Source organism: Capsicum annuum, chromosome 12, assembly GCF_002878395.1.
Source record: "Capsicum annuum cultivar UCD-10X-F1 chromosome 12, UCD10Xv1.1, whole genome shotgun sequence".
Classification (NCBI taxonomy): domain Eukaryota; kingdom Viridiplantae; phylum Streptophyta; class Magnoliopsida; order Solanales; family Solanaceae; genus Capsicum; species Capsicum annuum.
In genome coordinates this window covers 200,498,026-200,570,114 of record NC_061122.1, presented here as the reverse complement: position 1 = coordinate 200,570,114, position 72,089 = coordinate 200,498,026, and the positions used below count along the sequence as shown (strand labels likewise).

At 33.4% G+C, this 72,089-nt stretch overlaps 3 long non-coding RNA genes and 1 pseudogene across 7 annotated transcripts; 1 reads left to right on the top strand and 3 right to left on the bottom strand.

Moving 5' to 3' along the window:
- Nucleotides 1-160: 160 nt before the first annotated feature.
- LOC107851367 lies at nt 161-6,010 on the top strand. 4 transcript variants are annotated; one of them, XR_001668973.2, is made up of 5 exons: nt 179-328; nt 1,015-1,933; nt 4,100-4,418; nt 5,114-5,225; nt 5,788-6,010. It is a non-coding gene; the product is annotated as an uncharacterized LOC107851367 (long non-coding RNA). The 4 variants fall into 4 exon arrangements; XR_001668974.2 differs by having other exon boundaries at nt 179-1,102; nt 1,823-1,933; XR_001668972.2 differs by having other exon boundaries at nt 161-1,906.
- A 6,369-nt stretch (nt 6,011-12,379) lies between these two features.
- On the bottom strand, nt 12,380-14,914 carry LOC124889416. The gene is made up of 2 exons (XR_007048391.1): nt 14,250-14,914; nt 12,380-12,682 (listed from the first exon to the last, which is right to left on the bottom strand). It is a non-coding gene; the product is annotated as an uncharacterized LOC124889416 (long non-coding RNA).
- A 12,626-nt stretch (nt 14,915-27,540) lies between these two features.
- On the bottom strand, nt 27,541-39,436 carry LOC107850785. 2 transcript variants are annotated; one of them, XR_007048390.1, is made up of 4 exons: nt 38,741-39,389; nt 36,886-37,398; nt 29,605-29,665; nt 27,541-28,209 (listed from the first exon to the last, which is right to left on the bottom strand). It is a non-coding gene; the product is annotated as an uncharacterized LOC107850785 (long non-coding RNA). The 2 variants fall into 2 exon arrangements; XR_001668757.2 differs by lacking the exon at nt 27,541-28,209 and having other exon boundaries at nt 29,399-29,665; nt 38,741-39,436.
- Nucleotides 39,437-63,972: 24,536 nt separating this feature from the next.
- LOC107848982 lies at nt 63,973-67,723 on the bottom strand (annotated as a pseudogene).
- Between the last annotated feature and the right edge of the window lie 4,366 nt (nt 67,724-72,089).

Here is a 72,089-nt window from a genome sequence, read left to right as displayed (position 1 = left end):
ACATCAAAGGACCATCACTGCATCACCTAGCAGTACAAGAAGTTCCATAAATTGTACATTGAGAAGGACCAACACTGCATTAGACAATTGTACTAAAAGTAACATGAATTGTACCGTAAATTTAGGTCCATTTTGTTTCTTTCTTCTTTTGCTTAACCACGTGCATGTACATCTGTTTTCACTTTTGTCAAATACTCTTCAGACGTCTCTTCTTCCATTTCAGTTCTCTTTCTTTACTGTCACTATTTAATTTTTTTTCTCCGCCAAATTGATGCATTCCTTTGCTCCAAAGTGGTCCTTCTTCAACGTTGGCGGCATATTTGAATGGGTTAGTTTTTTCGTTTTTTCATCAGTTTATTTTTCTGAAAATTTTATGCCTCTTTTATATTGAAACAATTGGACCGGGTAATTTAATTTAAGGCGCTTCTTCAATGGATGATTGGGGAAAGATTATATCCATTATTTGCATATTATTTTTCATGACCTCTTATTGTTTGAAGTTTCTTGAATTTTGTATCTTCAATGAGATTTGGGTATCCAAAGTTACTGCATGTGAGTATTTCGCCAATTTTTGCTTATTTTCTATTTGGAGTGTGGCGAAGAGGAGATAGTTCTCGGCGGCTTCACCAGCAACAATTTCACGGCGCTATTTGTCCAGTAGGGCAGTTGATCGGTTAACTTTCATTTTCTCTTTGGAGGCTTTAGGAACTGTTAAAATGGGTATGGGCTATTCACCTTCTGCTTTGTTTATCACTGTGGAGGTTTACTCACTGTGGAGATTTTACTCTATATTGGAGCCTGTCAAGAATATGGGGAAGAGTATTAAACAAGTCCTGAAGTGATTTTGGTTAGCTTTTACAGTTTGAAAAATGATAAAATACGCATACACTCTCTGAAATTTTTGCCAATGTTTATTTTCAACTATGATTTTCTGTTGGTTATTCTAAATGCATGTTATGTTGGTGCATGATTTTCACATCGATGCCCATGTGATGTTTGAAAATATGTCTGAAGGAATTGATTCTTTAGCCATCTTTTCAATGTCCAAGCAAACATTAACTTCAACAATGCTCTTGAGATTTTGTTCCTCGCTCTTTCAGAGGTAAGTAATCTTATTTTGGGAATTTACTTATTGTCTCTACTGATGTTGATTTGTTAGTTATTTAATTTGTTGGACTTTCTACATCATATATTCGTGGAATTGGCCCAATCTTCAAGTCTAATGAGCCAAACGGAAAATTTCAGACCTATTTCAGTTTAATGTTCAGTTTCACTATTTCGTTTTTACATGTTTGACCTGTTCAGTTACGTGTAAGTTTTTATCATAAATCATTTCACTTTGTTGATGGTTCAATACTTTATTTTTAGACCAAATATAATAGGTTTACAAGGCAATGCTCCATATGAAGAGAAATTTGTATTAGTGGATGATGAAAAAAGAGTGAAGGAAATAGAGATTATCGTACATTTCGCCTTATACATATATACAAGCCAAGATTAAATTTCAGAAAGTTTGATTACCTGACAAGGAATAAAAGGTTAATTGGTTTGAATTTTGAAGATGAGCAATATTTCTGTGCAAGCTGCACAAAGTAATGCTTTTTGTCAGCCTTCATTTTATTTCTCTCAGTTATTTTGATGAGCTTTTTATGCACAGAATTTGGACTGCCAACAGTTAATTGTTTGGGAGTCGGAGGCTGTTTCCATCCTTTTTAAAAAGATTTAGGACCTAGCAAGTCCAGCATACTACTCAAATTCATTTATGAACATTGCCGGCACAGTTGGTTCTAATTTCTAAGGCATTTTACTGTTAATGATTTAGGCAGTACCTCTTAGCGCAAGGAAAGCAACAGGTGGATCCAGTGAAGGGTATGCACCATTTTTGCAGCTGCCACACTTTAGCGAGGTTGTTGTTAAAAAGATTGCGACAAAGGTTGCAATTATTGCTTTTCATCTCTTCCTCAAACTTTCTAAACACATCTGCCACTTACTGAATGTTGGAATGAGATTGTTATTAATTATCTGTAATGGTGCTTCCAATTCATCATCAGCCAGATAGTACTTTGGTTATTTCTAATATTTTATCTGCGATCATTATTATTCTCTGTAATATATCATGAAAAATTCACTTTTACGCAATAATGGTTGAAATATTTTGATTTAGACGTTCTTTGGTAGGGAAACATTTATCCCGGGATAATTATTCGCAGGATTAGTTATCTTGGGATTATTAATCCCACCCTTTACACCATAGTGATGGGATAAGTTATCCTATGTACATGGTGGGATAACTAATCCTGAGACAAACTAATAACTCCTACTAAACATGGGATAAAATAATCCCATTTTTTATCCAACGACTATTATTACTTATACCTCACACCAAAGAACCTATAGTTGTATGGTGTTTACTTTCATGACTACTCAATGTCATGAAAGATGCTTTCCTTGGTTTTTGTGATCAGGTGGGTTAATTTTGAGTTGACCTTTTTAGCACGTTAGAAATTTACACTTCCCATCACTTGCTTTGTCTGTGTCACATATGTGTCACAGTGGCAAGTCTATGCAACGAATGCTTTTACTGTGAAGTCTAATGACATCTATAATCAGTTTCTTCTTTCTTTATTCCCTTGTGCAAAATCTGATAATTGATTTGAATTTGATTCACAATTATGAAACAATGAAAATCATGATTTTACAACGTCTTTTGGGATTACCTTGGAATATTTTTCTTTAATGGTGTGTTTCTCTGTATTCACTAGAATACCATGGACTGTCCTAATTAAAACAGCCAATATGTACATTCGTTATGTGGTTTTCAGGTTAATTTTTCCTGGTGTGTTAACTTTCCATGTTTTTCTTATTCATACTGGAGCAACTTCTTTCTTTACCTGTGACGTAAATAATGTGGCAGAATCCTTTGTTTCATCTTTCTTTCATGTGGCAGCATGGTTGTATTGATTAGTAAGAATATAGCAAAGGCGGATCTAGAATTTAAAGGTTGTGGGTTCCTAACTTATAAGTTTTACCATCAGACCAATAACACACTTTGTTTGTGGGTTCTCAACTTATAATTCTTATATATTTACTAGTTTTTTCAATATAAATTCAAGAACCGTACGAAAGTTATGGGTTCCCGGGAATCCACACGTAAAGCTGTGCATCCGCCCCTGGAATATAGAAAGTTCATGCATTTCAAGACTTCCGTGACATGACACAGGATGAACGTGTAGATCTGTTGACTCATGACATCGTTACCATGCATGCTTGGGTAACTATTAAGCATAGTAGTGGCTTGATACGCGCCCTTCCACATTGTCCGTATTTTTCTTTTGACAAAGAGGGCGCAGTTCATTGATCAAATGCTTCCTGTTGAAGCTATCATACTCAATAACTTTGGCTATAGGGTGAAAGATCAAGACACATTAACGAAACTCCGGATATTTAATAAAAAGATACGCATTTGAAGCTTAATCTGTTTCCTTACTGCTTGGGCTGTATACCTAGCCCCTACACTGGTTAAGGACTGTTGTGTTTTATGAGCTTCTCAATTTCACACAAGGTTGCTCCAGACAATCTATTTGTTCTAATCTTTTTCTTCAGGATAGTTAATATAGTTAATGTACCTGATATCATTTTGAGGATTAAAATGATCACTCTTATATATATATATATATAAAGAATGTGGCTGGTGCTATGTTGACTTTGTATATCGATAGAGTTCTTTTTAGTTACGTTGTCTTTATCTTAAAAAGGTTAAGTGTAAATGATTCTTGTAGAACAAATGCAGATTTTGATGATTTAATTGGTTTAAGCTCGCAGAGAAGTGATCATATTCAATCTTTTTGGACTTTTAGAGCTTTTTTGTGCTTTTTGGTATTGATTACACTTCTAAGAGATGCTGAGACATTCAGCTATTGGGAACATAAAGTGTCCTTTCTATTGCTAAATATGTTACATACAATATCAAGGCTCTTTCTTAATATAAGTTTCAAAAAAGCAACTCCTCCTAAATCACTTATTTTGCTTAGGGCTGTATCACATTGAGATGTCGATTCATTTATTCTGGTTGAAAGGAATTATCTTCCCTCTATTTCAGGTAACACTAGGGGTAGATATCCATCTCAAAGGGTTCTGGATTCAGGAATGGTGGTGTACGAAGGCGAGGAAACTATGGAGGCGGTGGTAGGGGCTATAATCGTGTGATTTCAATGGAAGAAGCGAGTTCAACAACCGAGGTGGTAATCGTGGAGGGTCATCCAACCGTGGAGGTGATGGATATCAGCTAACCGACAACATGGGAGGCAACAGCGCGCGGATGAATCGCGGTGGGGGATGTCAAATGAAACTGCCAAAAATATGACACCACGGAACTGCTACAGCTTAAGTAGTATCAGGCAAATAAGTCAGCTAATTTAGTAAGTTTTTTTCATTTGAATTGATATTGAAATGGTTGGATGTCACAGGTTGGAAGTTTTGTCATGAGCTGTGATATTTTTCCTTTCCCTAATTTTTTCCGTCAATTGGTATAAGGTTGGATGGAATTGAGTTTTAAGTAGCTTCTAATTTGTAGCATATTATTATCTTGTTCTCTAGGAAGAGAGGTCATCCAGTCATTTTGTAAGCCTCTTTGTATTTGATGAATTGTTTGTTGGACCTTTTTACCTGTGTTAACTTCTAATTTTTGGGCATTTTACATGTGTTTAACTTTTCCTTTTTGTCATTTGGTATGCCTGTGTAAGTTATCTACGCTTAAATGTCCAAGCTTTGTATTTTGGGTCTTATTAAATCATGTTATAAAACTGTAGGATCGTATAGTTGAGCTTAAATGGTCATTCAAGTTGAGGTAATTGATCATCAAAATCATCTTTTGTTTTGTCTTTCAAAAGTCTCTTTGCTCAGCTTAATTAGTTTCTTGCTAAATTTTATGGGCATTTTCTTAGTTGCAGTTCAACAATTATCTAGAAATATCTTCTCCTTCCATATTTCTTCTCCTTTCAGATTTATACTCTTCATCTTCTAATCGGGCTGTTACAACTTCATGTATGATCCTTACGTGATTTTGGTTCAAATCGTTTTCTCTTCTTGTAACTTTTCTTTTCCTATTATATAGAAATTTTGTCAATTGAGGCTGAAGGAATGCCTATGGTATTCACAAGTGACCCGGCCATTGATGAAGAAGGAAATGTCTATTATATGGTAAGCAGCATCAACTACCAACGAAGGTAAATTGTGAATTTATTGTTTCTTTCGATTCTATGTAAATTTCTTGCCTCATTTCATCCCACTCAGGCACTTCTCACCATCTGTGTTGGAAGCCGTATAATCGATACAAATTGAATCACATATCCTTTGTGTTTTTGGTTAATAAACTGTATTAGGATCCAATCCAACTCAAATGGTCATTCAATTTAACAAAATATCTATTAGAATAATTGCAATTTGTGTTCTTTTATGTTTTACTACATTTTATCCTATTCTTTTTAATATTTTGCTCCTTAGTTCTTTATAATATTATATTCAATCTTACATTTTGTTTTCTTTATATAATAAATTGTAAACTATTATCTTTAACCATAGAAAATATTACACCTACAGAGAACAGAAAAGAACTAACCATCGTCTAGGAAGATCATGGCATATTACAAGCACTGTTAAGTACCGATAGGGTTTTGGCTATGTTATAGTTTTTTCTTGAAGATTTGTGTATTTCATTTGAAAAGAAAATTGTCATTTTCTATCTGTTTATGTATCATACGATAATCAATTGCTTTCAAATTGCTTCAGGTTATGTTGGTGAAACCACTCCAGAGTTTCATATGATTTGACATGACCAATTGTGAACACAGCAGCATATGCTCTTCAGTTTGAATTTACAAAGTCTAAAGTCTAAACAGTGGCCACGACACTTCCAACTTTTATATCAAAATTACATTTAAACAAAAAAACTCTGATGTAATTCTGATTGTGATATACAAAATTAAGCGCTTACAAATCATAGTTAGTACAATCATGTGTCACTCTAGTATATATATATATATGATTAAAGAAATACATTTATCCTGAAAAAAAATACTGGCAAAAGTATAAATAATTTTAACAACAATGATTCTTGAGGTCTCATGAGGGATTCTTGAGGGATTGATTGAGAGTATAAATTACGACTATGAATGATTGTATTGGTTAAAGAAATACATATACTCCAAAGAAAAATGTTGGAGAAAGTATAAATAATTTTAACAATAATAATGTAAAAATTATTTTCTGATACTATTATATTTACTATTATATTAATATCTTGTGAATAAAATGATCAAAAAAAGAAAGCTTAAATGATATATGTATTGGAGGGGATATATATAAATTATTTTCTGATACTATTATATTTACTATTATATTAATATCTTGTGAATAAAATGATCAAAAAAAGAAAGCTTAAATGATATATGTATTGGAGGGGATATATATATAGGAGGTTACAAATATGGATATTGGTGTCAACTAAATTTTTTGTCAAATTCAAAATTTAAATTTATCAGTTTGTTAGAAAAAATAAGATTTTAAATTATCGTTATTGTTATAATTGTATTTACATTATAGTGAATGTCTATCATCAAGATCTACTTGTTATCTATTAGGATTTGAAATATCTGTCTTTTTGCTCAGATTAGGAGTAAATTTTTCCTATAAATAGAAGGGCTCCTTCATTGTAAATCAATCCCTCAAGAATCACTCAAGAGAAATAACAATTATTCTCTCTACTCTTCTTCTTGTTCTTCATTGTTTTATAACGCGTTTGACAATCTGAATAATATATTAAATACATTCGTGGTCCTAATAGATGCTTCTTTTGAATGGTCTCATGTGTGCCTTTGTCATCTCGCTTCAATTCAACTTTGTCGTGCCTTTACATGAAGACGTTATAGGAGGTTACTTTGTGGATTTTTTTTTCTTTATTAACTAAGACATAATAAATTATTGTGTTTGTTATATGTGACAATTTTATAACCAATTGCTACCATGTGAAAACGAGAAGTAATTTCAAGGTTAGTAATTTCTTATATTATTTATTTTTTGCTACTAATGGTATAATTATTGTTAGATTTGTTGGATCTGAGTGAAAGTTGTGATTTGGAACCATTTATACTTTAAATTTATTCTCAAAAAATAATATTGTTTAAGATGTTGGGTTCAAGTCCCATCAATTTATGCCTAAGACGTCTTTATATGGATAAGATATTGAGTTTGAATCTCAATACACCATATTGATGATATTATGATGGCTAAGGCAAAATAATGAGTGCTATCCCATTGATATGCTCTATTCCATGTGAATATGGTAGCAATATATGATATCTGAAAGTTGACAACTTGCTCCATTCTTGAAGTGAATGCGGCAGCAGTGTATAATATTTCTGAAAGAAGACAAGTGATGATATTTTCGCATACTTATTGTGATTATAATTTAACGTATGTTGGAGAAAAGTTCTCCACATTATATGTATGCATTAGTTTGTTCCTGAAGTAGCAATATTTTAAATGAGGCTATAAGCTATCACAATTTGATAGGCTTAAGGCACGATTATATTCCATTCCTGGGGAATGAGAAGCTTATTATAATACAAATGTACACTTGATTGTGATGGTATCACAACTCACCTCCGAATGAAGCAGAATAATCGAGGAGTTATTTTGAAATCTACTTCTAAAGTAGTAAATCTGAAATTTATTCATGTAATAGTAAATCTTAAATTTACTAACGTAAAAGGCACATGTCATGGTAAACTTAGAGTTTACTAGAATAAAAGTTCATAAATTGACATGAACGATTCCAACATCTCAAAGATGTGTATACTGACTATTGAACATATATTGAAGAATTAGAAAATTCTTTATTATTTTTAATGTTGTTTGTTCTCATGATAAGTTGGTTGGACCAACTAATTTTTGGGATTGGATCCCTTAAAATTTGAAAAATACAAAAGGTGAATATGGGTCCATTCACCTATTATGTGATATGTTGAAAAGATGCATCATGATCACATGTACATTTATTGTCAACCTGTAGTTTGACATTCATAAAGTTGCTTGCTCAATAAAATTGAGTTAAGTGCATAACTTTCAGATTGTGTAATCAGGATGATTCATCTTGATGATGGTGGTTTAGCATTGAATGCCTTTGATAAATAGCTAAACCATTGTTAATGCGAACAAAGCTTCACGTGTTGGTCTGAAATATGATATATTGCATACAATAGCACTGGTATGCATTAGACCAATAAATTATGATTATTTCTTCCCTCTCAATTGATTCAAGGTCAGGAATAAACTATTCCATCTAATAGTTTTGATGTACGGTATACAATTAATGAATATACCATGATGTATAAAAATGGATTCCTCAAAAAAAAAGATGGAGGATGAATGTTAGTTTTTCTAACATAAGGGGGAGATTATAAGTAGCTATAAAATATGTTAGGAATTATCATTAGATCCTCATTAAAAAGATAATTCAAGTCAAATGCCGAAAGCATCTATTGACTTAAATTTAGTATAGTATTTAAGCTACAAGTGCTCTTATTTTGCTTTCTTAAAGGACAAATTCTACGCAAGCATGAAGCGTGGTAGACTATTCGGTTCCAAATAAAATAATTCTTGAAAAGAATAAGGAACAAATAATCATAATAAGAAGGCAATGTGCTTTTGAAGAGCTTACGACATAACACTTCATGAAACCTTATGAGAGGTTCAAGTACCTAAAAATAATGAAGTGATGAGATCTCAAAATGTTATGTCGCATTATGAACCGATACGAAATGAAATATCATCATCTTTGATATAATATTGACGCAATATTGTAAAAGATTATGAGAATCCGAATTCTACGTTTATTTAAGCATGCTGACGTATAAATATTTATCAAGTGACATGAAAGGATGCATCTTGGTAAACATAAAACTTATTTGATTTGCAATCCATACGCTTGAAGATGTCACACATGAAGTGTTGAATATTGTCACTTGACAAAATTCATATGAAAACTTTTATAAGGATTCAAAATGTTTGAAGCATATAAAAGTTTCTGGGAAACTTATTTATAATCCTTATATTGCGTAAGTTTATAACATGAAAATCATTGAAACTCTTGGAGAGTTTTCAAAAGCAATAGAATATTTGCTGAAATGAGAAATATACCAATTTGGATTGGTTATGAAGTACCATATCTTAGTGTAATTGGTGCACTCATGTATCTGGCAATTACTACAAGGCTTGATATAGCCCTTTTCAGTTAATTTGTTAGCAAGATTACAGTCCCGATCTTATTGGTGATGCTAATGTCGGGTACTTGTCTGATCTGTATAAATCTCGATCTCAAATATGCAATATGTTCACATGTGGGGATACCGCCATATCTTGGAGATATACAAAGCAGTCTATCTAGCCACTTCAATGAACCATGCTGAGATAATAGTTATTCATGAAGCTAGCCGAGAATGTGTATGGTTGAGGTCCATAATACATCTCACTCGAGAAAAATGTGGCTTGAAATATGACAAAGTGTCCACAATTTAATATGAAGATAATTCAGCATGCATAACACAACTTAAAGGAGGATTCATAAAAAGAGATAGAACAAAGCACACTTCATCAAAGTCTTTCTATACACATGAGCTATAAAAGAATGGTGATATTAACGTGCAACAGATTCATTCGATGACAATATCACTGATTTATTCACCAAGTCTCTTTCAACTATAACTTTTAAGAAGATGGTGCACAAGATCGGAATGCAAAAATTCAAGGATGTTCTCATTAGGGGGAGTTAATACGCGTTGTACTCTTTTTCCCTTACAAGGTTTTGTCCCACAGGATTTTCCTTGTAAGGTTTTTATGAGGCAACCTATATGCGTATGATTTGAGATGTGTACTCTTTTTCCTTCACTAGATTTTTTTTCCTACTGGTTTTTTCTAGTAAGATTTTAATGAGGCACATTATCTATTAATTAGACATTCAAGGGGAGTGTTATAAATGTATTTACATTATAGTGAATGTCTATCAAGATCTATCAAGATCTACTTGATATCTATTAGGATTTGAAACATCTGTCTTTTACTCAGACTAGGAGTAAATTAAAATTTTCTCAATAAATAGAAGGGCTCCTTCATTGTAAATCAATCCCTCAAGAATGACTCAAGAGAAATAACAATTACTCTCTCTATTCTCTTTATTCTTAGGTATTTCATAACAATTATCTAATAGTTTAAAATTTTAAAATTTAAAAAATGAAAAATCATTTGAGAAGTTACATTCAAACTTGAAAACTACATTGTTAGCATTTTATTAGGAACTAAAATTTATTTTACTGATTTAAACAAAAAAAAAAAAAAGAAAAAGAAAAAGGAGACTGTTGTTGTTGTTGTTTTAAAAGAAGGATAATATATTTCAAATTCAAATATTTCTATCTTTTAATTCAAATTTTTTTATTACAATACTCTATTAACCTTGTCTTAAAATTACTAAGTAGTTTATTCTTATGTTGTCACTTCACTTCCTGATGTTTCGTTCCCTGCTATATAATAATAATAATAATAATAATAATAATATATAATCTATATCTATATCTATAATATATTAAAAGTGTGAAGGTCCTTAAAAATGTTGTTTGAATTTTTTGTCCTTCATTAAAAGTCTTTACTTTAGATAAAATCGTCTTTTCACTATTTTTCCTAATATTTAAGAGTTAAAAATTAATTAAATATATTTATGGTAAGACCTTTCCTTATTAGAATTCATTAGAATTTCACTACTTTTTTCTAATTTAAGATTTGAAAATTAATTAAATATATTTACGATAAAACCTTTTCTTATTAGAAATCATCAAAATTAATGAACATTAATACTTTTTTCATTAGTTTAAAAATTCTAAATTAACTAAATTTGATTTTAAGAAGATTTAAAAAATCTAAAAATAAATGCAAAACTGTTAGAATAAGAAAAATTTAAAAGTACCAGATTTTTACAAGTTTTAAGTACGTAATAAGTATGTAATCAATGATTTTGTAAAGATAAGACTTTAAAAATAAAAAAGATTTTAAATATAAAATAATAATAATAATCGTAACACAAATATGATTTAAATTGATGTGTCTCTCTTAACCTGTAGCAACAAGGGAAAGAGGTACTATATGACAAACGAAAAAGTGATGATTCATCAACCACTTGAAACTTCAAGTGGTAAAATATATATGTTTATATATTTATGTTTACATTATTTTATTAAAGCGTGAAAAATTTTTGAAAAGTGATTTAAATTTTTACACTTTATTAAAAATCATCGCAATAGACAAAATCATTTAATTTAAATAGTCAAATATCACACGTGCGAGGCACGTGCGGTTAAATTAGTAGATAATAAATATATAATTTATGCCTACCTGCTAGAAAAGATAAACAGTACTAAATCTATTAGGCTATTTTCATGTAAAGATCTCAAAAGTAAACCCTAAAACAAATACTCGCTACTTAATCTAATTTATAGTCTTAAAGAAGAACACCTATGAAAGGAAAAAAAAAAGAAACAACAAAGAGATGAAGCCAACCCAGCAACCAACAAATAAGTTCAGCAATTCATTCACTACACAATGCTACGTTAACAAGAAAAGCCATCTCACCAACTGACTACCTTATTACTCTCTCTGTTACAATTTGTTTGGCCTCTTTTGACTTGATAAAAAATTTAAGAATGTAAGAAAACTATAAATCTTGTGGTCTTTAATATAAAGTTATGTCAAATATACCAACATGTCCTTTAATCTTGTGATTTTAACATGTCATGTGAAAAGTAAAAAGCTATCAAATAAAAAGTAAAGTAGCTCAAATAAATTCAAACACAGAAAGTATTTTGTTTGATTGATTGTTACATAAGTAATATTATTATCACTTTTTCCCTTCATTACACTAGTGTTGTATTCTTGAGCAGACAGAAATTCTTTTTGCGTTGTCACGTATTGGTTGAATTTCCTAATTAATTGCAACACTTTCCATACCTACCCAACAACATGGATTGTGATAGCATATATGAGTACCATTCACTCTTAATCAGATATTTCGTATTTGAGCATCTTATAATAGAAAAGATCTTGTTGAAAGTCAGTGTCGTCTTCAAAAATAGGCTCTAAAATGTGTGAATTTAAATGTAGTTATGCTACAATACAGCTATCAAACTTCAAGTAAGAAACCAAAGAAAATATCTTTCATACTGTCACGTTCCCAACCTACACCCTAAATATAATAGGCACTCGAAACCACCAATGGCCCGAGAGAATCCTTGGTCTAGCAAGCTGTTCATAAAACTTTATTTTCAAAAGTTGCGGAAACTCACAACAATAAACTTCTATAAACAATATATAAACACTTGATTTCAGCATCCAAAACTAAAAATCATTTTAAAGACAACTTGAAAATCGCAAAGCAACATATATCTAATGAAGCCTCTAAAAATGAACCGAATAAGTCAATTGGGACAAGCCCCCAGGAAAACTTAATCTAAATGGCTGTCTAAAGGTTTAATAAGTAGAAGGGACATAACCAAGTCCTCTAGATGCAAGGACTCACCATAGGCTGATAGTGAAAAGTCTAACGAAACATCTGACAGCATCCCTGTGTCTGTGTGCCTAAAATCTACATCATGACATGATACAATCCAAAAATAGAAAACGATCAATACAAAATGTATTCGTATGTAATAGTGGAATATAATGGAACAATAAACATGTACTAACTAGAAACTAACTGAATGAACATTTGAATTAAATCATAACAAATGACATGAGCAAGGAAATATAGAACACAAGACATACTAACTTTTCTTACGAAGCTATCTTTACTAAAATAATGCAATGAATAAGTTATCCAAAACATGAAAATAATGTAAAAACTTAAATAGCCAACTTCATCAAACGTAAACCCGAAAGAAAGTAGTTGAAATGCTGGAGTAAAACAACTCTAATACAATTCATACAACAAAAATTGAAACTAGAAACTGAATGATTGAAATCTGAGCAAAACTTGAAAATGATATTTCATAAAAATCTCTTTAAACTAGTGGCTCAGGCCAATAATGTATTCCCTCAAAATAAGTACGTTTTCTTTTTGAGAGTTTCTCTTAACCGACATGTGCGCAACATGAAGTACAAAGTCTTTTTCACATTGCCAGAACCCAAGGTCTTGTCCAGTTCTGCCCACCTATACCTTGTCAGGTTATAAGACGTGACATAATCTAGGGATCCATCCCAAAGCTGAGCCCGGAGGCTATAAATAATAGAGGAGTCATCCCATCTGCGGATTATTCTTTCCTTCGAAATATGGCGACATAATTTTGGAATATGAAACCTTAGACTCGTACCCATCTTGATGCTAAATAATCCTCGCAAAAGTATACTAGTTACTCATATTATACATCTTTAAACAATTTTATAAAATCATGCTTGACTCAAAATATCATAGCATGTACATATTTATTTGTGTGAGCCTTGACTCTAAATCTCTTTAACTTTTACTTTACAAGCTACGATAAGTTTTTGTACTTTCCAAGCCATGATATTATTCAAAGCAATTCTCATAATCTTTTCACGAATTTATAGTACTTAAAGAGTTTTCAAGTAAACTTTGGACAGAATAGATCTCATCAGCGGCGGACCCAAAATTCAAGGAGTGTGGGTGCTTACTACAGCAAAAAAATAAAAAATCATCTCAACCAAATTTGAACCCGAGCACACCTACCAGTAGAGAGACTTAAGATCCAGCTAAATGCCAGTGCATCTAACCAACTTCTTGTTTAGTGGGTGCTTTTATATAATTTATACCTATTTTCATATATTTTTTATATGATTATACCTATTTCGTGTCGAGTTTGGTGGGTGTCGGAGCACCCAAAAATTATGTGTAGGTCCGCCCTTGGATCTCATGAAAACAAGTGATAAACTTTAAGTAACATTAATAAAACTCATAAACATTATATGGAGAAAACTGATAGACATGCCATGAAATTCAATCTTGAGAAAGACATCTAACCCATAGAACTAACATTAATATTTAAGAAATAATTAAGAAAGTTGTAACAAGGATAAAAACTAATACTTAAAAATATTTAAATTTGAAACCCTACTAAATCATGAACTTAATGTGAAAGTAAGACTCAATTGTGGGAAAGAATGGGTTCCTCATGAAAGGTGTTGCTCTTACGTACCTCAGAGATGATCTATGGGGAAGAGCCCTTTGAATTTGGAGCCCTACCTTAATCTTTCTTGAAGCTTGAATGTTTTAAAACCTTGAGAAGATTTGAGAGGATGCTTTTAATCAATATTAAGGTAAATAGAAGAGTGGGAAATATTTTAGAAGGGTGGAGAACGATTGAGGTTAAGGAAAGGACCAAAAAGCCCCAGAAATAACGCCGGAGAAAATTTTCCATCGGGGCCTTGGGTTTGTGGCCGCATAATAGCTTGCATATGGCTTCTAGTAACTTCTCCAAACCAAATGCCTGTGTTTTCTTGGTCTGCGTTGGGTTTGCAAACGCAGAAAGGGATTTTCCATCGTAAATCAGTCCGAAAAACTTTTCATTGTGTAAGTCAGTTTACTAACTTTTGATAAAATGATCTCCGAAATCAGATTCACAAACAACCAGTGGTATTAGAAAGAAGACTCCAACAACTTTCATTTGGTGTATGTTGGGCCGCAAAACTCTTCATATTCTTAGAGTTATGTTCTGTTTGAATTTGACCCTAGTAAAATCTTATACGAAAACTCAATCAGTAAAGAAGCTTTCAATTTAACTTTGAGCTAGAAGTTTCTTATGACCTTAGTTTGTATCCAAAGATCTTCCCATACTAAGAAATTGATACTAAAACCTATGTCAAGTTTAAAAATCACCAGATTTGGATCTATATGCATTTAAAGAATGTCTCGTATCATACTTCAAAACTTCAAGGTGTTACACATGCCTAATTACATGACTTTCTCTACTTACTCGAATAAAGCGAATTTATTATCTAAAATTTATAGATTCAAGTTTGATATATAATTACAACTTATTTATTAGATTTAAAATTAATTATTTATATTTATTTAATTATTTAATTTTACTCAAAATTTTCACGACTCAAATGATTGTGATTGGCACTCAGTCTAACCTATGGCGGGAAGATCATACTTAACCCAAATCCTCAAGTAACTCAATGCCACATATACATTCACTTTACACCACTTCATCATTATATAAGTCAAAACTATCTTTATTAAATGTTAAGAAATCAACATCTGACCAACAAAATCATCTAACCACTAATAGAGTGCGAAAATCCTTATTTATTATAATTTTTGGGGCTTGTAGTTGTCGTACAAGAACAACTATGAATGTCTAAATAGGTAACTAATAGAATATCCAAAGTAAGGAAGAAGAAGTATGAAAAATCTTAGTCCCAAAGCAAGGAACATCAACACAAATCAGAAGATTTAATGGTTTTCCGATTATGGTGCTCACCCTTGAAACCGAGTCTGAAAATGCTAGCTAAAGTTGAGATCTTGACTAAACGTTGAAACACGCTCTGCACTTAACAAAAAGAAAAGTACAGGTAGCATGAGTACATCAACAAGTACTGATATGCATCTCAACCAGATAAGTAAATCAAATAGACGCAAAGCGATAATCAACAAACTTATAATCAAAGACAAATACGCGATTATGATACTTCACTTTAGAGGAATATAAATCATACTCATATATGTTTACACTTAGTCAAATTCAATAACAAATTGCATCACATGATATGACTATGACTGAACAGTCAATCCACATGAATGAAGGTATGAATGCAAGATGTGCACATCTTTTTTTTCTATTTTCAATCTCATTAATATCATCCATAACATTAATATCATCATGAACATCACTATTTTCATAATTTCATCATCATCATTTCAACAACATCAAATGTATGAATATGTAATGCAGTCAATAATCACAACTAGTGCTCAAAAGACATCACAAATACTTAATTCACATATACGCATAGAGTCAAACAAGTCTAATTGTTACAATAAACATTAACCTACCTCGTTTCCTTACTCAGAATCACCTCTAGGCCACAAGCTCGCTTTTTCTTTTCCTTTCAACTTATTCTTAATCTATAACAACAAGATAACACACTTATTTCAATGGATTCATCCCTATCCCTTTTAACCAATAGGGATCAATAAGTAACAACTTTTAACCATAAATTTTCTTAATTCATCATAGGGTTTTCTTACCTTTCCTACTCATGAACCCTATTTTATATAGCATAAACAACTAAGATTATACTCCCATTGTTTTCTAACACCTAAAAATCATTGTCTACCATTTTATGTTCATTCCCACAAGCTTGCATCAATTTCATGAATTAGGGGTACATTTCAATTTCTATCATGAATAAGTTTTTAGCGATTTCTAAAAATTTTAAGAAGTAATTCATGTTTAGGATGTAAATTAACCTTACCTCCAAATATAAAATTTCAAAAATTTGCAGAAAATAGTTCATTTCTAAGGCCTTACTCGTTTTTGGAAACGTGAAAATGAAAAACGTTTTCTGAATTTTAAAACTAATTTTTTTTTACGTTTTACCATTGCAGTAGTTCATGACACTATTAAGGTTATCGCTCCAACAGTTTCATTTTTTTTACAATGGTTCCAGGCAGAAACTTGAGATCTCTTTTCAATTTTGTCCATTTTATAACACACTCCTCGAATTACAACATCGTAAACTAAGTCTTTCACGATAAACTCTATAATCATATTTCTATAACTCTATTTTACGTGTCAAAAGTTGTTGTGGCTTTCTAAACTCGTTATTTATCTAGAAATCTAGTCAAACATTCCCACCAGCGCTTACACCAACACCAAATTTTTCTAGAGTAATACTCTCAAAATTTTGTGAATAATGATCTAGCACAAAATTCCTTAAAAATTGCACAAGTAAAATTTGATGGAATTTTCACTTTCTATTTTTAGCATAACGACGATTTGGATCATTACAAATATCTTAATAAAAGTTAGAGTTAAGGATAAAAACACATTCAGAATATCTCAAATTTTAGAGTTTCATACCTGAACGATTAGGTGTTTAAGTTTTCTTAGCTTGTTGAACTGTCACTCAATGGTTAGGAAACACAGTTAACTATATGAAATGCTTGTCTACAAATGTTTCTAGGCGTGTTTGGCAATATAATCTTTGTCCAATTGACACATATAATGTCTTTATTAGCTGAAAAATTATTTTATATTTTTATAAATTTCAATTGATTACTTTAAAACCTTAAACTCACCCCTTTCAAGCGGGAGATATTGTCCCCATAGATATAACTTTTAACCTTAATTTTTGACCTAATATTAATTTATTTAACTTTGCTACGATGAAATTATTTTTTCAGTTGGAAAAATTATTAAATAAAAGAGAGTGTGCTGTACACACCAATCAAATTTTGTCAAGTTGTGTTTTACTAATCATTGGGTGATAACTCAGGTATGAAACTCACATTTTCTGTAATTCAGCTCAGGTATGGAACTCAAAATTGAAATAGTTTAGGTATGATTTTGATCCTTAACTCTAAATTTATATTACCAAACAAAGGACCCATAATTTTAAATTTTGCAAAAGAAGACTCATGTTCAACTTGAAGAGATTGTCAATGCGACGCTTATCAAAGAATAGCTAGTTATTACTATTGTTGTTTAATTGAATCGATAATTTTTTATAAAATTATATGTATTTAAAAGTTTGTATTGACATGTAATTACAAATATTTATTTATAAAAAGAACATGAACATATATGTGATTTATCAATTCATCTCTTTAGGATGTTTTAGTACCTTATTTATGAAGTATAAATTTCTCATTTGATAAGATCGTGTAAGCCCTAAAAAAATTGATAGTTGTATAAATTCTTGATCTTTTTTAATGTTAATAAGAAAAAAAATATAATTTCAAATCGTCCTGATTCAAAATCATGTCTTAACAAACCCTTACTAATCCCCCCACTTTTAATGGAATAATGGCAAGTGTCTTATCACATGACACATTACAACTCTATCTGTCTATCACCATAAATTGTCGAAGGATTTTTTCGTAAGAGATCAATCATTTGATAAATTATAAATACTTTATATACTTTGTTTCCGATCGACTTGCTTATTTTTCTCATTAAATATTTGTGTTCATACATCTCCTCTCGTAGAAGTAGATTTATTTAAATTTGGAGAAATATCTCGTATTATTAATATTTTTATAAATATATTACCATATATAGTGAATGTCTACTTTACCATACACAGGGAATGTCTACTTTACAATATATGAATACCTATTTATGGAAAAGTTAGAAGCCCCAAAGTTAGTTTCCCCCTATAAATAAAGGGGTTTTACATTCATTGTATTTCACTCCTCAAGAATCACATCAAGAGACCCCTAAAGAGAAATAACAATTCTTCTCTATTCTTCTTCTTCTTCTTCTTCTTTATTCTTTCTTATTTCATAACACGTTAGCAGCACGAGACTCTGCTGTATCAAATTTGAAGGCTAATGTATTATTTTCTTTCTTTTCATATTGTTAATAATCTTACAAAATCTGAGTTCGTTGCTTCGAGCAAGAACTACCTTTAATGAGTATTGAATGCTGAAATCCACTTAGATGTTATGGGTCTTGGAAACGCCATAAAGAAAGAAAATACAACATCTCATTAAAATCGTGCTAAGGCTATGATTTTGTTGCGTCATCATCTTGACGAAATTTTGAAAATTGAATACCTTACTACTAAGGATCCACTTATTTTGTGGAATAGCCTAAAAGAAAAATTTGATCACTTGAAGATGGTCATCCTCCCAAAAGCACCATATGAATGCATGCATGGGTTCAAGTCCCATCAATTTATGTCTAAGACACCTTTATATGGATAAGACATTGAGTTTGAATCTCAATACACCATATTGATAATATATCAATGGCTAATGCAAAATAATGTGTTTTTGATAAATAGACAAGCATCTATCCCATTGAATATGCCCCATTCCAAGAAGTGAATGTGATAGCAATATATGATAAGTCAAATTGCTCCATTCTTGAAGTGAATGCGGTAGCAATATATGATAAGTCTGAAAGATGACAATTTACTCCATTCTTGAAGTGAATGTTGTAGCAATATATGATGTATTCTGAAAGATATGTTAAGAGAAAAATTCTCTACATCATATGTATGCCTCGATTTACTCCTGAAGTAGCAATATCTTGAAAGAGGAGGTTCTAAGCAATCATAAATTGATATGTTTATGGAACGATTATATTCTATTCTTCGAAAATGAGAATTTTGATTATTATAAAGACAGATCTAGACCCTAGGGGTAAATGTGACTGTATATAAATTCGAACGTGCTCGTGGTTGTAAGGAAATCACAATCCACCTCCGTAAGAGGCAAAATAATTGAGAAGAGTTATTTTGAAATCTACTTCTAAAGTAGTAAATCTAAAATTTACTAAAGAAAAAGAATACATGTCATGGTAAACTTGGAGTTTACTAGTATAAAAGTTCATAAATTGACATGAACGATTACAACATCCTGAAGATGTAAATATTGAATTTTAAACATATATTGAAGAATTAAAAAATTCTTCATAACTTTTAATGTTGCGTGTTCTCATGATAAGTTGGTTGTACCAACTAATGTTGGGATTGGATTTTAAGGGAAACTGAAAAATCAAATGGAGCTGAAAGATCAGAAAAGAGACACATGAACCATGTTAATTCGGCAACAACCTACCACATAGACCGATATTTAGCTTTAGTGGAGCTAAGAGAAATGGAAGTTTGCTTCTTTGACTTCGATGAAATTGGGAAAAACCAAGTGCAATGTAAAATCCACTAGCTGATTTACGAGAATTGGGGCAAGTTCCCCAATCAACATCGCAAAAGGCAGTTAACTCAAAGGATGAGGATGCCAACATAAATAATTAGAGTCCTGGATCTTTTGACAAATATTGAAGCACACGAAGGGCCGACTGTAAGTGGAGGACTCTCGTATCTTACATAAACTAGCTCACATATTGCACTGTGAATGCAAGCTCCGATTGAATTTGCGTGAGATAATTTAGTTTTCCCAGCAAATATCGATAAAGAGTTGGATCATTGATAGGATCTCCTATGTTAGAAAGTAATCGAACCGTGGGATCAAGAGGGAAGGATACAGGAGATAAACTAAGGATGTTAAATTTTGCAAGCAAGTCGAGTGTGAAATTTCGCTGATGAGAATCAACCCATGAGACTCTCAAAGAATTTCCATACCAAGGAAATAATGTAAGTGTCCCAAGTCCTTAATCTTGAATTCCTGATTTAGAAAATTCTAGAGAGAATTCAATTTATAAATGCCATTGTTTGTTAATAATATACACCCACATATATTGCCATAATGGAAATAGAGGATTTTGTTCTTTTAAAAAATACAGATTAATTGTTTAAAGAATGAGTAAAACCTTTGAAATTTAGGGCAGAAGTAAGCTTGGCATACCATTGTCGAGATGCTTGCCGAAGCCCATATAGGGATTTCTGTGGTTTGCAAACAAGTGTAGGAGACTAAGGTGTACTTTCAGGTGGAAACTTCATATACATTTCCTCTTCTAATTCCTCATGCAGTAAAGCATTGTCCAAGTCCAATTGAAATAGTCCCCAACCCTTCTTGACTGCAATGGAAAGAATGCACCTAATAGTGGTTATTTTTACCATCGCTGAAAATGTCTTATTGAAGTTAACACTCTTTTTTTAAATATCACCCTTCATTACCAATCGAGCCTTTAATCTTTCCACACTCCCATCTGAATGTTGCTTGACTTTATACACCCATTTACAGGGTAGTGTTTTCCTTTCTTTAGGTAGTTCTACTGTTTTTCAAGTTTTGTTAAGCTCAAGTGCTGCAATCTTTTTTCCATTGTATTTTGCCAACATGAGTGTAAGGAAGCCTGTTTATAGCTTGTTGGTTCTTGAAGATTATAAAGAGATTTGAGTGATGTTTGATCACTGATAGATTGACTAGAGAAAGAAAACTGAGGAGGTATGATAGTTAAGAGGAAATGGCTAGTGGTTACATTTGTAAGTGAAATTCAAGAGGGAGGTGAATTAAAATTTTTCCTATAAGTCAACTACTGACTCCTCACAGTTGACTCGCCTACAGATCAATGTACTTCACAAATATATTAGATTTAAAACTATTAAGAAAATAAATAACAGAACATAAAGTAATAACATAAAGATTTATCCTGGTTCGAAACACCAATGTGGTGCCTACTTCCAGTCCTCTTGGGTTTTAAAGTTTTCTTAGATCGTTGAATGTTGGGCTCGATAGGAAACAAGTTCTGAAGACTTATTTTTCTCTTTTGATCTTATGACATAGCTTCAGTTGATGTTACAAATTTGACTCGATCCTACTCTTTATATAATAATTATAAACTAAGATTTACAAAGCCTCGTGAGACTAAGATTGAGGCACTTTGAATTTTATGCTTGAAGTTGCATAAAAAGTGTCTGTCTTCATCTTTTATTGTATCGGCTGCTACTCTTCATAAGGAAACACAAGAGATTTCTTCTCAATTAAGGATGTAAATTGATTTCTTGATTGAGGAATGTAGTCGTATGATATGTCCATATCATAAATGTCCATATACAGCTTTGGATCACCTCTATATCAAATATGTTCGTGATCTATTTTTTTTGGTCTTGTAGAGATTGATACCTTTCCAAATGTGCTCGTGATTTTTTTTTCTTGATCTGATTTGTCAAAATTTTTTTGCCAGAGATTCTTGTTTTATATATTGATTGATTTGGTCTGCCGTAATTCTGGGATTGTGACCCTTCTTCTATTTTTATGATATTTGATTGATATGCTTTCCATATTATTTGAATGTCGTGATTCTTAATATCTTCGAGTGAGATACTCTTCAATCTTCTAAGATTTTCTATGAAATTTGGGACTGGGATTCTTCTTCCATTTGTTCTCATTGAGGTTGATTTACTTGGATACCGTGGATGTTCTTTCGTTCCTGACGTCCTTCCATTCCTGGAGCTGGCTTCCTTTATCCTTCCAATATTAGCAGTCTTCAATGTCCTGCAAAGATACACTTGTTAGTTTGTCATTATTAAAATATAGACTTAGGAGGCTAACAGTCTCCTTTTTTTAATAATGACAACTAGAGTAAACATCGGTTGACTTCCCTATCCGTCAGCTTGCTCCCCCTAACTTGTACAAGTATTTGTTATGCTTCTCCTAACTGGTAGGCTACTCTGATATTCCTGCTTTTCTCCCGCTTTAACATAATAAAAAAACAACAACACGCAGGCAATGTGTGGACAAAGATACTCACACATAGAGATATAAAAAGTGTACCAATCAAGGTGCATAAACAAAATCACGACAAGTTACAGTTTAAAGATCATTAATGCTAAGAATATCATGCCTTTTTCTAAGGGAACAAAATCTTTCTTCTAGTAGGGGTTTTGGTAAAAACATCTGCTAGTTGATTTTCAGAGTCAACAAATTTTAGAGTAAAATCACCGTTCTCTACATGATCTCGAATAAAATGATGCTTAATATCGATATGTTTAGCCCTAGAGTTATACACAGTATACTTAAATAAGCTAATAGCACTAGTGTTATCACACATAATAGGAACAAATTTCAAAGATAAGTCAAAGTCAAGAAGTTGGTGCATAATCCATTAGATTTGAGTACCGCAGCTTCCTACAACTATGTATTTCGCTTCAGTGGTTGAGAGAGCAACAAAAGTTTGCTTCTTGATATGCCATGAGATAAGGGCATCACCAAGAATTTTATATATTCCACTAGTGCTCTTTCTATCATTTTTGTCTCCTACAAAATCAACATCTGAGTAACCAATTAAATTAAAGTGTGAGGAGCAGAGATACCATAGTCCAAAGCCTTGAGTTCGTATTAGATATCGGATGACTCATTTGACGGCAGTAAGGTGAGACTCCTTGGGAGTCGACTAGAATCTAACACAGTTACATACACTGAACATAATATCTTATCGACTTGCAGTCAAGTAGAGTAGAGATCCGATCATCCCCCGATACATCTTTTCATCAATGTCTTTTTCAGAAAAATTTGAATCAATGTTTGTGGAGGGACTCATTGGTGTTCCATAGGCCTTTTTTTTTCTATACCAAACTATTTGATGAGTTCTTTCGTGTACTTGGCTTTACTGATTAAAGTACCTTTGGGAGTTTGTTTGATTTTTAATCCCAGAAAGAATGCCAGCTCGTCCATTAGACTCATTTCAAATTCTCCTTTCATCAAATTAGCAAAATTCTCGCACATAGAGATGTTAGAACTACCAAAGATGATCTCATCAACGTAAATTTGTACAATAAGGAGATTTGAATCAAGCTTTTGTATGAACAAAGCTGTATCAATTTTACCCCTTTGAAAATTATTATTTAGTAGAAAAGTACTCAATCTCTCATATCAAGCTTTAGGAGCTTGTTTGAGGCCGTAGAGTACTTTTGATAACTTAAAAACATGATTTGGATATGAAGGATCTTCAAATCTAGGGGGTTGTTTTACAAAAACTTTCCATGAATAAAGTTATTTAATAAAGCACTTTTTATGTCCATTTGATATAACTTAAAATATTTGAATGCGGCAAAAGCTAATAAAATTTGTATTGGCTCTAACCTTGCCACAGGGTTAAAGGTTTCGTCATAATCAATACTTTCTTCCTGGGAGTATCCTTGAGCTACAATTCTGGCTTTATTTCTGATAACTTTACCTTTTTCATTTAATTTATTTCTGTAGACACATCTGGTTCTAATTCCTGAGCAGTTTCTTGGTATTTCAACTAAAGAGTAGATTTAATTTGTTTTAAACTGATCCAGTTCCTCCTTCATAGATTCAACCCATGATTCATCGTTGAGAGCTTCATCAGTTTACTTTGGTTTGACTTGGGACACAAGGGAAACCGTTTCTTGTCTCATCAATAATGCTCAAGTTTGCACTTTATTTCTGGATTTCCAATGATGAGTTCATTTGGATGGCTAGCATCGGACTTCTATTTTTTTGGAACACTTGGTTTCACTATTTTTGCTGAGGGAGTCGACTCTGTTGGAGGTGTAGTCAACTTATCTTGTGGAGGTTCTGAGGTTGTGCTGTGATTTTCTCCAATTTGTAGATTACTCACCTGTTGCTTTTCAATACTTAAAATCATAGGAAGGTGATTAGATTCATCAAACACAATGTGCATAGGTTCCTTAACACACATGGTTCTTTTATTAAAAGCCCTGTAAGAATGACTAGTGGAAGAGTACCCAAGGAAAATACCTTCCCTATTTTATGGATAGAATTTTCCTAAGGCATTCTTACCATTATTGTAAATAAAATATTTTCAGCCAAGGGGATGGAAATAGCCAATGTTGGGCTTCTTTCCTCTCTAGAGTTCATAAGGTATTTTCTTTAGAATAGGTCTGATCAGGCACCTGTTGATGATGTGACTTGTTATACTAACTGCTTCTGCCCAAAACTAATCTATGAGATTATGTTCTAATAATATTGTCCTGGCAATTTCCTGGAGGGATCGTTTCTTTCGCTCTACTACACCATTTTGTTGAGGAGACCGAGGTGAAGAAAAGTTCTGAGAGTATCCATTCTGAGCACAGTATTCCTCAAATGCCTTATTTTCAAATTCTTCTCCACGATCATTATGAACGTAAGTGATAAGGTGTTCAGCTTCTCTCTATACCTTTCTATAAATAATCTCAAAATTTGTGAGAGCCTTATGTTTACGTGCAAGAAACATTACCCAAGTAAATTGTGAGTAATAATCAACTATAAAAAAAATATATCTTTTTTCACCAATGTTTGCGGTCTTGGTGGGACCAAATAGATCCATGTGGATTGTTTGAAGAGGTTTGGTGTTAGAGACAATGTCTTTGTCTTTAAAATATGTTCGAGTTTGTTTACCTAATTGGCAGGCATCACAGATGTAATCATTTTCAAACTTGAGTTTGGCAGACCTTTCACCAATTCAAGTCTAGACAATTTTTCAATAATATGTATGCTAGCATGCCCAAGCTTTTTGTGCCACAACCAAGTAATTATCTTGCATAGTGAGGCAGGTTAAGGTATCAAAGTCAGGACTTTAAGACATAAATCTTATCAACGCGTTCACCAATAAGAGAGATATTTCTTTTGTTGTGTTTGATTGAGAAATTTTCGTCCTTGAAGAGTACTTTGAATCCGGTATCACAGAGCTGACTGATGCTAAAAATATTATATTTAAGGCCGTCTACCAGATATACTTCCATGAATTCACATAATGAGCTGAGTTTTACAGGACCAACTCTGATGACGTTGCCTTTAGCATTGTCACCATATCATACTGATCCCCCATTTATTTTCTCTAGAGCAGAAAAATTTTATTTCTTTTCGATCATGTGTCTGGAACATCCGCTATCAATGACCCACATTTTTTTATAGCTCTTGTGAACATGTTCCTACAACATAAGAAGATTAGTTTTGTTTAGGTACCCAAGTGATCTTAGGTCCTTGTGGGTTAGATGTTTTGCCTTTGGGCCTCCTAACCCATACAGTTTTAGGCTTATACCTTTAGCTTTACGATTTATGTCCTCTCTGTCCACATATAAAATAGACAGTTCCTCTAGAAGAGAAGGAAATCTTAGCTGATTTAAGCAATTCTGATGAGGAGCTAGATTTGTTTTGAAAGAAGTTGGATTTCACAAAACTGTGACTATGAGTTTCCTTAATACTGTTTAGCTTTATGTTTACATCATTAATCTCTTTATGAAGCAAATTAATTTTAATTTAACATGCTTCGATGTCTATTTGATAGCTTCTCTTTTTCTCCTCAAGTTTTTGTTCAACTTTGGATTCGTAACTTCTCTTTTCTTGAGAAAGTTTGTTATATTCATTTATGACCTTTTGAAGCTCATCGGTTATCAAATCTAAGTTAGATTCAAGAATATTACAGTTATGACAGTCATGTATTCTTACCTCGCTGGATTCACCTATTGCCATGAAGCACATATTGGCGGCTTCTACATCTTCTTTGGTTTCATCTTATTTAATCCAGGTACCAAAGTTTTGATTTTTGGGGGGGATCTTCTCCTTAACTTGGGACCATTTTGTTTAAAGTGACTAGGCCTTCCACAGTAATAACAACGATCATCGTTTCTGGTGAATTAAATATTCTTGGCTCCTTGGGATCTCTGCTGTTTCTGTCTCATTATTTGACTTACTCCATGATTTATGAGAGTCATTCCTTCACTATTGGCATCTTCAAAAATGTCTGGTTCTTTGGTTGGAGCAACATTGAAGGCTACTGGTTTCTTCTTCTTCTCTTTGTGGTACCTGTTAATATAATCTTTCTCATATCCAATAAGGTTACCTCATAGTTTGGCATAATTCATATTGTAAAGATCTCCATCTTCCAGAATGGCAACCTTGGTTTCCAAAATCTTTGGGAGACTTCAGACCAGCTTTTGGACTTGCAGGCTTATGGATAGATTATCTCCAATGATTTAAGTTCACATATAATCTTACTGATTCTGGAAAATGTTGTTTTGATGTCCTCATTCTCTTCCATTTTGAGCAGCTCGTACTCATTGACCAGGGTAATGATTTTTGACTTCGTGACTTTGGTGGTTCCTTCATAGGTTACCTTCAATTTGTCCCATATTTCTTTTGTGGTTTCACAGGTTGATATCTTGTCGTATTCTTCTCCACTAACTGCACACAAAAGTAAACTTATAGTACGTACATTAGTTTGAATTAACTCTTGCTGTTCTTTGGTGGCCTCGAAGCTTTCAAGGTCCTCTATGTCAGAACTGCTAGATTCTTTGTGTTTGTCCTTTGGCTTCTCCCTGAGTTCTGGAATTTGCTTTGGACCCTTCTTAATGACAACCCAAACTTGGAAGTCATTTGATTGGACAAAGATTCTGAACCTGTTCTTTCAATAAGAGTAATGCTATCTGTTAAAATATGGTGGTCTTGTGGAGGAGTGACCATCCTGAAGAAGAGCACCGAGAATTTGATAATTGGCCATTTGATCTTTGCTCACTTGCGATTAAGCAATGCTGTTAGTGAGACGTGATATGATACCAATTGAAATTCAAGAGGGGAGGGGGAGAATTAAAATTTTTCCTGTGAGTCAACTAGTAACCCCTCACAGTTGAATCACCTGGGTGTACTTCACAAACAGATTAGATTTAAAACAATTAAGCAAATAAATAACAGAACATAAAGTGATAACTCAAAGATTTATCCTGGTTTGGAACACCAATATGATGCCTACTTCCAGTCCCTCTGGGTTTCAAAGTTTCCTTAGAAGTTCTGAAGACTTATTTTGCTCTTCAAATCTTGTGACACAACTTCAGTTGATGTTACAAAGTCTACTCAATCCTACTCTTTATATAACAATTGTAAACTAAGAGTTTAAGAGTTTTAAAGCTTTGTGAGACTAAGATTGAGACACTTTGAATTTACTGCTTGAAGTTGCATAAAAAGTGTTTGTCTTCTGTCTTCATCTTGTATAGTCTCGGCTGCTACTCTTCATAAGGAAACCTAAGAGATTTCTTCTCAATCATGGATGTAAATTGATTCCTTGATTGAGGAATGTAGCCATATGATATATCCATATTAGATATTTTCATATACGACTTTGAATCACGTCCATATCAGATATGTCCATGATATATTTTCCTTTTTAGTTTTGTAGAGATTGATGCCTTTCCAAATATGCTCGTGATCTTCTCTTCTTTTTCTTGATCTGGTTTGTCAAGACTTTTGGGCCAGAAATTCTTATTTTATATCTTGATTGATTTGGTCTGCCATGATTCTGGGATTGTGATCCTTCTTCTATTTCCATGATATTTGATTGATCTGCTTGCCATACTGTTTGAATGTCGTGATCCTCCATATCTTCGGATAAGAGACTCTTCTATCTTCCAAGATTTTTTGTGATATTTGGGGATGAGATTCTCCTTTGATTTATTCTTATTGTGGTTAATTTACTTGGATAACATGGATGTTCTTCCTTTCCTTATGTCCTTTCATTCCTGGAGCTGACTTCATTTATCCTTTCAATATTAGCAGTCTTTAATATCCTGTGAAGATACACTTGTTAGTTTTTCATTATTACAACGTAGACTTAGGAGGCTAACAGTAAGGTGTAGGTTATTGCATATGTAGTCCTTTAAATAAGTAGGAGTCTTATGTGTCCAATACTATTTCCTAATAATGGTATTTATGATAGTAGGAGATATTGAAGATAGGAAAGCGTGGGGAGAAATATGTGAGGAAGGTAAGTCACAAAATCGGTAGGATTAGTATGAACAGGAGAATCAGATAGAATAGGATCAACATGTGAAAGGTTATAACATGGAATATCTTTTAGGCTAGCATTATTTGGACTAGATGTAATAACTAAAAAATTTAGGAAAAATAAACTGCCCTTGAGAAAAAAAGGATCTGAATTAACATCAGCTTTCATAGAGGCAAAATGGTAGATGTTTTCATGAAAAACTACATCTCTTGACATGGAGATCTTTTTGGTTTGAAGATTTAGCAATTTGAAACCTTTCTTACCATGGGGACACCCTAAAAAAACACAAGAAATTGCTCTTGATTCAAAAAAAATTTCTATGAACTGAAAGTGTAGATGAAAAGCATAAACAACCAAAACACTTAAAATTATGATAATTTGGTTTAGAGTTAAATAAAATTTCATATGGTGTTTTGTACTTTAAAACCTTGGAGAGAAACCTATTGATTAAGTAAGTGGTTGTCAAAAGACAATCACCCCAATATTTAATAGGTAAATATGATTGAAAAAGAAAAGCTCTAGAGGTCTCTAACAAATATTTGTGCTTTCCCTTCACAACTCCATTTTGTTGTAGAGAAGCCACACAAGTTGTTTAATGAATAATTCCTTGTGAAATAAAAAAAAATGATTGAACATTCCCACTCACCAACTCAAAAGCATAATCTGATATGATTCTTTGAACTTTTGTGTGAAATTGTCTTTCTATCATGATTAAAAAAGATTTCAGGATAGTGAATGCATTAGACTTGCTGGTAATAGAAAAGTCGATGTCCCCCTATTGAAATCATCCACTATTATTAGAAAATATCTGAAACCATCATGATTAGGATTTCTATAGGATCCCCATGTATCAATATGAATTAATTCAAAATAGACTTTGTAGAAACAGAGCTAGAGGGAAATGGGAGTTTGGACTGTTTAGCCATTAGACAAATAATATAAGGAGATTGAAAATTCAATCATGCAGATACTGGAATAGAAGAAATCTTTCTCGTATTAATTAAAGGAATATGCCCCAGTTTGTAGTGCCCATAGTTTTTCTTTCAAATTAAAATAAAAAACATTGGAAGCAGGATTAAAAATAGATGCAGTATTGGCCAAACAATGTCGTTTTCTTGAAACTGGGTTACTATTGGAATTAAAACTATTCTTAGGAACTTCAGTGGTAGACTTTGACCTTAGGATGTAGAGTCATCCTTCTTCATCACCAATCTCAGTGACTTCTTCAGTGAAAGGCCCTGTTAAAAACAAAAATCAGGAGTAAAAAGGACTGAATGTTTAAGTTGTTTTAAAAAAGACTAAATGTTTAAGTTGTTTGTAAAACCTATGAACAGATAGAAGGTTGAATTTAAAAGAAAGAATGTAAAGAATATCACGCAACACTATTTTTGGCAGAATAGAAATAGAATCATAATGAGTGACTTTAACCTTCTGGGAATTCGAAAGAGTGACCATGAATGATTTGGTAATAGGTCTAAATTTGAAAAACAATTATTTGTTAAAGGTCACGTGTTCAGATGCACCACTGTCTATGATCTGTGAATTATTATTTATTTGAAGAAAACATGCATAATAGTTGAAAAATTTAGCTATAATAGACATACCACCAGGATTCATATTAGCATTGTTCTCAGAGTTGTTTACAGTTTATTGTCCCAGTTTCATCTGTTGAAGAAGTTGTGATACAAGTATGATCATGACCATGGAAACTTTTAGAGCATTTTTGAAGACCACTTAAAGGAGTGCACAAGCCCAAGTGTAAAGAAGGCCCAAAGCCATCCTTTTGGTACACTTAAGGGGGTTTTTGGAGCCCATTTATGGAAGGGCTCTTTTGTCATTTCTCCATTTGTTTGTAATGTTGTATAAATAAAACAATGTAGGTTTTATTTACTTAGTTTATATTTGATATTGTAAGAACACTCCTCTTGTGAGAGAGAGTTCCAAAACTGAAATTAGGGCATAGCATAAGGGTGGATTCTCTTATCTATTGCAAAGCTTGATACCTTGGTTCTTGAGAGGTGGACGCTCTCTTGTGTCATTTTAAGAGTGATATGCGTGTTGAGTGTGGTGTTAATGATCCAAGAGTTACCATTCTTGGGTTCTTAATATTACAACTTTATTGTGTCTAACTATCTATCTTTGTTTCTTGTTTTAGTTTTGGGTTTCCCTTGTATTATTGTAAAACCCGTAGGTTCTAGTTGTTGTAGCCTTGTTGTTCTTCATTTTATTGTTCTAATATAACTTGTTGGTTGGATGTTTTGAGGTTTTAATACTCGTTGTTCTCTTTATTCTTGTTATAAGTAGCGACTCCGAGAGCGGTCACTAAAATAGTCTCGGGTTTCCTCAACTTGTGGACTATTTTTGTGTATGTTTTATTGTGTTCTTGGTCCTCCTTGTATCATTTGGTATAATATCTGAGTTTGATTTCGTTCCTACAAAATCAATATTGGGTTTGTTACTTGAAAAATTAAAAAAGGGTGAAAACTGAAAAAAAAATTCAGAAAAGTTGAAATCTGTCCATCTTGTTCTTGGCCGAGATTTGTGTTTATGTGTCTAGATCTTGGTATTAATTTGTTTGTTTAGAGTATTTCAAGTGTTGATTTATTTCTTACCAACACTAAAAGTGTCCAAATCTAAGCTTGAACTTGAAGTTGTTGAAGTTGTTGATGTGAACAAGGGGTGGCCGTGGCTGGTGTTGTTGTTCTAGCCTTGGCCTTGTTGTTGTGGACTTGTTGAGTTATTGGAGAATTGTTGTTGGATGTTATTGATTTTGTTGTTGTGTTCTTGGAGTTCTTCACCACATTCATCATCTTGTTAAGCTTTAAATTGCAAAATAGATCTAAAATGGTGAAAGACAAATTTGTAGTACTTGTCGGTGAAAGTCTTGTTCACATCACTTCAAAGACTTTAACAACCATTTACCAACAACTTTCCATGATTCAAGGACCCATGTTATAAGGAGGAATACAAGAAAGTCCAAGTCTTGTTTTGAATTTGAAAAGAAGTTCCAAGACTACAATTTCCTCCATTAACCAAATGCACCAAGTCCAAATTGTGAAATGGTCAAGACTTGAAATTGGCAAGTAAATTTTTGACAAACTCGAGGCCAATAGTGTAATACCATGTCATTAAATCACTGTTCACACAAACATTTTAAGCTTAAAATCTGATCTTCTAGTTTTGTTTTTGTTGTTTCTTTTGTTGATTCCATTACTAACTTACAAGCTAGTACTAGATTGTAAGTTAGTTTTGTAGCCGTTCTTCGTGTTTACGATCCTTCGTATGTCCTTTTGTTATTGTTTCCTTGAGTCGCTGTAGAGGTTTAGTTCACCTCTCAAGCACGGAATACAATCAAACTTTCCACACTTGTGTGATTGAGTAAAGAAACGTGAGAGGTAAAAAAACTAACGAGAGAGTGTGAGGACTTTAATTTTACAACTAACTCGTTTATTATTTTGTAGGTGTTTATCTTAGGTACATTGCAATGGAGGAAACGAACTCCCAAACCGTGGGCAACAATGATACTAATTTCCTCATGGCTTCTATTGAAGGCCACAACAGCACTTTGAAAAGAATGCGAGTGAGTCTTAGGAAGTTAAAAATGGATGTAACATCGTTGAAAGGGGATGTATCTACTATGAGTGGGAGATTGGAATGAGTGGAAAGCCAAAGGAGCTTCCCCTACACTCCTCAATACTATCTTGTGTCCTCGAGTGGACATGATCAAAACAATTTTCCTACCATCTCCCTCGAAATGTTACACCAAATGATCAATCTACCGAGACAACCACCAAATGCTTCCCAAAGCTGAGAGTTTGATAGACCAACCTACATTCCACTTCACCAAGTCCAACAAGAAGTATTTGGAACCCAAATACCAACACCAAACCCGAGCCTTCCACTTCACCAAGTCCAACAAGAAGTATTTGGAACCCAAATACCAACACCAAACCCGAGCCTTCCACTTAACCAAAGGACTCACATTCCCATTCAAGCTCCATTATACCAAAGAACTTATTTTCCACACCATCCAAACCCACCTAACCCGAACCAACCAAACTGTGTGGAAGGATATGGTGGGGAAAAATAAAATAGAGGTTATGGAGTCTATGGTAATTCTTACTTGATGGAAGAAAGAATGAGGGGTAGACATGGGAGGCTAGGCCGAGAGGTGAAGAAAGGATACCAAAATCAAGACTTGGGCATAAACTCCATCAAAGTTAGTCTCCCAATCTTCAAGGGTGAGAGTGATCCCAAAGAGTATCTTTCTTGGGAGTTTTCATATGATAAGATATTCCAACTCAATGACCTTACCGAGGAAAATAAAAGTTGCTATGCGATAACTCATTTTAAGGGGTATGCTAATATGTGGTGGGAGTATATTAAGCGATTTGGGAATGAGGTGATCGGGGGACAACCTCCTCCTTGGTTTCAGTTGAAGAACCTTATGCGGCAAAGGTACTTTCCCGAGACTTATAAGCATGAGATCCTTGCCAAATTGTATAATTTGAGGCAAGGGAGCAAGAGTGTCATGGCTTACTACAATGAATTTCAACAATTGATGTTGAAACTTGACCATCGGAGCACTTCAAGGTTGGGTTAAATAAGGATATCTCCACTCACATGACGCTTCACAAATTCGATACCATATAGGGCATCTTCCAAGCGGCTTTAGAGGTGGAGAGGGAGCTCAGAGAGAATTCTTTTGTGGCTGCCCAACCCGAGATCCCCAAGGCTGTCTAAAAACATCCTCCAAGGTATGAAGGTAAATTGAATTCTACTTCCAATCCCAAAGGGTTTCAATGCTTCAAGTGTCAAGGGCGGGGGCACAAGGTTAGTAAGTATCCAAATCGGAGGAATGTGATCTTAAGAGAGGGGAAGTTATACTACCTAGGAGTGGAAGTGGTGACTAAATCGGCTAAGGTTGATGGAAAGTATCAAGATAGAGAGCACAAAGAGGTTGGGATTCAAGTTGAGGAGGAAGTAGAAGATGTGTGGCCGCGTGTGAGATACCTCTCTAAAAGAGGTGAGGTCATGAATTTGTGGGCAAATTTCTCTCAAGATGGAGAGGATGATACAAGTATGATCATGAAAATAGACACCTTTTGAGAATTTTTGAAGACCACTTAAAGGAGTGCACAAGCCCAAGTGTAAAGAAAGCCCAAGCCATCCTTTTGGTACACTTAAGAGGGTTTTTGGAGCCTATTTATGGGAGGGCTCTTTTGTCATTTCTCTATTTATTTGTAATGTTGTATGAATAGAACAATGTAGTTTTTACTTACTTAGTTTATGTTTCAGATTGTAAGAATACTCCTCTTGTGAGATAGAGCTCCAAAACCAAAATTAGAGCATAGCATAAGGGTGGATTCTATTGTGTGCTGCAAAGCTTGATACCTTTGTGCTTGAGAGGTGGATGCCCTCTTGTGTTATTGTAAGAGTTAGGTGCGTGTTGAGTGTGGTGTTAAGGGTCTAAGATTTACCACTCTTGGGTTCTTAAGATTACAACTTCATTGTGTCTAACTATCTATCTTTGTTTCTTGTTCTAGTTTCGGGTTTCCCTTGTATTGTTGTAAAACCCATAGGTTCTAGTTGTTGTAGCCTTGTTTCTCTTCATTGTATTCTGCTAATATAACTTTTTTTTTGGTTTTTTTGAGGTGTTAACACTCGTTGTTCTCTCTATTCCTGTTATAAGTGGCGAATCCTAGAGTGGTCACCAAAATAGTCTCGGGTTTCCTCAACTTGTGGACTGTTTTGGTGTATGTTTTCTTGTGTTCTTGGTCCTCCTTGTATCAAGTTGAAAAATCTTCCGTGCATTCTACTGAGTGAGTGTTTTTGCATTTGAAGCATTATTTCCTGACATATCATTCTTCTCATCAGAATTAAACACATTTTTTAGTTTGTGCTCTTGTATGGTACTTTCTCTGTTTTGTAAACTTGAAATTGGCTGGAAATTCATAAATGTTGTAGAACTTATCAATGCTATGTCCTCGTTTATTACAGTAGCCATGTGTGCTAGTGGTTTTCTTTCAACTAAAAGGCCCCTTATGTGCTTTGTAGTAATTGTATATTCTATTGCCCTCTGGCTAATTTGTTACAAGAAAAGAAGCAGAATCTCCTGGATAGACAGGAGAAGTATTGATCTCTCATAGCTTCTCAACTTGGATAACCAAGGAGGAAGCCTTCCCAATAGAGGGTAAATGAGAGGATAGCAAGATATTTCTTATAACACCAAAAAAGAAATCATTAAGCCCCATAAAAAATTGTAATAGTCTTTTATCCTGATGTGCCTTTGCATTCTTTGCCTTAGCACCATAATCACAGTCAGAAATCATGCAGAAAAAGTGTAAAGAATCTAGTTCATCTCATAAACTTTTTCATGTTAGTGAAATAACCTGATAGACTAGAATTACCTTGCACAACACCACTCAGTTCTTTCTGCAATTGAAATAGCTTCATGTTATTTGTCTGACCAAATTTATACTTTAGGTCATTCCATAGGTTCTTGGAACTTTGGGAATAAAGAATACTTTCGCCTATCTCTTTGGACAGTAAATTGAGAAGTCATGAGAAAACCATGTCATTGCAGTGAGCCCAAGCCTTCTGAAGAGTTACATCAGGGCTTGGCTCAACCAGTGATCCATTGGTAAAGTCCAATTTGTTCTTTGCAGAAAGGGTTATAATAATAACCCTTCTCCATATCCCTTACCATTAAAGACCGATGAGAAAAGATTCATCCCTAGATAGTTAGAGGGATGGATATAGTAAGGGTGGGCAGGATCAATCATATTAATGCTAGCAATGCTATTGGTTGAAGTGGTTGCAGGTAGTTTATCAGATGGGGAAGAGATGGTTCCCATTGCAGAAAAAATGAAGAAAAGAGTGACACGAAATCAAAATTTTAGGCAGATTTCAAACTCGCTTTGATACCATGTAACAATAGTAAAAGACTAGAATGGAGAAAACTCTTTTCTTTTTGTGTATTTCATTCATCATCATACAATGCATATATACAACTAACAAGGATTTGTATATGACAAGTGAATATTTACAATGATCCAAATATATGTCAAGTGAATATTTGGTGAATATTTACAATGAATAAAGAAATCTAGGTCTACACTATTTGAGCCTTTCTTATGCTTGTATTTGGGATAAATAAAGAAGTGAGTTCAATCTGTAAATCTGCTGAAGCAAAAATGTTTGTGTGAGCCTTATTTCCAAAACAACAAATACTTCTTTCGACAGTTCTTTCGACAGTGTTGAGAGTCAAATTGAGGTATTGGAAGGAGGAACATACCACTTCAACAATAAGCCATTTATTGTTAAGGCATGGATCTCGAATATGGAGTTCAGTAGAGATGACAGTTCCAATTTGGATCAAATTACCTGGTCTCGATTTCAAATATTGGAGTGTAAAAGCACTTGGCAAGCTTGGAAGTTTGGTGGGGAAACCATTAATGGTGGACGAAAATACAAAACAAAATAGGTTTGAATTTTGCAAGATTACTGGTGGAAGTGAAACTGGGAATACCTTTGTTGAAATGCATTTACTTTAGGAATGAGAAAGGTAACATGGTGGAGCAAAAAGTTACATATGATTGTCAACCTACATTATACAAAGTATGCCAAAGTATGGTCACAAGGAGGAAAATTGCCGGAAGACCAAACAGGGTGCTGAAAAGATGACAATCAATGTGAAAGAGGTAAATCAACTAGTTGATGCCCCTACCAAGAAGGATCATGCCAATGAGGAAGGTGTTGCGAAGGACAAAAATGAGGTATGGAATAATGCTGGCAAAGGGAAGATGGTCAGGAATAATGGTTGGAGACAAAATGCTAGATATAATCTAGTGGTGACTACCATCACCATTGCTAATACCTATCAAGTTCTTAATGATGAAAAAGGGGAGTCCGGTACTTCAATGAAGGGAATAATGGAGGGTAATAATGTGCTGCAGGGTGATCAAGGAGAAGCATTATTCCCTTCTGGGAATGGTTAAACTACTATGCTGGAACGTTAGAGGCCTCAATGGCCTCAATAAGAAGAAAGAGATCAAACTCTTCTGTAATAAAGTGGATATCAGTTTAATGGGGTTTATTGAAACAAAAATAAAGGTTAATAGGGTGTGAAAAACTATTGATACTATGTATGGTGGGTGGGAGTGCATTAGCAACCATGCATCACATTATAATGGAAGAATTCTTGTTATTTAGAGATCGAATTGGTTCAAAGTAGTGGTCGAAAATGAATCAGCTCAATATATAACTTGTACAGTTGAATATATTCCAATGCGGCATAATTTTTTAGTTAACTTTGTGTATGCTTACAACACAAGAGAAGACAGAAAGTGTTTATGGGATCAACTTATAGATAAAGCAAGTAGTTGTCAAAGTCCATGGCTTGTTCTAGTGGATTTCAATAATGTGTTACATGATGATGATAGGAATGAAGGGTCACCTGTGACTTATGCAGAGGTATGTGAATTCCAGCAATGTGTTGATACATGTGGCTTAACTAAACTCAAGAGTAATGGCTGCAGGTACACCTGGTCTGATAACCAAGTAAATAGGATTTTCTCCAAAATAGATTGGGCTCTAGTGAATGGGGAATGGCTGGATAATATGCCAGCGTGCATAGCTCAGTTCCATCCTGAGGGTATCAGTGATCACTGATCTCTTGTGGTACACATGATGAAGGCTAGTAGGATGAAGAATAGTTCCTTTAAGTATTGTAATATGTGGAACACACACCCAGAATTCCTGCAATTAGTCCATAATACTTGGAATACTCCAATTAATGTCTACACAATGTATCAGGTTGTGAGGAAGCTAAAGTTACTTAAGCAGAAATTAAAGAAGCTCTATAAACAACGCTTTAGTAGTGTAGTGGTAGATACAGATAAGGCTAAAGAAGACTTGTATAGGGTCCAATCTACATTACACCAACACCCGAGTTGTGCAACATTGCAGGCTGAAAGAAAAACAAAAGAAAAATAAAAAAAATGCATGAGGTTAGCTGGTTCAATACTTCGACAAAAGAGTAAAGCAACATGGATTTGATAAGGAGATGAATGCATAAAAATAATTTTTCTCAATAATTAAATAGAGAAAACTTATACAATCTATTATTCTAATACAAGACAGTCAAGGAAATTTACAGTATGATCCTCAAGCTATTGCTAATATCTTTGTGCAGTATTTTTAATATATTATTGGAGAAACTAACGTCAATAGAGTGAAGGCAAACGCTGCTGTCTTTGCTCAAGGAGAAGTTATCAATGTTGATCAGCAATGTGAACTAGTCAAGCCATGTTCAGATAAATAAATTAAGGTTCCATGTTTAGCATCAAAGATACTAAGAGTCTAGGCCCAAATCGATATAGTAGTGGATTTTATAAAGCTGCTTAGAGCATAGTGGGTGCTGATGTTTGTAAGGATATAAAAGGGTTCTTCAGGACTGGTAAATTGTTGAAACAAGTTAATACCACAATAATTACTATTATTCCTAAAGTAAAGAGTTCCATTAGTGCTGGCCAATATAGACCAATATCTTGCTGCAATGTGATATATAAGTGTATTTCCAAGATCTTATGCAGTAGACTGGGTAAGGTGATACCTGGTATTATCAATCCTAACCAGGCAGCCTTTGTCAAGGACAGATATTTATTTCAACCAACTCACACCCTCACCCCCTACCTCACCCTACCCCATGTGTACCCCCTACCCCACTCTATCACTTTTTTTTTCTTTCCCCTTTGAGAGACCAGCTTCAGAATACAGGGGACAGAACTCACAATCAGAAGGGAGAGCATTTTATTTTCAATTCAATACCAGATACCCATTTTCATTCTCACTCTCACTACACAGACCTTTTTTCCATTTTTACACCCACCAACATACAAATTTCCACACAATTCCATACACGGGACTGGACTATGGGATTTTTCCATTGATATACTACAATAGACTACACACACGAAGGGAGGGGATAGAGGGATTTCATTGACAGGGGTTCTTCTTCACCATTTCACTCACACACTCCACTCACTGAAATTGGGGGATTATCACATATTCACTCAAATACGCACACAAACACATTCTCCATGGAAAAACTCAGCATATACACTCCCATTTTCATCTATTGAAGAAAAAACAGAGAAGGACGGACCGCTCACAATACCCAGAGAGACTCACTGAATTTCACATATACGCGCACACACACAGAACACATACCAGTGAGAGGGAGAGATCGAGAGACGAGGGAGATGGAGTAGAGAAAATAGTAGGATCGGGAGAGAGAGAGAGAGAATTACGTCGAGAGAGACGATTTTTCCGGCGACATCTCGCCGGAAATGTAGCTGCTATCGGTTTCTCTGTTTTCGGTCTCTGTTGGAGCTTACTGGAGTTCCGACGAGGCGGAGACCGTGAACCCCAACTCTAATTCGTCCAAATCGACCAATTTTGACCAATCTCAGTCCGATTCCGGTGAAAGTCTATCGAAAAACGACCAAAACAGTAACAGAGGGTTCTAATTTGGTACGGGTTTATCTTTGTTCCACAGTTTTCAGTTTGGGTCGATGAAAAATGGAACAAGAGGATTCTACTGAGTTGGTTTTCCTTCGTTATTGAAGTTGTTCGCTTGAGGATTCCGATTTGGTCTAGCTCGAGGTTCCGGATCGACAAAGCTCCTATGTTTAATTGAAAATAAATCGACAATTGATGTCCAACTCTTTATCCTCGCTCTTCATCTTCTTTATCTTAATTTGTTAAATTGGCTATGATTATGTGTTTGTTGATTGTGATTGTGATTGTAATTGTGTATTTTCATGATGTTTGATATCGAACAATAGATCATGATATAAGTTTTAGTGTTAATGTATGGATAATTATCTCGTATGAAAGTTGTGTGTCCAAAAATGTGATTTGGGAGCGGATATTGGAGAATGATAAAAAATGAATATTGATTAATTTTAATGTATTGATGATATTGAGCATGATAGAATTATGATATATTAAAACGGATAGGCAAAAGTCATTATAAGAAAAATGTTTATTAACTGGGGATTTTCCTAAAATTTCTAAGTAATTTGATTACCTGCGGATTTTCTTACCAATTAGAATCCAAAGAAAATACCTTCGTAGGTAATTATTACATGCGGATTTATAAAATTTCTAGGTAATTTAGCTGCGAAAATAAATCCGCAGGTATGTTATTTACGAATTTATTTGTGATTAACCATCAAAATTTTGCATGAATTATTTGATAAAATTTTATAAAAAGGATCTTACCTGCAGATTTCTACAAAAAAAATCACAAGTTATTCCCCATGAAGATTCTCAAATAAAATCCTAGGTAATTTAACTGTGAAAATAAATCCATAGGTACGTTATTTGCAGATTTATTTGCGATTAAACATCAAAATTTTGCATAAATTATTTGGTAAAATTTCATAAAAAAGGACTTTACCTGCGGATTTTAGAAAAAAAAAAATCCCAAATTATTCTCTACGAAAATTCTCAAGTAAATCCCAAGGTAATTTAGCTGCGAATTTAAATTCGTAAGTATGTTATTTGAGGATTTATTTACGATTAACTATCAAAATTTTGCATGAATTATTCGGTAAAATTTCTCATGGATATTTATGAAACTATTCTGCAGGAAAATTCGTATGAAATATCCCATGTAAATCCGCAAGAACAAATTTTTTCAAGAAAATTTTCATAAATATTTAGTATGTACATCCCCATGAAAATTTCCAAGTAATAATTCACACGTAAATTACTAATAATATTTCACAATTAATCAAAAATCTATTCAAAATCTTCAATAATTCTCAAAAATATCATTAAATACAAATTTAATGGAAAACCCTTACAGCTAGCAAACAAAACATAATTCAAAACATCCACATCAATAATGTATGATTCTTAAATGGTCAAAAACAAAATATCTCCTCAATAAAACTACCAACCATAAGGGTCAGAATCACTTCCATTCACGTTATCAGGATTATCACTTTTATTCACGTCGTCAGAGTCACCATCACTTTCATCTTCATAAGCTTGATTATCTTCTTGAGATGGACGTTTATCATTTGCAGATGATTTCTTGTATACATACTTCATCAACAAATCTAATTCCTTTCTCATCCTCCTTCCACAATTAATGCACTTTGAGTAGCTAATATTTCTTGGTTCTTTGTTTCAAACTCATTCTGCATAAGATATGTTAATTCAGGTCATAAAAAGAGCTAAAAATACATTATTAGCATAAATTATATGATATTATAGTATCAAATAAAATCATATCAACATAATACATAAATATGACCCTAAACTTGACACCAAATTATAACTTTGACCTTAAACTTTAATAGTGCACAAATAGGACCTTTAACTATTCAAAACCTGAACAAATTATTGTGACTTTTGTTATGACTTGTTCTATTAAGATAACAGAGGATGAAAGTTTAAGGTTAAAGTTATAATTTAGTGTCAAGTTGATTTTTCAGATTATTGTGACTATTGTTATGACTTGTTTTATTAAGATAACAGAGGATGAAATTAGAAGAATAAAAGAACAAAAGGAAGGGTTCAAGTGGTGCCATGTATTTAATACTTAATGTGAAGCTAATTTTTTTCTTATTTCTTAAAACTTCGTACCTGATCAAATGAATTATACAAGATTCAGGTACACTGCAATGAATTATACAAGAAGATTTACTCGATGAAAAATTCTCAAAGGAGAGATCTTTTCATATAACCAAACAAATTTATTTTGTAACTATACTTTATTATTTTTAAGTTATTAGTACACATTTGAAGTGACTATACTTAACCATTTTCAATTCACAAGTTCACAATTTCAAGTAACAAGTTCACATTAAAAATTTCAAGTAAATATTTCTTGTTTCTTTGTTTCAAACTCATTCTGCATAAGAATATGTTAATTCAGGTCATAAAAAGAGCTAAAAATACATTATTAGCATAAATTATATGATATTATAGATCAACAAATATAAATATGTATATATTAGCATATAAAGCATCATAAACTCAAAGTTGATTTTTCAGATTATTGTGACTATTGTTATGACTTGTTCTATTAAGATAACAGAGGATGAAATTAGAAGAATAAGAGAACAAGAGGAAGGGTTCAAGTGGTGTCATGTATTTAATACTTAATTGAAGAAAACTCTTTTCTTATTTCTTAAAACTCCGTACCTAGTCAAATGAATTATACAAGGTACACTACGATAGATTATACATTGTTAGGTACTCTGTAATGGATTATACAAGAAGATTTACTCAATGAAAAATTCTCAAAGGAGAGATCTTTTCATATAACCAAACAAATTTATTTTGTAACTATACTTTATTATTTTTAAGTTATTAGTACACATTTCAAGTGATTATACTTAACCATTTTCAAGTCACAAATTCATATTAAAAATTTCAAGTAACTACACTTAATCATTTTCAATTCACTACACTTAATAATTTTCAAATAACTTATTCACATTTCAAGTCACTAGTACACATTTCAAGTCACTATACTCAAACCATTTTCAAATAACTAATTGACATTTCAAGTCACTATACTTAACCATTTTCGATTCACTAGTATACATTTCAAGTCACTATACTTAACCATTTTCGATTCACTAGTATACATTTCAAATCACTACACTTAACCCTTTTCAAATAATTAATTCACATTTCAAGTCACTGTACTTAACCATTTCCAAGTAACTACTTCAACAACAACAACATACCCAGTATATTCCCATCAAGTGTGGTCTGGGAAGGGTAAATGTATGCAGTCCATACCACTATCCCAAATATGAGATAGAGAGGTTGTTTCCTATAGACTCCCGGCTATAAAAAAAAGGAGTATTAATAACAAAAAAAAATGTTATTAAAGAGAATAAATGTAATGTTATTAAAAAGTATTTTGGACAACTCTGAGGAGCTAAAGAAGCTCATGCTTGTTCCTTTAATTGTGTATACCTTAATTTTCAATCTTTAATTGTGTATACCTTAATTTTCAATCTTGATAAAATCAAATAAAATAAACAGGAAAACTAAATAAAACAAGATGTTAAGAAAGATCCCAGTTAAGTTTTTCAGTAGAAAATAGCAAAAGTACTAGAAAAAATAATTATTGATGACTAAAACAAACAACACTTCAGCTATGTGATGAAGATGGCTTTGCCTCAACAACGAAAATAGCAGTAACTAATTCCTTAATACCACCAAATGAAAACAATTTAAAATGTAGTAGTAACCAGTTCCTATGAAACAACATCACATCAAAACTTATTGAAAATTTTACACTACTGGTGTACCTAGAACCAGACACATCAGCAAAAATTTAGCTCTTTAAAATATTCAAGATAGTTACCAAATGTCCATTTCCTACAAAATCCACCTAGTCTTAAAACTACTACTCATTAGTAGCGCTGGAGTAGCAACACCATAGCAAACACAAACTACAAAGATTTCAATTCAAGTAATTGAAAAGGGAAAGAATGATTCAATAGTTAAGCCGTGACACGTCTACACAAAAGGTTTCAATTATAAAAGGTTCTCTGACATTGACATTCTTTTACTATGAAACCACTTTAAAAGGTAATAATTGAACTTCTCTATTTTATATGTTATAGTATTAGTTTAATTGATAAGTCCTTAGTAAGAAGTGAATCAATCCAACAATACCAATACATGACAGAAACAACAGCAGCAGCAGCAGTATACTTACGAAAATGATTTAATAAATATAGTAACTATATAAATTAATATAAATATAAATTATTTGTTAATTAGTTGGCATAGTGTCCACAAAAAAGCGATGGATGTTAAGACTCGATATAAATAAAATAATAACATAATAATAATAACGAGGAAAATAATAAGACTCGATATAAATTTGGTTTAAAATGAATCAAATTGAATTCAAAAATCGATTAAAATTTACATCAATTAGATATAAGGTTGGCTAGAATTTAAATAAAATTGAGAAGATAATTGAATCAACTTAGTCTTCTATTTAAATATAATAATAATAAATAAATATTGATCAATGGTTGAGATCTAAAGATTAAGAATTTGGTTTTAAAAATTGAATGGAATCACAATTTGGGCTAAGATTGTAATAAATTATATAAAATTAGGCTAAAAATGTTATAAATTGACAAAATCAATCTAAAAAATAAATAAATTGGAAAAAATTAAATTGACTAAGGTTGCGGATTAGTAAAATAATAATAGTAAAATAAATAATATAATTATTCTCAAATTAATTATGAATAAATTGTGTAAATAAAAATATGGCACATATTATATTACTTTAAAATCTACGCTAACAATAATTCGAAATAGACACCTATAAATTATGAATATAAAATTTAAAATTTTTGATAATATATTTGTGATACCATCTATGTCAATAAACTAATTTTAATTTCTTGAGCATCTTTTTCTTGATAATACGTGTCCACCGATGTAATGTCTAATTTCTTTTTATTTTATGTTTTTTTATTCTTTAAGTTTATCCTTATTCTATTTAAATTTTTCAAGTCAAGAAAATCCTACGTAAATTTCCAAGAAATAATTTCAGCTAAATTTGTAGCAACACAATCCTCCAATAATTTTCCAAGTAATAATTTCGTAGGTAAATCCTCATGAAATAATTTCAGCTAAATTTGTAGCAACACAATCCCTCAATAATTTTTCAAGTAATAATTTCGCAGGTAAATCTTCGAGAATAAATCCCCAGTAAAAATTCGCAGAACAAAATCCCCAAATAATTTTTCAAGTAATAAAATTCATTATATAAATTTCTACCAAAATATCTCTACGTAAAATCCGTAGGATAAATTACCTGGAAATTTTCCTATGGATTTAAAATATATATATTTTTATCCATGTACCTGCGGATTTATCTAGAGATAAAATACTCGCCGATATATTTCCCCAGGTAATGTCGCAAATAATAATTTCGCAGGTAAATCCCCAAAAATAAATCCTCATCAAAATTCGCAGCACAAAATCCCCAAATAATTTCTCAGGTAATAAAATTCATTACATAAATTTCCACCAAAATATCTCTAAGTAAATTCGTAGGATAAATTACGTGAGAATTTTTCTATAGATTTAAAATATATATATATATATATATATATATTTGTCCATATACCTGCAGATTTACCTAGAGATAAAATACTGCCGATATATATTTCCAGGTAATGTCGCAAGTAATAATTTCGCAGGTAAATCCCCAAGAATAAATCTCCAGCAAAATTCGCAGCATAAAATCCCCAAATAATTTCGTAGGTAATAAAATCCATTACATAAATTTTCACCAAAATATCTCTAAGTAAATTTGTAGGATAAATTACCTGAAAATTTTCACCAAAATATCTCTAAGTAAATTTGTAGGTATCCCAAATATTTACAACCAAACTTGTGATAAAAAGTTTTATTTTGAGATTATTATTTTATTCTGGGATTATTGACTTTAATATGGCAAATCAAACGGCCCCTTAATATGGTATAGATAATGATGTCATTGGTCTGAGATCCGCTGGTGGCATTCATATCCCACTGACCACTGTTGTTGTCTGCTGGTCAAGGTACTAACCTCAGTCTGAATCAAATTTAAAGCGATGCTTCCGTGTGTCGAAACCCAATTAATCCTTTTGTGAAGCCTGTTTTTTAATTCAAAACAATCATTAGGCTTATCGCTACAATTTAATTGGCCGCTTATCATGACTATGCTCGAACTTGGAGGCTTTAGTACTCTGGGAGCCTACGTTTACGCAGAGAAAACAATTAAGGAAAAGATATCACGTAGCTCTTTTGAAAAATAATGAATAATAATGATCTACGTTTTATTTTTTGAATAAAATTGACACTTCAGCTATTTTAAATGTCATTTATTAGCCCTTCATTTAATAAGACACACGCTAAAGAAAAAAGGCTTACAGTTGTACACTTTCCTTTTTGAAGTTGATTTCCGAATAGGGTTTTGTGACTCTTTATTCTTTCCATAACCACTCTTCTCTCTTCTTTCCATAACCAATCTTCTTTCTTCTTTCTCCGATCTGTGATAGTTAAGAACCCAACAAAACTCATATCTTTTTTCTTCTAGTTTTTAATTTTTTTATTAAGAACCAACAAAACTCATATTTTTTTTCTTCTAATTCTTAATTTTTTCTATTTAGGTTATCTAAATTGAATTGAGTTTGTATATGATGTGTATAAAAACTGTATATTTAAGATTTGTATATGATGTGTATAAAAACTGTATATTTAAGGTTTATATATGATGTGTATAAAAACTGTATATTTAAGGTTTGCATATGATGTGTATAAAAATTGTATAAAAACTGTATTATATAGAATATATTTTCTACATATGATCTGTATAGAATTTGTATCATTTTTGTATAGAGTATGTATATCTATAGGATGTATATAAACTGCATAAATATTGTATAGAATATGTATTTAAATAATTATTTTACCTAAATAGTGCACAGAATGTGTATAGCCTCTTGACAAAAATAAAAGACAAGAAAATAGTGTTAAAACATATATATGGGTCATTAAATTATGTTATTTTTAAAAAACTATATTTCAAAAAAATACAAAATTTTATTTGGTTACGACATTATAAATTAGTATTTGATTATTTTAAAAGAGAACTACAAAATTTTATTTGATTGTTTTGTTTATTGATAGAATTAAAAAAATATATAGAAACATCATTTTTTTTTTTTAAATGAGTACAACCAAAATAAAAGGGAAAAGAAAGAAAACACAACTACCAGGAAAAAAACAACAACTAAAAAACAACTAAAAACAAATACAATTTTTACACTTTATATAATAATAATAATAAAAGAAGCAAAAGGAGCAACAACAAAAGTAAAATAAAAAAGATAAAATCAGCAAAATTAAAAAAACAAAAAAAAAATCAAAAAAAGCGACTTAGCTAGCGAAATGATCAAAAAAATGATATTTTAAAACATGAGCAATTTTCATATCTTTTATTTTTATCAAGAGACTATTTTTTTCCTTCTACCAAAAATTAAAGAACAGCTACATGCCACAATAAATATAAGCTACTAATTACTTTATTTAATTATAATTTATTTTTTTAATTAAATATAATTTATAGTCTCTTTCTTTATTTTACACTATTAAATTGCATATGGAAAAAGAGAAACTGATAGAAACAAGGAGGGATAAATGCACAAATTATAACATCTTGCCTGAAGCACGACCTTAATATTTTCAATTTTCAATACTAGTAATTATTATGTTTAATGGAATATGACTTCGAATTGACGGCCCTTAAAATATATAACCATTTTCCAATTCAGTGTACTTAATTTGTAAGGACAGATAAAAAGAAAACAATTTTACGTACATTCCGATGGTCATAAATGTTGAACTTAAAATTTGATGATTTAAATTTTTTAAATTGTAACTTTTTAAATTCAAAATTATATTTGAACACATATTTACTTTTAGGAAAATTAAATTTGTAAAGACACTCCAATCCAATTTTTAAAAATTTGAAATATTTAAAAATTAAATGTAAAAAATTAATCAAATTTCATAAATCAAACAATATTTTAAGAAAATTTACTTTCAAAGTTTATGATCGAACATTAGAAAACTCAAATAAGTTTGTATTTGTATTTTGTTCTATAAAATACAAATTGCATTGGTTGATACAAATTGAATCATTCAAATATAAATAATATATTTATAACAAACAATATATTTGTATTTGTATATGATAGACTCCTGCAAATAATACATAAACTTGTTAATATACAAATACAAATAATACTTAACTTTTATACATTTGAGGGGGTGGGGGGTGGAGGTGGGGATGCAAAATAAAAAGGAGAAAAGGGGGAATAAAAATAAAAGAAAGAGAGGCTTGTATTTACTGCTGATAAATGTGTTTGCTAATATAAATACAGTGATACGCAGATGTCCAACTAACGATACAAAGAATATTTTTTGAGTGCATGTAATTAGTCATTGTATTTATATTTTGTATAAATACAGTCAGTTAAGTACAATTAAAACATTGGTTATAGATTGTAATTTTGTTAAATATGGGTATTGCTGCCTTTTTTATGCTTTAATATAGTTATTTTTGAAAGTCTTCCAAAAATTAATCTAACAAATCAAGAAAGTACATGACATGTGTTAGTTATGTACATTTCAATTACTTATTTGTAGGACTCTCTCTCTACTCCCTTCTTCTCCTTCCTTCGCCCAAACCATCATGGACGAAACTCTAACCCCTTCCTTGCTCCCGAATCCTCCGATTGTCAGCTCCCTTAAAGATATCCCTATGGAGGACTCCCCCCCTCCTATAAGGACATAGTCGCAGGGAAATTGGACCTCCACAACATCCTCCCGTCAGAATCCTTGGAGCCAGATCCTAAGAGAGGGTCAGTGAAGGGGGCCAAGGAATCTTACTATTGAATGAAGAGAAACTCCGTTTGTATACTCCCTGGGTCAATTCCGTCATTATTAAACCTATCAAAGGAAATCTCAATCACCAATACCTTAAGAGGAAGCTTGAAGACCTATGGAAGCTGTCCGAATCGCTATGCCTCATAGATCTGGGATTGGGTTTTTACACCGTCAAGCTCTCCAAAGCGGAGAACCAAGCCTCAATTTTGCAGGGAGGACCTTGGTTTGTACCCGAAAGTTTCTTATCTGTGAGGAAGTGGGAACCAAACTTCGTTCCAAATCGCTCAAAAATTGAATCAACAACGATTTGGATCAGACTCCCCCATCTTCCCACTGAATTGTATGACACAACCATCCTTCACAGAATTGGGGCAGAAATTGCAACTCTGCTAAAAGTGGATGCTTGTACCTCTGCGACTCTAAGAGGGAGGTATGCGAGAATCTGTGTCCAAGTCCCCCTGGTAACACCGGTCACTCCCTCAATTACCATAAATCATCATAGTCAACAATTTCTGTATGAAGGGGAGGGCTGTCTCTGTAAAAATTGCGGACGACTAGAGCAAATGGGGTCCAACTATTCTTATCCACTGAAGCACTCCCCAATGCAAGATATCAACACTAGCTCAAGGATAGAGCCCCCCAGTACACCTATCTCAATCCAAACGCCAGGAGAAGGTTCCTCATCGGACTGGCGAACAGTCTCCTTTACTAAGAAGAAGAAATCGGGATCGAAGCAACACCAACACAACATGAACGAACCTCTTTTCGGTAAGGCTAACCATCGACGGGGAACCCAGCTAAGTCCTCCAACCTTAACCATGCAAGGGCCGCGCTGGAAGAAAAGACAATGGCCTGCCCACCAGGGCCCTCTACTTCTGGGCTAACCTGCGCTGACTCGCTAAAGCCCATCAGTAGGGGCCCAAGTAAAAATCAGGCCCAACGCCCCTCACTGCTAAGAGGGCCAAGTCCATCACGTCAAATGGGCCTGTCTACGAAGCTCAAATCTCAGCTAAAAACCCACAACCCACTTCTTTTATTACTCCCCCTTTCTTTACTTATCCTCCGAAGGACCTTAAAATGAAGGATACCCTCCTTGAAGGGGCCCCCACAGGTGAGCTGGACAAAGGCAATCATAAGCATGATGCCTTGACAGCGGGAAACTCTTCAGCTTCCCCTGATGATTTGACTAAAAACAGTTAGGAGGAGGACATAACATTAAATGCTGGTTGTCCTCCCAAAGGCGAAACCCCTCAGCTCTCTCTTTGTACCTATCACCACTACTTATACCCAGAGGTAAACATGACAGAACTCATTTTAGAAGATAGTCATGGACAACTCAAACTTCAACCAAACAATAATCACAACAGTACCACTAATACTGGACCACCAACCAATCTTATGGTTGGAAATCTACCTAACCAACTAAACCATCCCCCTTCACTTGGAATGGGAAGGGAGGCAACTCACAATTCTCATTCAAGACCCCCAATACTTAGCTCAACTAACAATGGCGAGCTTGAATCAAGGGCTGCAAACGTATAGGCCAAACGTCTGGATGGCCACTTTATTCCAGGTTATCAACTCCCCTCACCAGGAGGAGCTGAGCATGGACTCTTTAGCCAATATCCTGAATGATATGAGCCTGATCCTCCTCTTCTTCCCTCCACCTAACCCAGCCCTGATGTTGTTGGGACCAGCATTCGCCCCTCATGGGGTCATCAAGCTATCCCACCCCATCCTCAGGTGACCACAACCTCTCCACACTTAACACTCAAGAGGATTGAGAGAATGAATGCCCTAGAAGCCTTGAAAGAGACCAATAAAGAGCTGGAGAAATTTCTATCACAGCTCAGAGTCCCAAGATCAGAAGTCTTGGACATGGTCGAACCACATACTCTAGAGTTCAAAAAGACAACCCAGCAAATAGTGACCATTCTGATACCCTTAGGGTTAGAAAGACTAGGAATAAGATCAAACATAGTAAACCCCTCAAGAGAGGAGAACCCTTTGGTCACACTGACCCCTTTCAAAAGAAAGAGGAAGACCTCCCCACTATGTCTCCTACCTAACCCCAAAAGGAAGGAAAATGAGAATACAACTCAACCACACCCCCTCCACTCCAAGATGAAGAACTGCATAGTATGGAATATTAGAGGGGCTAAGAATGCTGAGTTCAAAAAACACTGTAAAGCTATGATCAATATCCATTATCCTTACATCCTAGCTCTTCTTGAGACCAAAATGGCTGACTACCAGGACCTTGCTGAAGAACTGGGCTACCAGAACTTCATTCAGTCTGAAGCTAATGGCAACTCTGGAGGGTTGGTTATAATATGGAGGGGGGGATACTATCTCCATCACTACTATCTCTATCAATTCTCAATCCATCAATGCGAAAGTTTAGGTTAGCTATCCTCCCCCCTCCTAGTTCTTTAGTGTTATTTATGCTAGCATTGATCTCAACTTTAGGATCATCCTTTGGGACCAGCTCTCATCCTTTTCTGATACCTACATTATCCCTGAGGATAAGAGCTGGCTGGTGGGAGAGAATTTTAATGAAGTCCTGGGAGCCTCTGAGAAATTTGGAGGCTCAAAAGTCAATCCCAATAGGATCAACCTCTTTAGGAGCTGCCTTAACCACTGTCACCTCATTGACCTGGGATTTAGGGGGAGTAAGTACACTTGGTCAAACATGAGATACAGAAACAGGCTAGGTCTCATTCTTGAGAGACTAGATAGATGCCTGGAAAATGACCCTTAGATCCACTCCTACCCAGAGGCTTCAATCACTCATTTTCCTAGAACCCACTCTGACCACTTCCCTCTTCCTTTTAATTTAGGTTTGTCCCCTACTTTCCAATCAAAACCTTTTAGAGTGGATGCTATGTGGCTCAGCCATCAGAACTTCCCAAACTTGGTCAGAGAGGTATTTTCCAACTGCCACTGTATCACCTCTGGAACTGCTGACTTTGTTAATAAGGCTAGAATCTGGAACAAGAACACATTTGGGGACATTTTTAGGAAAAAGAAGCACTTACTCGCAAGGCTAGATGGTATCCAGAAATCCCCTAGCTATCCATTTAGTCACTTCCTGCAACTTCTTGAGCAAAACCTTTTAAAAGAGTTTAACTACATCTTGAGTTTGGATTCTGAATTTTGGAAGCTTAAATCTAGGATTTCTTGGATCCTCCTTGGAGACTCCAATACTTGGTTCTTCCATACCTCTCCTCTGAATAGAAGAAGAAGAAATAGACTCAACTCTATTTTGGATGAAAGTGGTACTTGGAACTACCACCCAAAAGACATTGAATCTATCATCTCAAACTACTATTCAAACCTGTATACCACTAACCATTCCCTAGAATACATTAAAACCCAGCTCAACCCTTCTGCTTGGAGCTCTATCAACTCATTCTATCATGATATGCTTCAAGCCATCCCCTCTGCAGATGAGATCAAGAGAGTTGTCTTCTCTTTCAAACCTGACAAGGCTCCTAGCCCAAATAATTTACATTCCTTCATGTACCAGAAGTTTTGGGATACTTTAGGCCCTCCCATAGTCAAGTTCTGCCAAAACTCCTTCACCAATTATTCCATGGACCCTAGGGTCAACACCACCTACCTCTGCATTATCCCTAAATATAAGAATTCTACTACTCTCAAGAATTTCAGATCCATTGAGCTTTGCAATACTCAGTACAAGATTATAATAAAAATCATAGTCTCCAGGATAAAGCCTTTACTCCCTAACATCATTGGCCCTACTCAGGCCAGCTTCTTGGCAGGAAGAAGAGCTTGTGATAATGCCATTATTGTACAAGAGTATGTTACATACTTCTCCAAGATGAAGGGTAAGAAGTCAGGCATGATTCTTAAAATAGACCTTGAGAAAGCTTTCGACAGGCTGGAATGGTCCTTTATAAGACAGGCCCTCTTCTTCTTTAATTTTTCTGAGGACCTCATCAAACTCATCCTCTCCTGTATCTCCTCTTCCTCCATCTCTGTCTTGGTAAATGGAGGAAAAACCACCCCTTTTAAACCCACTAGAGGCATTAGGCAGGAGGACCCTGTGTCCCCATACCTCTTTATCATCTGTATGGAGCTTCTTTTTAGAAAAATTAATCATGAGGTTGATATCCTAAACTGGACCTCCTTTTCAATATCTAAAGGAGGACCACCCCTTTTACACCTCTTTTTTGCTGATGACCTCACCCTTTTTGCTAGAGCTGATCACAAGAACTGCAACACCTTCAATAAAATTATCCAAAACTTTAGCTCCCACTTTGGCCAAAGGGTTAATTTTGCAAAATCCAAGGTCATCTTTTCCAGGAACTGTGACCTCAATACTCAGAATGATCTCTCCTCCCTCCTGGGTATCCATTATTCAAACAACTTTGGTAAGTATCTAGGTTATCCTATCTTCCATAAAACACCTATTAAAGCTGACTTTTAATTCCTCATTGATAATATAATGGGCAAACTAGCTGGCTGGAAGACAAAATTTCTGAACATGTCTGGTAGGGTCACCCTTGCAAAAGCCTCCCTAGCCAGCATTCCAAATCATATTATGCAGTATATCTACCTTCCTACCTTCATCCATAAGCTGATCGACAGAACTCAAAGAAACTTTATTTGGGGCACCACTGATGTTAAGAAAAAGATGCACCACATCAATTGGGACACCATCACCAAGTCCAAAAAAGATGACGGTCTTAATATGCACAGAGCTGCCATTAAAAATAAAGCTCTACTTTGTATCCTTAGATGGAGACTCTACTCCAACCAAAAATCCCCCTGGGCCAGCACTCTCATTGCTAAATATGGTAACAGGGAGAAGAACTACTACAAGGGGTCCAGAACCTGGTATAATATTATCAGAACCTGGAAGCTGTGCAGGAATGCTCTCTATTAGGCCATTAAAGATGGTTCTAAAGTGGAAGCCTGGAGGGATAGGTGGATCCCTGGTATCCTCTCTCTTGACACCATCATCTAAGGCCCCAATACCAACCCCCTAACCCTATCTTGGTAAAAGACATCTGGAAAGGGGGAAGGTGGGATCTCTCCATCCTACCCTTCAGTGTCCCCCCAAATATTATCAGTACCATCAAGAACTCTTTCATTCAGAGTTCCCACCTCAGCCAAGACACCCCTTTTTGGGCTCTCAAGGGTAATGAAACCTTTATTTGCAAAAGTGCATACCACTACATCTCCAGTAAAGGGCACCAACACCAACACAATCATTAGATCTCCTTCTCGTAGATTTGGAGCCTTAACCTTCCTAACAAGATCAAACTTTTCATGTGGCTCATCCAGCACAATAGCCTCCCCACCAAATTAAATCTCTACAAAAGAGGTATTAACCTCAGCACTACCTGCCAATCCTATAACAATAATCAGGAAGATCAACACCATATTTTCTTTGGTTGTGACCTGGCTAAATTTCTTTAGACTTAGCTCATACAAAAATATAGGGGAAAACCTTTGCCTACACCCCAACATGTTCAACCCTATCAACTGGACCCTCACCTGGGAGAGTCTTAGCAAGCTCAATTTTGACAATCACACTCCCTGGAGCTGTCTCTTACCTTACTGCCTGTGGCACCTTTGGAAAGTCAGGAATGCCAACTCCTTCCAGGGAGCCAAGACCAAACCTTACTTTACCAGCCCTTATGATGAGACTATTGATTTTCTATCGCTTGGAAGAGCTAGGTATACTACCCCTAAGACAAACCTCCAAGTCAGTTGGCTTTCCCCCCATCGAAATTCTTTCAAACTTAATACGGACGGCTCCTGCCTTGGGAACCCGGGGAAAGGAAGAGTAGGGGAGTCATCAGAATAAGTAATGGAGATTGGGTCATGGGTTTTAGTAGAAGCTACACCCACGCGACCAAGAATCTCATGGAACTCATGGATATCAAGGAGGGCCTGGAACTAGCTATACTTCATAACTTCACACCTCTTGAAGTTTGTGTGGACTCTATGGAAATCATTAATATGTTACATAATGGTAACCTTCTCTATGACTCTATCTTATATGCCTGCAGATCCTTACTAGAGAGATTGGAGAGTCCTCCAATCCAGCACACCTTCAGAGAGCAGAATAGGGTAGCGGACAAACTAGCAAAGCTTGGCTCGGAAAACGAACTCTTTGGTCGACTTCATGTTTTTGCAACCCCTCCGACTGGAATAGGGGTAGTTTTTTGGGAGGATTTTGCAGGGAAAACTTTCCCAAGATCTATATCTAATGACAATGCTAACTCAAGCAGTTTTGTGTTTGCGCCTAGCTAGGCTTTTTGTATGATAAACTACTTTTAATTAATGGCACCCCATCTAGTTTACCAAAAAAAAAAATTTACTTATTTGTTCATGTTGTTTCTTGTTTTAATCTAGAACTTGTTGGGATAGACATATGATTTGTAAGTCGAAAGTCACAAATTAAAAATATAACTAGATAAGTAATTAAAACGGTATTAATCTTAATCAACAATATATAAATAACTAGAAAAATTAACCGCGCTTCGTGCGGTGTTAAAAAAATAATTATTTTATTTGATCAATTTTACATTCACTTTAGATTTATTATCTAATCGTAATATTATAACTTGTTATAATTATATTATGAAGAATGTTTTATTCCATAAAAGAAAGAAAAATTAACAATTTAACATTTATTAAATGATGGATAATATATTCTTTATCAATAAATTAAAATATATTCTCTAATAACAATTTAATTTCATTTCTATTGCGTATTGAATGAAGTTGAGATTTTAATTTGAAATAATGTACTTATGTGTGCTTATAAATGCACTAAGATGGTAAGATAATTTCTATCTCATTATATATATAAAATAATTTCAATAGCATAAATCTCTTTAAGTCGTCAACACTATATACTGATTAACTCCATATTACAACTACTTTAATGTGCATATTGTAATTCGCATCATAAAAAAATCATGAAAGTTCATATTATAGAAGTTACATATAAAGAACATACACATGAACACTCACACACATACACCTATTTTTTTCACGTTAATTATGAGAAAATAGATGAAAAAAGAAATACAAAATTAGTATACAATTTTTTAAGCTCTTGTTTGATAGCCTCTTTGACAAACGATCAACCTTCACAAGCCTATAAAATTTAAAACAACAAAAAAATCATGAAAGTTCATATTATAGAAGTTACATATAGAGAACATACTCATGAACACTGACACACACACGCCTAATTTTTTTACGTTAACCATAAGAAAATACACGAAAGAAATACAAAATTAATGTATAATTTTTTTAAGCTCTTGTCCGATAGCCTCTTTGACGAACAATCAACCTTCAAATGTCTTCTTAATAATCTTGAATTTAATACTATAAATAATAATATAAAGAACACTATTTCAGATATAAAATGAAAAGGATATTCTTGAGTATGGGTCTCATGAAATAAAATATTATGGCTTTATATAGATGAAAATAGGAAACATCATAAGTTATCTTAACTTTTATAATTAAATAATTGGAGGTTATGAATATGAAAATTTAAAAGTCATGAAGTTAATGATATTATTAAGAGTAGAATTATTTTTTTTAATTATATATAGATATAAATTTTACTTAATACAAATCACTTACATTAATTATAAAGGAAGATAAAAACAATTAACAAAATATTTAGAGTTTGAAAATTAAAAAAAATGGTCTTCTTGAACATTAATTAATTGAGGGTTATGAATATGAAAGGCTTAAGAGTTATGAACATTACTAATATTTAAGAGTAGAATTTATGTAATTGAATATATACACTCTTAAGTATATAAATATATTTTTATGTGAATTTTCATCAGTTACGTATTTTCAGTCTTCTAAAAGTTTGATTTTTATATAATATATTCTATAAGTGAAACAATAATTTCATTTTTCTTAAAAGAAACTGGAGAAAAAGAAAAGATTCCATAAAATTGAATTTATTTTCATGCCTAGTTTTAGTAAGCTTTAAACTTGTTTATTATTTATATATATAACAAAATCTAATTATATGAATCTCATGTTTTTTTTATCTTATTTTATCGTTTTCATTTCTCTTTAAACTATAAAATGTGAAAAATCAAAAACTACAATTTAACAAATCAATAAACAACTTTCTTATGAATTAAAATATCATTTAAAAATTATAAACTAATGTTACATTCTCATATTTTATCAAAAGATTTACTAAAATTGATGTAAATAATTGCGGAAGGATCCATAGATACTTTCTTAAGTAGCACACATATACGTTTGCCTCATTCCATTGCTTTTACTTTAGAAAGTAAACACTCTGGTCTAGACACGCACATAATAAGTTGACATTACCAACGAAAAAAATAAAAAAATAGTTAACTAAATTAATATAAACTTTTGAAAATGTTATATAGTGAATTGAAGAGGAAAGAAGAACTATCACACATAAAAATATAATTTCTCTCAAAAGAATTTTAAACAGTAATAGTTAGATTCTTGTCATCTCAATATCGGCCTACTTCATTTGTATATCAATTGAGCCTTAAAAGAGTAAAAAATAAAATAAAAAACTAAGTGTTGCATGAAACGAAAAAAAAGGACAACTAAATTGTTAACTAAAAGTGCTAAGAGCAGTTGGATATGAAGTTTAATAAATCAAAAATATTGCACTTTGAACTATATCTTGGCCGGTGAGACTTTTCTTTGTTGCTATATGTTATGTCTTCATATGTCTCATACCCACAGTGAGACGAGGACAAAAAAACTGTCATGATAGTAATCTTCTTTTCGTCTACAATAAAAAATTTAATGAGATTAAGATAAAGAGAAATACAAGATTGCAAAAAATTAATTAATGGGCACATAGCGTAAAAGAAAATTGTTTAAATAAAGTAACACATAACTCTTTAAAAAATATATATAAATGTACGAAGTTTATTAATAGACTATGCATAGCATAAAAGAAATCTACTCTAAAAAAATAAATAAAGCTTAGAGGAATGACTTTTAGAATGCACCTTGTAAGAAACAATTGTCATTAGACTTTTTCAAGAAACAATTGCCATTGTTTCACACTATTTAAAGAAACAATTGTCATTAGATTTTTTAATGCAAAATTAAATAATTGGAGGTTATGAATATAAAAATTTTTAGAGTTATGAATTTTATTAATATCAATGAAGAGTGCAATTTATTATGGACATAAAGAGATATGAATTATGAAAATGATTTTAAAAATAAAATAATTGAAAAAAATGAAAAAAAAACTCCAAAAAACTCCAAAAAAGATAAATAGAATCCTTGGCCAAAAAGAGGTGCCACATAAGCATATCTATAATCCTCCTTTATATATATATTGATACTAGAAAAACTGGCTGCGCGTCGCGCGGTGATAAAATTATATGTACTTTGTATTTACTTTAGATTTATTTATGTTGGTTTTTATATCTTATTTTGCTATTTAATCTTAAAATAAATATTATATTCCATAAAAGAAGTGAGATAAACTTATAATCTTAAGTGTTATTAAATAATTTATAATCTTATCATTAACATTAATTTCATGAATGAAAAAGGATCGAAAATATCCTTGAACTATCTGAAATGGATCAAAAAGATCCTTCGTTAGTTTTTTTGGCTTAAAAATACCCCTCCGTTAAATATTTGGCTAAAAAAATCCCTCCCCTTAACGGAATCCACCAAGCATGCCGCCTAGATAAAAAAAGTCACGTGGAATCACCATCCACATGTAAAATTTTATTTTTCTGAAAAGGGTAAAAAATACTCGTAAACTATCTAAAATGGATCAAAAATATTCCTCTGTTAAATATTTGGCTCAAAAATACCCCTCTCTTTAACGGAATTCCATCAAGCATGCCACCTAGGTAAAAAAACCACCATCCACATATAAAATTTTATTTTTTAATTCTATGGCATTTCTTTCTTCTTGATGAAGAAGTTAAATAAAAAGATTATATTCAGTGATGTTGATTTATTTTTTCTAGACTCAATGAATGTTGATGATTTTTCTAATTTTATGTTTAATCATCAAGTATTCTTAGAATTTTTGAAAATTTCACTTTCAGAAAAGTAAACGACATTTAATATATTTTAATCATTAGAAAAACATGGATATAATTTTATTTAATAATCTAAGTGAAAATTTTATCATATAATGAAAAAAATTGAATAATTTGTAATCCTTTAACAAAGTTTATTTAGTACCTTCCCAATGTCGAGAAATTCCAAAAACGTTAAACTAAATCCAGTAAAAATATTGATTTATTTTATTTTATTTAAATATTTTTTAAAAATTTTAATTTTGCTGATCATATTTTTTCCAGACAGAAAACTGCTTTGCAAAAAAATAAAAATAAAAATAAAGAAGAAAGGAATGTCATACAATTAAAAAATAACATTTTACATGTGAATAGTGACGTGACATAGCCACGTGGTTTTTTTTTTTTTTATCTAGGTGACATGCTTGGTGGAGTTTCATTAAGGGGAGGGGTATTTTTGAGCCAAATATTTAACAAATGGGTATTTTTGAGCCCAAAAACTAACGAGAAATATTTTTAATCCATTTCATATAGTTCAGGGGTATTTTTGACCCTCTTTCAAAAATAAAATTTTACATGTGGATGATGACGTGGCATAGCCACGTGACTTTTTTTACCTAGGTGGTATGCTTGGTGAAATTTCGTTAAGAGGAGGGGCATTTTTGAGCCAAATATTTAACGAAGGGGTATTTTTGAGCCCAAAAACTAATGAGGGGTATTTTTGATCCATTTCAAATAGTTCAGGGATATTTTTGACCCTTTTTCATTTCATGAATAACAACTATAAAAATTTCAATGGAAGGTTTATTTTTTTATTTTTATAAAATTTGTATAACATCCTTCTTTTCTTCTCCTTTTATATTTTTTTCTAATAATCAAGTGTTAAGAATGTTATGATTTTTTAAAGTTTCCAAGATGAGATATATTAAATTTAATTGTATTATTTAAATTAATTATTTTTTTAGTTTTCTCATAATTTTTACTCTTTTAAGAGCTTATGGTCGTCTAAATATATTTGATTTTGTTTATGAGAAGAGATAGATAAGAAATAATATGTATAGTTAAAGGCAACTAAATATGTTCACAAAAAAAATTGTATTAGGACGCAGTAAAGGCAATGGGGATGATCCTAGTGCCTTTGAGCCTAGATGCTCTTCTCCTTTGGAGTTCCACTTTCTTTACTTTAGTTGTATCAATTTTCTACCTTTTTTATTTATGAAATAAACTAAATGAAGATGTTGGTGTAGATACTTATTTCAAGATCTCAAAGTATACCTTTTTCTTATGTCATAAAATTAGTAGGTGTATAATTTAGTAATATGTATAACTGATCCGCGCTTTGCATCAAACAAATGGTCGAACTGACATGACCGGATGAGCTCATCCTACATTTGTACACGTGCCTTATGATATGCTATTATTCCTAACAGATTTTTCAATTGTATAGCTGTCAAGGGGCATATAGCCCATGAACTTGATGGTCAAGCTTGAAAACAAATATTGAGAAAGAGAGATAAATATGTGAAGGGACAAACAAAGATGGGTGAGTCATAAAATTAAATAAAATAAGAACCTTAAGAGTATGTGAAGCATCTCGCATTCACACAGGATCCAAAGAAAGATGTCACCCTAAGAGGATGTGATATGCCCACCACAATAGCGACACAAGCATCAGTAACTTATTCCATAGCTGATGTTGAATGTTATGTGCCCACCATGATGAGTTGATGTCGTAATGTATATATCAAATAGAACCTATGATAACACAAGCATCAGTGGCTTATTCCATAGCTGATGTTGGATCTAATATACCGACCATGATGACCTGAAGGGTAGCTTATAGGTCACATAACACCTACGTACCCACCTACCCTGACACGAGCATTAACGGCTTATACACGGCTCGATTATTAAGGAGACAAGTTTACTGTTGTTCCATGGCTTTCCTTCATAACAAAAGTGTGCATGAACTTTTCTATCTCAGAGGTGCATCTATCAAGAGCCCATGCTAAAATTGTCCGACTATCTATGAATGGCCATAATCAGAGTGCCAATGGAGGAAATGGTATAAGAAAAGATTTTGAGGGAAAACACGATATCAGCGACCACAAAACATTGAAGCACTTAGGACAATGATACATATAAATATTCTAACACACAGTACAATATAATTTTTTGTCCACGCCAAGCACGACTTGCATGAATCAATAAATTAACAGAGGAAAGAAAAAGAGGGAGGGATAGAGCACTGATAATTGCTATACTTAAAACACATGCCTGTTTATAAATACATAAAATCGTATCTTCACTTTCTAAATGTTGGAGCATCTTCCCAGTAATGAGTTTCCAATTTCCTGTTCTGTCAAAATGACACTTCATTGGCACCCCTAAATAATGTTTTTTCTTGAAGTTACATAGACAATAAACTTGTGACACTATTGTTCTTTTGTACAAAGTTTTTGAAATGGACTTGCTGGTGCCGAGTCTCCAAGTAATTTTTATCATAATCATCAAAGCCACTAATAATTTCGTATTACCCTAATTCTAACCATTTGACGAAGGTAGATAGCAAAAAGAAAAAACTTGAAAAAATAATCGATGAGAATGAAAAGGATTATTTGATTGCCCTCAAGATGATTTGCTCTTCAGAGCAGCCAATTCCTCTTCTTGCTGTTTTTTTCAAATACCGTTGTGCAGTAGTAGCAGTTACAATCTTAACGAAAAAGTTCAGTAGCATGATTGTAACCACACCGTTCCAAACTAAAATCAATGAGAAATCCCATTTGTTCACCTGACAAAGATTATGACTTTAAATTAAGATAAACCATCATAAATTAATGAATTGACAAAACGAAAGTCAATCAATTTAGCCTAGGAAATATCACTAACAGAAATTTTTAAGCATATAAAAACAGAATTAGATGAATTATTACCTTTATATTTGATGTTGAAGGAGTTTTGGTAGCCATATACTTGTCTTTCATAAAATGGAGCTTGACAATGATTTTGGGTAACTTGGTTTTAATACCAGGTATAAAACTAAGCATCCAAATCAACTTGGTGTCAACCAAATTAAGAAGTTGATTGTTGCAAACAAAAATTATAAACACTATCTGTAGAAGATGGTCAAATAACACATCTCTATCAGAATCGTGTTAAATAAATAGGCAAATCTAAAAAAATATGAGTTTTAACGATAGGCTTTTCCAATCAAAGTTGTGAAAAAGAACTTCCAAAATGGGATCCCAAATTATCCACAAATTACGCCAGCAAGATCAAATAGAGAATTTGAAACCTACAAAAGACACCTCTATAAGAACAGTTACACTATCTGATAAGATATATCAGCCTGTTAACTGAAAGCTACTACCATATGCAGCTAAATCCAACAGTACATAAAGAGCAAAAAGATTAGCCAGAGAACAATAATTAGAAATATATTGTTCTGTATGTCCCAGTTCTAATATTTTGTAGATTACTATATTTGTTGGGATCTTCCCAAGTTTTGAATAATCACAATGCCTTTCCGATATCTACATAAAATTTCTTAAAAAAAATATTGCATGACATAATTGTAAAAGTTGCTGGACCAACACAGTCGTTCTCATTATTATTAGGTCAAAATTATTTTTTGAGATGCATAGTTTGATTAGAGAAATGGGTGAGAATATCTCAAGTGAAGAATACACAAACAACAGAATATGGCTTCCTAAGGATGTTGATAATTTTATAATCTCTTAGTATTGCAACTTTGTTCTGTTGAGGCTTTCCTATTCATTTTATTCCTTTAACATAAATATGTGTTTCTTTCTCTACAGAAAATAGAAAAGTTGAAAAGCCTATGTATCCCAAAAGTTTACAATTTTAGAGATGATCCTGTTAATCATAACAGGATATTAAGAGGATGAAACGCTTACAGGTACTCAAAATTGAAGGTTGAACTTTTCACTCAGATTTTGGTATCACTGATCTCCCTTCCAACTTGCGATTTCTTGATTGGTCGTCGTATCCTTCACGTTTATTGTTTGAGAGTTTTAAACTATCACAGCTCGTTGTGCTTCATTTAACAAATAATCAACAACTTGCTGAACTTTGGCAAACATCAAAGGTATACTTGTTATTTTCGTCTATTTCTCTGCAACAGAACAAAATGCCAGTATTTTTTTCCTTGGTCAGTCCACGTCAATTAATCGCTCAACGACTTTTCTATATGAATATTCACATCAATTTGTTTTGTTATCATTCACTTGAAAATTAATAAGTTAAAGCTTATGGATTCAATATGCAAGACTCATCCAAAATGTAGCATATGTTCTCTCTTCTCTCCAACAGCTCATACACCATCTATTTTTTCCTAAAATTAAGCCAAATATGGTGAGATTCATGATTTAAACTACATTAAAAACAGAAGCATGTTCCTTTTTGGGTTAAATAAATGGTGAATCAAAGATGGAAAGAAATTTATTTGTGGGTGCAAACAAAATAAATAAATCTAGCATGCAACACACAAAAGGACTTAAACATGCTAATACTTGTTTCTTAAATTCATCTTCGCTACACATTGGAATTTATGTATTATGTGCATTTAAAAGTGAAGAAAGATTTTAAGTACATTTCATCTATGTGGTAATTTCAGTGAATAATTATAAAAAACAAATGTTGGGACATAGTTATAATCTACCTGTTGTTATTATGAGTCAATAAAATACTTGATCAATGTTCTGTTGATATTTCAGAGAACCATTGTGGTTTATATTCCTTTTTTGTATGAAAATAGAATTTGATCAGCTTGAAGCATTTGAATGTCAGTGGCAACGTAGAGTTAACAAAAACTCCTAATTTTGATCATATGCCAAACTTGGAGACAGTTAAGCTCGTGTGAGAATTTACAAGAGGTCCATTCCTCTCTTGGACACGGCAGAAATCATGCTTTGTTAAATTTAACAGGTTGTTCCAAACTTGAGAGGAGCATTTACTCACATTATACATGATATTAGAGAATCAAAATAATTTAGCATCAAAAGGACTCTTGAACTTTCATTGAATTTAAAAATGCAATATTAATCTTCAAAGATTCTTAGTAGCACTACTTGTCAGACAAAATAGGGAGAGGGTTCTTATTTTCAGCAATAATACTAAGTCACTAACAACAAATCCCGGTGTAGTCCCACAAAGTATAGTACGCGGAGGGTAAAGTGTATGCAGACCTTACCTCTTCTAGCTCGGATGTAGAGAGGTTGTTTGCGATAGACCCTCAGCTAAAATAGACATTCCAAAGCAATCCCAATAAATGAAGTAATAGCAGTACATAAATAATAAACTAACAACAATAGCAGGCAACTAGTAACAGAATGGATCGAACAACAAAACCCACAGATTCAACATAACTGTTCTTTATCTACTTTCAATAAATTAAATTACAACTCAATCAAAACAATAGCAATAGAATAATCTCATTATTGTTCCATCAAAGAAAAAGGACAAATATGACTCACATAACGGTTGTACAATACTACAGCTTTCTCAGCTTCTTCGACAGTGTTCATCGTCACAAATCCGAATCCACAACTCCTATCAGTCTCCCTATTATCAATAACCTACAAAAAAAATAAATGCAGTTCCACAAATAATAAAGCTCTAATTTTTTAATCTTTTTTAAAAAAGCTCAAACTTGAGCCATTATTACCTAGCAATCTCAACAACACCAGTCTGTTGAAAAAGTTGAGCCAATCCTTCACTATCTACATCATAAGGTAAATTCTTAACGAATAATTTCGCATCCTCAGGAGGTTCTTGATACTCCTCCTCTTTTGCTGTCATAACATGTGTAACAATTTTTTTTTGAAGGGCAAAGAATGGCTTACTATTAAAAGTATTTAAGAATTCTTTTGAGATAGACATAAAATAGAACACTCAAAAGCTAAGGTAAAATCTGATATTAGAACATTGAAAATAGGAAAATTTCAATAAAAACTTCAGAAAGTGTGACCCTCCTTAGCAACAGCTTCAAAAGTTTCACCAGCCATAAGTTCTGGTACCTCATCATCATCTTCCTGTGCTACAATAGCACCTGCAGTTGCATCTGTACCTGCAGCAGCACCAGATGCCTGCTTCTGGAACTGCTCAGCCAATTTCTTGAAGTTCTCCAAATTATCAGGACCCAGCTGGTGAATAATCTGATGAAGAATATTCTGCAATTTCTTTGTCTGGGGGTACCACTAACAACCCATGTGTTTGCAGTAATTGATGCTTGAACTTTGGGGTTAATGAATTGGATAACAACATCCTCCTTGAAAATGTTGACTTCTTCAATAGCAGGAATGACATTGACATCTATTCTTTTCAAGGTGCTTTGTAGTCTTTTTTCATCGGTTGTAGTTGTCTTGTGTAGTTGCAGAGAAGGAAAAAATGAAAAGACAGAAAGAAGGGTTTTAACATGTGCAACAGTCAATTTTTATTGAGGCTGTTTCTCTAATAAATGTATGTATTATCTTCATTTTTCATCAAACAAATGAGTAAAAAATTCCAAAAAAATGAGAAAAAGGATAAATGCAAATGCTGACCTCTTAGATATGCCACATCAACATTGTCTTAATTCTCTTATATATATATATATATATATATATATATATATATATATATATATATAGATTTTAAAAACATCTAAAATAAATTAATTCAAACAAGCTCATAATCTAGTTTTAAAACATCTAAAATAAATTAATCCAAACAAGCTCATAATCTAATTTTAAAGAACAATACTCTGTGAAAGAAAAAAAAAGAAAAGAAATGAAGGCAACTGAGACAAGAATGACCAAATAATATCTATATATAACATTTATTTTTATATTTTTAACTTTATTCCTGAGTACAAACAAAATAATTCAAAACAGAGATATTATGAAGAAGGTGACAAGAAAAAAGAGACAAAGAAAACAAAGAAAGATGGTTAATCATATAAATGAGTCATGACTAAATTATGATCTCTCAATTTACTTTTTTCCTTTTTACTTCTAAATCGGTGACAAGAATAAATGGCAATTTATTAACTAAGCTTAGCATAAGAAAATCAAATGAGGAATAAGAGCAAGAAATAAGGAGATTTTACAATTGTTATAGCATTGTGTATTGCAAGTGAATATGACATGCCTACCTCCCCATGCAAAAGCCTACTGAAAGGATCAAAATAGCAAAAAGTTATGAATACAACTTAGAATAGAAAAGGTTACCCTGCAATCTAAAAAGGCTGCTGTCAGTACTTGAATACTCCAACGTGTTTGATATTTGATTGGGAGCCTGAGACTTATTTGTGTCAGATCAAATAGCTTGATAAAATAGGAACGGGAGGAGGAGGTCTAGCAAATATTGCATCAAAAGCCACCGATCAAATATTATATATATTGAGTTTAACTTTTGTATATCAAATAGACAAAATAGTTTGGTGGACCCTTGTATTTATTCGAATTTGTACAGTGAAAGTCTCTACTTAAACTTTTATCATCTGAACCCCTCAACTCAATGGAACTCAATATTTTAAACCTCTCTGACCGTTGACCAAGCTTATATGGCACAAAATCTGTTGAGTTGGACAAAACGCGTGACTACACGCACCTGGGTGCGAGTGAGGGTCATTTTTTGGTCAATTTTCAACAACAACAACATACCCAGTGTATCCCCACCTAGTGGGGTCTGGGGAGGGTAAAGTGTGTACGCAGTCCATACCACTACTTCAGGTGAAGTAGAGAGGCTGTTTCTGATAGATCCCCGGCTTAGAATCAATAAAAATATAATAGAAACAATATATAAATGCATATAAACTTGTATGGTATGCAAAATAAACTAACAGCACCAGCCATAAGATACTACTAAAACTATAAATCTGAAATCGTAGACAACACTCAACACCTACGAACAAGAAACTTCAGACATAAATACAGAACACTCCCAGCTGTCACCGACACCCTCCCACCTCCTAACCCTCTACCCTAATCCGCCTCCTCCACACCTTCCTATCAAGGGTCATATCCTCCGTAAGCTGTAACTGCTCCATATCATGTCTAATCACCTCCCTCCAATATTTCTTCGATCTACCTATCCCCCACCTAAAATCATCTATAACCATTGTCTCACACCTCTGCACTGGCGCATCAGCACCCCTCCTCATCACGTGCCCGAACTAACATAATCTCACTTTTCGTATTTTGTCCTCCACCGAAGCAACTCCTACATTTTTCTAAATAATCTCATTCCTTACCCCATCCTTCCTGGTCTGAACATACATTCACTACAATATCTTCATCTTCGCCACTTTTAACTTTTGGACGTGCGATTTCTTAACTGGCCAACACTCCGCTCCATACAACATAGCCGGTCGGACTGCCACTCTGTAGAACTTACCTTTAAGCTTTGGGGGCACCTTCTTATCACATAAAGCTCCCGAATCAAGCCTCCATTTCAACCACCCTGCCCCAATATGATGCGTGAAATCTTCATTCATTTCACCGTTTCCCTTAATCATAGACCCCAAATACTTAAAACTCTCCCTCTTCTAAATGACCTGAGAATCCAGCTTCACAACCACATCATTCTCCTGCGACACATCACTAAACTTACACTTCAAGTACTCCGTCTTGGTCCTGCTCAACCAAAAACCTTTAGACTCAAGGGTCTGTCTCCCAATATCCAACTTATCATTAACTCTTTTTCGAGTCTCGTTAATCAATACCACATCATCTACAAATAGCATACACTAAGGCACCCCTCCCTAATTATGATGTGTCAACACATCCATCACCAAGGAAAATAAAAAAGAGCTAAGAGTCGATTCTTGATGCAAACCTATCAAAACTGGAAAGTGCTCCGAATCTCTACCTACCATCCTCACACGGGTCTTCGCACCATCATATATGTCCTGAATCAACCTAATGTATGCCACAGGCACCCTTCTACCCTCTAAGCACCTCCACAGAATCTCCTAGGGCACTATGTCATATGCCTTCTCGAGATCAATAAACACCATATGCAAGTCCTTCTTACTCTCTCGAAATTGCTCCACTAATCTCCTCACAAGGTGAATGACCTCAGTAGTCGAGGGACCTGGCATGAAATCGAACTGATTCTCAGAGATAGTCATAATCCTTCTCAGTCTCAACTCTACCACCCATTTCCAAACCTTCATAGTATGACTCAACAACTTAATACCTCTATAGTTGTTTCAACTCTGGATGTCTCCCTTGTTCTTATATAAAGGAATTATCGTACTCTACCTCCACGTTTCAGGCATCTTCGCTGGCCTAAAATGATGTTAAACAACCTAGTCAACCACTGCAAACCTGCCCCGCCAGTGCTCTTCCAAAAATCCACTGGAATCTCGTCTGGTCCCGTCGCCCGACCCCAGCGCATCCTGCGAATAGCCCTCTTGACTTCCTCAACCTCAATATGCCTACAAGGACCATAATCGTGACAATTAGACTTTTCTAAATCCCCTAACACGAAACCTTTGTCCCCCTCGTCGTTCAAGAGTTTATGAAAATAGGACTGCCACCTTTTTCTTATGAGGGCATCCTCAACCAACACTATACCATCCTCTCCCTTGATGCACTGCACTAGGTCCAGATCATGAACCCTCTGCTCCCTGGACTTAGCAAGCCTCTACAACTTCTTATCTTTGTCTTTCTCCTCTAAAGCCGCATACACGCTCTTAAAAGCTGCTGTCTTAGCTGCCATAACTGCCAACTTAGCCTCTCATCTAGCTACCTTATGCTTATCTTTATTCTTCTGTCTCTCCTCCTCATCCTTGCTCTCAACCAACTTAGCATAAGTCACCTTCTTAGACTCCACCTGCCTCTTAACCTCTTCATTCCAACACCAATCTCTTTGATCTCAAGACACCCAACACCTCTCTAGCTGTCTCCCTAATGTAACTAGCAGTCATCTCCCACATAGTTTCCACATCCCCTCTACTCTCCCAAGCCCCATGCCTCTTCAACTTCTCTCCTATCTCCAAAGCATTAGCCAACGTCAAGCTACCCCATTTAATTCTGGACCGAGCCTCCGCACTCCTCTTCTTTTTGCCCTTGTTGATTACTAAGTCCATCACCAACAACCTATGTTGAGTCAAAAGACTCTTGCTAGCTATGACTTTACAATTTTTACATAGCACTCTATCCCCCTTCCTAAGGAGCAAAAAGTCAATCTGAGTCTTGGCCACCGAACTACGAAAAGTAATAAGGTGCTCCTCCTTCTTCAAAAAGCTCAAATTCTCTATCTACAACCCAAAAGCCCTAGAAAAATCTAAAAGAGAAGCTTCACCTTCATTCCTTTGCCCAAAATCGTGATCGCCATGCACATCATCATATCCTCTCGACAAAGACCCAATATGCCCATTGAAATCTCCTCTCACGAAAAGTTTCTCCGTGCTCTGGACGCCCTTCACCACCTCGTCCAAAACCTCCCAAAAACTCTTCTTCTCCTCCTTGTCTAACCTACTTGTGAAACATAGGCACTAATAACGTTCACCGAAGACCCTCTAACGACCAACTTAATAGATATCAACCTATCACTGACTCTTTTAACCTCCACCACCTGCTTCTTAAGATCCTCATCTACTAAAATACCTACCCCATTTCTATGCCTCACGCTACCCGAGTACCACAACTTATATCCATCCACATCTCTCACCTTAGTGCCTACCCATTTAGTTTCTTGGACACACGTAATACTAACCTTCCTCTTTCTAAGAATTTTCACCAACTCTATAGACTTACCTTGAAATGTCCCTATGTTTCAGGACCCAACTCTCAACCTATAAGCACCCTTCCCACCTAGCCCTACTCCCTCTCGCCCCCAACCTGGCTTCGCACTTAGACCCAATTATCGCTCTAACCCAACCTATGACATGACCCTAGTCTGCCATATATATCACCCTAGCCACTACTCAAAAGAATAAACTAACAGAAAGTAAAGAACACAGGAGACAAAAACACGACAAACAAAGGGTATGGCTAAAAATAGCTAACTAATCCAATAAAAAAACAGCAAATGAGGTTGCTATTCAGAAGCAAAAATAGGAACTAATAAAGAACAGCTACTAAGTTACAAAGAAATCAAAATCAGTAATCCCCAAGAACAAGTCAAAAAAAGCAGACAGGATATTATGATAGACAAAGAGATAGAAAGCCTACACCAAATAAACTAGAACGAAATCAACTATTGAAGAATGAAACGAGTGCACCTGATTCTTGAAGAGGAAGCAGTGATGGACGTTTTCTTAATTTTTTTGTTGAATTCTGACAAATTGGTGTAGAAATTGGTTGCCAAAATTTGTTGTCGCTGCCTTTACCCTACTGTTGTGCCGCTTTCTTGTACCTGTTCGCTGGATCATCGCCTGGGTATTTGTTGGAATCAGCTTCGGTCGAGCACTACCTGTTGGTCGAGCCGGCGGAAATCCAATCCCGTCGATGATAGTAGAGCAAAGAGCAAAATGGGGAAGAAAAAGAGAAGAGTGAGAGAAAATAGGAGAGAGAGAAAGGGGATTACCTATCGCCGGAGTGTCTACGCCGTTGCTGACGTTGGAGTCAAAGTAGTGGGACAGTTTTGGTGGTCTCCTTCTCGGATCGGAGCAGCAAGTAGTAATAGAAGAAGAATCTCCAAGATCAAGATTCTTCAAAGGCCCTACTAGAGTAACGGTAACTGTCGAAGACTACTTTTTTTTGATCAATTTTATATTAAAATAATTTAAAAAAATTACAAGAAAAGAAAATCCACCCGAACCCCCAACCCTCAATCCCTAATCCCCAAGGCTGTCATTCGCCATTAGAGTCTCCACTTTCCTCCGGCGTTTCTCCACCCTTACCTCCCCCGGCATTTCCCCACCAGAACTACTCCCCTATCTCCCCGCGTTTCCCCACCAGAACCATTGAACACACCAATCTAGCCCTCTATGAAAGGTACACCAAGACCATTATTGAACATCTGCAAATTAAAGGTTCAAATTTCAACCACCAAGCTAATTAACCCTCAATGAAAGGTACCAAGAGAATATTGAGCTTATGGAAATTGAAGGTACAAATTTCAATCCACCAGGAGCATATATATATATGCAAAAGGATTAATTCAAGAGAAGGCCAGTACTTTATCTATTCCTTCTTAATTGGTTGATATTTTGTTATGTTTTAGATGAAGATGACTTTGAGCACCTAACATTGGATGAAATAGCTAATTGGTTCCTTCTTCAGGTTTAGGATCGATCTTCAAGCTCCTTTTGCGGTAAGTGAAATGAATATATTTTCTCAGCTATTCAATAATCATTGTATCTTCCAATGTCAACGAGTTCGTTACTTATCTTACCCCGCGTTTTCCTACCAGAATCAGCCCCCGTGTTTAATTTGATGAATTTGATGTTTAATTTAAATTTTTAATTTTTCATTGTGATTAATTTGATGTTTAATTACTTAAAAATTTATTGTGTTTGTGCATTTGAATTTATAATTGAAAATTTCAATTAATTGGAGAGAAATTTTAAATATTTGGAATGAAATTAATTTATTTTTTTATAATTTGCAAAAGTTGTTTATTTAATTAATTTTTTAATATTTAATTTTTTATGTGGTAGTTTAAAAATAATGTGGAATATAATGTAAAATTAAAAAATGATGTAACAGCAGCAAGTGTGTTACACAAACCAAAATAGGGTTTAGAGTTTTATTGAGTTAAGGGGTTCAGATGATAAAAATGTAAGTAGAGACATTCACTTTACAATTTCGGACAAGTAAAAGGGTCTACCGAACTATTTTGCTTATAAAATCTAAAAATATATTTTACCTTATCAGGTAAATTTAATCTACTATTACAGGTTATTCAATTTTTTTATATAAAATTTGAAAAAGAAAAATTAAATAATTTGCAATAACATATCAAATTTATCTATAGTATAAAATATTTTATATATTTATAGCACACAAAATTTAAATTCATATATATAATATTATGATGTCATCGATCTGATGATCCCCGCGTGGCATTCATATCCTATTGTTGTCGTCTTCCGGATCAATGTAATAACTTGTCTGAATCTGATTAAAGTGATGCTTCCATTTGTTGAAATCTCTTAATCCATCTGTCAACCCTACTTTTTATTCCATACAATTGTTAGGATTAGCCACTACAATTTGATTGGAGCTAATCATGACTAATGCTCGAACTGGAGTCTTTAGTATGGGAGCCCACATGTGCTAGAAGAAAGATTAATCAGAAAAATCAATAAAGTAATATAACATATGTATTACCGACACACCTTTCAATTACTCAATTATTCATTATCAATTTGTACATGTAGCTTCTTGTCTTGATCTAATCTAATTTTATTTTGTGAAAGAAAAAAAAAGGAAAAAGATGAAGGCAACTAAGACAAAGAGTGACCATCCAGTGAAATTTCACAAATCAAATTTGGGATAAAATATACGTAGAAAGAGATAAAGAGATTATTTTCAAAAGATTCTTGGGTCAATTATAACAAATTCAAGTTCAAAAAAGAGGAAAATAGTAAAAAAATAAAAATATAGCCACTAATAAAAAAAAAAAGACAAAGTTTTGAAGAAAGAAACAATAATCAAGAATAAATAGTGTTACGAAAAATAATATTGATATATATTATGTATTCTTATATGTACAAACAAAACTCATAATTGAGATTATTACGAAGAAGATGACATGAAAAAAAGACAGAGAGAAAGAAAAGAACAAAAGATATTTAGTAATGAGTCATGACTGAAATTTCACCACCGTTTTACACCAAAGTTACGGAGATTGTCTCCAAAATGATTAGCATAATCTAATATTAGGATGATGTCATTACCATGGAAACTCTATCGAAATTTGGCGTTAAAATTCATATAAAAATAAATTTACAATATAATGCAACGAACTTTCGTTTTTTTTTTTTGTCGAAAGAAAATAACTACAATAAATTATGAACTTCATGATAAAATGTAAAATTCCTTTAAAAAGATTTGAAAATAAGAATAAATATAGCACATGCATGGATTATTTACTTGAAAAACGAACACAAATGATAAATTTTAAATTTACAAAA